At 55.5% G+C, this 60,948-nt stretch overlaps 2 protein-coding genes across 4 annotated transcripts; one reads left to right on the forward strand and one right to left on the reverse strand.

The window, feature by feature from the left end:
* Positions 1-34,600: 34,600 nt before the first annotated feature.
* LOC125089146 (cytochrome c oxidase subunit 4 isoform 1, mitochondrial) lies at positions 34,601-42,463 on the reverse strand. 3 transcript variants are annotated; one of them, XM_047711072.1, is made up of 5 exons: positions 42,456-42,463; positions 40,678-40,751; positions 36,417-36,584; positions 35,733-35,864; positions 34,601-34,855 (listed from the first exon to the last, which is right to left on the reverse strand). In XM_047711072.1, exons 2-5 carry the CDS (start codon positions 40,748-40,750, stop codon positions 34,719-34,721), a joined length of 510 nt encoding a protein of 169 aa, XP_047567028.1. In that variant the 5' UTR covers position 40,751; positions 42,456-42,463; the 3' UTR covers positions 34,601-34,718. The 3 variants fall into 3 exon arrangements, with proteins under 3 accessions (XP_047567028.1, XP_047567026.1, XP_047567027.1); XM_047711070.1 differs by lacking the exon at positions 42,456-42,463 and adding an exon at positions 41,868-42,020; XM_047711071.1 differs by lacking the exon at positions 42,456-42,463 and adding an exon at positions 41,881-41,945.
* EMC8 (ER membrane protein complex subunit 8) lies at positions 42,111-60,180 on the forward strand. The gene is made up of 5 exons (XM_047711069.1): positions 42,111-42,563; positions 49,896-49,972; positions 58,408-58,477; positions 59,142-59,236; positions 59,720-60,180. Exons 1-5 carry the CDS (start codon positions 42,333-42,335, stop codon positions 59,877-59,879), a joined length of 633 nt encoding a protein of 210 aa, XP_047567025.1. The 5' UTR covers positions 42,111-42,332; the 3' UTR covers positions 59,880-60,180.
* The last annotated feature ends 768 nt before the right edge of the window (positions 60,181-60,948 follow it).

A 60,948-nucleotide genomic window follows, 5' to 3' on the forward strand; every position in this document is an offset into this window, starting at 1 on the left:
GGGTCCCAGGCAAAGCTAGAAGGCAGCCTGTGTGGGACTGGGTCCCCAAAGGACCGTTGGCGGCCAGCAAGCCGCCATGCTCCGTGGTGAGAGCCCAGTTAGTGGCCCGTGAGCTCAGCGAGGCTGGGCAGGTGTGAGGGCTCACCGAGGAGCCCCTCACCCAGGGGCCCACCCCGCTCCACCCAGGCACCTAGACCCCCTCCTGAAGCCACGGTAGGCCCTTTGCCGCCGCCAGGAAGGCTGCTCCGTGACGATGCAGAGCAAGGCGGTGTGGGGTGGACCCCCACTGGTATCAAGGAGCCAATGACCGATGAAAACCTCTCCTGTTTGGATAAGGGGAAATCAAAAAGGATGTTTCATATGGAAAAGACCCAAATCGGGCCTGCGAGCTGTAACTTAACTTTTCCATTTCCACAATATGCCCGAAGGCCACATCGCGCACACTAGTTACAGCTCAAGAAGAAAGAAGAAGGGAGACAAACGAGGCGCGTGTCCTCCGGGCTCAGCCAGTCCTTGGAGACACATCAAGGCTCTGTTGACATTTGGGGCCGTCCTGTGTGCAGGAGTGGGATAAGCGGCCTCCCAGGCCTCCACCCACCGGGTGCTGGGGGCAGCCCTTGCCCCCGTTGTGTCCAACCTCCAGTGTCACCAGACACGGCCCAGTGTCCCCCAGGGGCAGAAGCACCAGGTTGAAAACCACTGAGCTTTGTTTCTTCCCTTTGCCTCCATCCCGTTCAGGCCTCTTCCGCTCCACTCCGCCTCCTCCCTCTCCACACTTCCTTCGAACCTGCCCCCGGACCACCGTCATCCCCTTGGGACCGTCTGGAGCCTCCATGCCGTCCAGCAGGGATGCAGAGGAGAAGGTATGCTCAACAATGGCCAAAGCAAGACTCTTCCACGCGACCCCACCACCAGCTCAGGGTCCTGAGGAGAGGCCAGTGGCTTCTGAAAGGGCGGCTGCTGCTGTCCCTGGGTGAGAGCCAACCCAGCAGGGAACAGCCTCAGCTGTCCGCCAGGCGTCATTCACATGTCCTTGGGCCGGGTTGGGGACCTCCGAGTCCAGGACACCCTCCTCTGCCCACCACCACCCAGGCCCTCTGAGAGTCCGAGGGGCAGAGGCCCACAGCACCAAAAATTCCTAGGAAGGGCTTTTCCCCACCCAGCTTAGAGTACCAAAGTGGCAGGATTCACAAGAAACTGACAAGAAAGGAAACTGAACGATCGGGCACCACTTCCCATCAGCAGGACCGACCGCAGTAGGAAACTGGGGGAGTCCCTCGGGCTGCCTGAGTCACAGTGTGGCCCACGAAAGGCACCGAGGTCACACCTGTCAGAAGCGACCAGCACAGACAAGACTTGGTCCTCAAACCCCCGAGCCTGGGTTTTGTCCCATCGCCTGTCTTCAGGGGCCAGGACAGACGGGCTCCATCATAACCCTAGGTCTGAGCTTATCCAGTATCAGATATCGCCGTGTCCTTGTCACAGCCGATCGGTCCCAACACACCTCATACATCATGAACCCCAGCTCTGTGGCACACGGCAGACACTCGTGCCGTGAGCACGAAGAAGATGCTGATGGCAGAATTTGCCTTCAGGATGAAGATCGTTCGTGATAAGTTTTCTCTTCAGACAAGAGTCCCTGGGGGTGAGGGGATCCGGGCCGGGACAGAGAGCTTCTGGGGCTCAGTGCTCACGCCCAACCCACACCCCCTCAACTCCCACGGTGTGGTGCTTGAGATCAGACGACAGCTCAGATCAGCCTTGAAGGAAAGTATACTTCGGTTTACCTGGGTTCTGGTGGGAATGCTTGGGTGTTCTAGAAGCAACAAACTCCCCACTCCCACCTCTGAATCAGCCACCCTCCATCCCCAATGGGCGGTCCCTCGCACTCTGTAGAAACAGAAGGGGAACCTGCTCCCATAGTGCTCCGTGCTCGGCCAGCACCAAACCTGGCCAAATGCCATGCTCTGCTTTCTCCATCCTGGACCCAGCGGCTGACCGTGGCTGGAGGGAGCCTGTGTCTGTGAGGCCCGTGACCCACGGCAAGCCTTCCTGCTGTCCAGTGACCAGATCCACTTCCCGTTTCTTCTCCTGTCTTCGGACAGCTGTCCCAGACATTCGCGCCTCAAGCCTCCAGTTCCCAGACCACTAGGAGAGCCAGAGGACAGGGAGCCTGACCGCTGCAATGGGGGTGAGGTCTGGCCCCAAGCAGGCCCTTCACGGAGGGGTCACACCCCCAGCGCCTGGCTCCCGGGTCTGGCACTGCCCACGCCATGATGTCGCATGCAGAGGGCACAGTGTTGGCCCAAACAGGCTGCCCTGAGACAGGTGGGGAAGCCCCTGAGGTTAGCGCGCACTGCCGGTATTTCGCCCTCCCTTACTGGACAACTGCACAACCCACGAGTGGACGAGAATGCATAAAAGGAGAGAAGTGTTCGATTTGGGGATCTCAGTCAACATTCCTTTCTAAGTCCCAGGAACATATCCAGGAACAAGCACGTGGAGCTTCCCAAAAGGGGGTGTATGCAGGAGTACAAACCATGTGGGTCCGCTGGGAAGGATGGGAGAGGGAAGGGAGCAGGGGAGAGGGACAGAGCTGTGACTGAGTTAAGGACCTGGAGATACGAGATTGTGCTGGGTGGCCCAGAGGATATGTAATCCCAGGGTCCTCAGAAGAGGGAAGCAGAGGGTCTGGGTCAGAGACACTGGAAGTCACTGGGCTGCGGGCTTTGCAGCAAAAGGGTAGCCCGAGCCAAGGGACGCGGGCGCCTCTAGAATCTGGAAAAGGCTGGAAATTGATTCCTCCTGAAGCCTCCAGAAGGAACGCAGCCCTGCTGACTCCTTGATTTTCACCCGCTGAGACCCACGTTGGACTTCTGACCCCCACACTGTGCAGACACAGTCTTGTCGTTTTAAGCCGCTAGGTTTGTTGTGGCCTGTCATGGCAGCCATGGATATTAGCCCAAACCCTTAGATGTCTTCCGCTCCCGTCCATTCCTTGAATGACGAGACAACACACAGGAAAATGAGGGGCCGCAGGAAGGCAGCAAGGCAACCAGGCGCCAGATGCCATCAACGCACAAGGAGGAAGCACAGTGACGGTTGAGCAGACCCTTTCCTAGCAGGGGTCCGGCAGGAAACTCCCAGGCTGCAGGAACAGAACAATCCAGAACAAAGCCTCTTGCTCGACCCCCAGAACAAGAGTGGTTGATGCAAGGCACCGCCCTGTGTCCGTTCCTCCAACAGCCCCACGGAAAAGATGAAGAGTGGGGCAGGAAAGTGCCGTGCACAGAGCTGCCCCGGGCTCAGGCCTCTTGGAGTACTTCTAGAAGGTTCTAGAGGGCACCCACCACGAGGGGCTCAACATACAGCAAGCAGTTAGGACGCAACTGCATTTAGCCACAAGGGACTCTGAGGTCCTAACCTACAGACCAGGCCCTGGCAGGTCCTGAGATGGGGAGATGAGTAGACACAGCCCCAGGCGCTGCTGCTCCTCCCACTGCGAGCTGGACCAGTCCTTGCCTCTGGACGTCTCTGAGTAGTGCAGCGGACAAGAGTGACGGGTGATGTCCAAGGGGAGGCACATCCTACCGTCATTTGACGGACACGCTCACCGTCATTTGAAGATGCCCATGAGGAAAGGCTTCCCAGCCCACGTGGGCGAGCCAGGGGAGACCGGCTGAGGAATCACCCGTCCACCCACAGAACACCGAGAAGTGGGAAGCGTGCGCCGTTTCAGACCCCTGAGTCCAGAGGGCACTTCTTACGCAGCAACGCTCACTGACACGTCCGTCTAGCCCATGTAGTCCTCCTCAGTGCATCTGTTTCATTACGGATTGGGAGTTTGAATTAGAGGGTCCCTAGGTCCCTAAGGCTCTGAAGCCACATTAGTGAGTGAAGCAGGGAAGGTGGCAAGTCAGAGGGAGCCACCCTCAGGAGCGGGCTAGAGCCTGTCCCACCCCAAGGACGCTGGTGAGGACGAGAGCCGGTCCCCTCCAGCCACACCCGTGGAGCACAAGGCACTATGCCGGGAACAGGGGAGCTCAGCCACTGAGAGCACAGTCCGACGGACCTGGGATCATGGCCCCCTCTCCACTAGACCTGTCGTGTGCCCTTCTCAAAAGCTGTCTGACCGCCCTAAGCCTGTGGCCCTGCTGTGCAGCCCACAGACAGAAATAGCCACGGCGACAGCTGGGGTGAGGACGGCATGAGCTAAGGGAAGCACCTGGTGCCCGGCAGGCACGGAACTTGGTGGCGGTCACCTTTCCACCTGAGCTCATGAGCACGTGGAGGTGACCCCTCCCACAGGAAGGAGCACAAGTCAGGTGGTTCTGATGGTGCCCACAACTTGAGTGTTCGGGCTGCTACGAGCCCAGCACTCGGCATGGGCTCTGCGCAGACGGTGGCTAAGTGGTCAGCGTCGGCTGACGTTCCTTAGGCCGTAAACCGGTGACCCTGGGCTCGCCATCTAAGCAGAAGGGCACTTTTAAAAGCAGCACCCCTGGGTCACTGGTACCTCCCAGTGGCTGGGCCATTCTATTTTTCCCTAGTCCTCTAAACGCTTAGCTTCCCCATTGTGGAATCTCATTGAGTTGACCTCTGACTTCAGGCTTGCATCCGGAGAGCTTAGACATTCTGCTCTGAAAGGCTCTTTCTCTGAAATAAATATTTAATTACTCCATTGGTTCTTGCCTTTTCTGTCTGTTGGAGGGGATCCCACAGAAGCTGTAAGTCCTTCACGACAGCCCTGGGCTCCCAAACTACAGCTTCCCTGGGGGCACAAAGTCCCTATCTCCCCACCTAAATCGAGGCATATTGTGAAATCCAGGGTGTAGAGGGATGTTCAGAAAATAGCTTCTTGAACAGGGCTTCCTTCCTGTGGCCAATTTCATGTAGACATGTCACAATTGCAGGGAGAAAAAAAAATGAGAGGTTAAAAAAATACACTGGATTTGCTGAAAAAGTTATTTCTTGTAAAAGCTTCTCCCTTCCACTTAGGAAGGACATGAACAAGCAGATTCCCCTGGTGTCCTAAATTTGTGAAGGTAAAGAAAACCTCGCTTCGGCAAAGTTTCCGTGCCTGAGCCAGCAACGGTCTGCACAGCGCTGGCGTGAAAAGCTCATGGAAAGAGTCGATCAGAGCAAACCTCAGTATTCACCACTGGCTATGCCCATGACCTGTCCATTGGGCTGCTGGGACACTTCTCATGACATCGGGTGGGGGGGAAGGGGATGGCATGGGGTCCTTGCTGGATGGGGCTGAGATGTGGGGAGACCTTCTTTCTACTCCTGAGCACGGCCCTCTGTGTTTCTCCGCAGGCCAGGGTGTCTCCATCTGCAAAGTCCTGGCTTCATAACACACTCTCAGTGGTGACTTCATAACACACTCTGGGTGGTGACTTCATAACGCACTCTCGGTGGTGACTTCATAACGCACTCTCGGTGGTGACTTCATAATGCACTCTGGGTGGTGAGATTCCAGCCCGATGGCCATATACCAGCTCATCGTTGGAGATAATATTCCATTCTGTGTCCTGCTGGGATGACTGGACAGCCCCGTGGGTGAGACTGGACCCCTACCTCACACCATATACAGGCATGCCTCGTTTTATGGCACTTCCTGAATACTGCATTTTTACAAACTGAGGGTTTGTGGCACCCCTGTGAGGAGCATGTCTGTCTGCGCCGTTTTTCCAACAGCGTTTGCTCACTTCTCGTCTGTGTCATGCTTCAGTAATCCGCACGGAACTTCCAGCCTTCTCGTTATACTTGTTGGGGTGATCTGTGATCAGTGACTACGACTTGCTGAAAGCATTTTTTAGCAATAAAGTATTTTTAAATTAAGGTCTGTACGTTTCTTAGACTACTGTGTGCTGTAAACGCAGCTGTGTGGGTCCTGGAGCCAGAAACTCCGTCGGACCCGCTCCCCCTCCAATACCCACTCTGGTGTGACGCCCGCCTCTTTGTGGCGGTCTGCGGTGAGGCCACCCCGTCTCTGTGTCTGCCCGTGGGCTGCCGGGCGGCCTCCTTGTCCATGGCACTGGGGCGGGACTCGTCCACACAGCTGTGGGGGGCCGTCATCTGCTCTTCGCTATCCGTGAGTAACACCCCGTCGTACACAACACCACAGTCTGCTCCTCCACACTCTCCCGTGGATGGACCCCACGACCGTCCACGGTGTTCGGTACTTCCAAGTGAGGTTGCTGACAAAACGTAGCACTGGTGAACATCAAGCTACCACTGCCGAGGAAACCAGGGCCTCCACAGCACCCAGTTCCACCCCTCATGGCGGGAACCTGCTGATTCCAGCCCCGACACCCAGCCTTTCTGCCAGCTGGCTTCCCTCCACGCCCTGGAGTCAGGCCACTTTTCTGCCCTAAACCACAGTCTAGGCCCCCTACCCGATATTTGCTGATGGTTTTTCTGTTCTCGTTCCCACTTGCTCACTGCAGAAACCAGATTCACAGGTTCCCTTTGGCTGTCCATGAAGTCACCCAAGACCCTCCGGGCTCTTGGGCTCAGACACACCTGAGGTCCGCCACTCTGGCTCGGGCCATCTCCTGTGCCCCCCTGGGGTCCTCCCAGCCCCACTCTCCAGCGACTGCCTCCAGGGTACAGCTGATAGATCTAAAGGCTCTCTCCACCCCCACCGTCACCCTTCTCAGAGAGCCCTGCCTGCACCCTAAAACTGTCACAAGGAGCCAGGTCTGCTCAGTACGTGGAGAGCAGCACCAGACACAAGGGACGTTTCCGATCAACTCTGCTGGACAGAGACCTCACGGTGGTGCTGGACATGTGAAGTCCCACCTCGCAACCACCCAACGGACACTCTAGGGCCCAGGGCTCAGGGAGGACTAGCACTGCGGTGGACCGGAGGCCCTATCCCACCGGAACTCTCCCAAACTCATTCCGCGTCTGCCTGAGGTCTGGGCTTGAGGTCATTTGGACTTGTCTTACTCCCATGGACGTATCTGCAGTGCCAACTGCTCTGTGACCCGGACAGAGGGCAGACGGGCACGCCCCACCCATGGAAGGGCTTGGGTAAATATTCCCAGGAGAGGACAGGGACCGCGTGAGAGCATCTGGAAGGAGGATGCCCAGAGACAAGACCTCCTCCAAAGACAGCGCGTGAAGACAAGATGCCCATCTCATTCTTCTGGAGAGCGAATCTGAGGACGGGACCTTGAAGGACATGGGCCAGAGAACCTCAGTGAGGATGCGGTGTCAGACGAAGTGCTGCAGACTGCTAACGGGTCAGTCAGCGCTGGAGAGCCGCAGACAGAAGGCCTCCTTCAGGTTCAAGAGTGCTGCCCTGCGCGCCCTGATGCGTCCAAAGAACGTGTGGGAACTTGGCCAGGAGAGGAAATCCACGCTTCCTCCCAAACCAGCCACGTGCAAGCAAGGTCTTGGTCAAATGCGGGTCATAACCTTGACTCGGTTGTTCTTAGCCACGGACCGTGCGCCTTTCCTGACCAACACAGAGTGCGGACTAATACACAGGCTTTATTTCAGGGTCAACGTTTTTCCATGAAATGAGACCCGCCCCCTCAGGCTTCCATCAGCACTCTGAAATTAACAAGTGGGAACTTTTGGGGGCAGCTGGCTGGGTCAGTCGGCTGAGCGTGTGACTCTGATCTTAGGGTTTGTGTTCGAGCCTCAAGTTAGATGTAGAGATTACTTAAAGATAGAATTTCTTTTTTTTTTTTTAAGATTTTATCTTTTTATTTGACAGAGAGCATAAGCAGGGGGTGCCGCAAAGGGAGAAGCAGGACCCTGGGACCATGACCTGAGCCGAAGGCAGAGGCTCAACCCACTGAGCCACCCAGGCACCCCCAAAATAAAATGTTTTTTAAAAAAAGAAGTGGGGACTTTTGGAAGCCGCACCAAGTGGCAAACATTGAACCTGTCGGGCAATGTCAGTAGCCAGACACAAGCTCACTCCAGCCGCGGGTGCCCCCAGCCCCGTCCATGTCTCATACATGCTGGGGTTAAAGTACATGGGGTCTTCAGACCCACAGGCCCCTGAGTGAGAGAAGACACAGCCCCGAGAAATGGGCCTGGAGGGGAGGGCGGCAAAGAACCCCGGGCAGTAGGGGGCCGTGGGGCTTCACCGGAGTGGGCTGGTCCCTACCACCACCACCCACTGCCCGACCAGGGCTCCAGGCTGCAGACCCACTCAGCGACAGAGTGCGGTGCCAGGGCCTGCAGAGAAGCAGGGACCCTCGAGAGCGCGTTTTGGCAAATACTCCATGTCTTAGGGCCAAGAATGACGAACGGACATTTCCACGATCTGAAAAACTGAAGACCATGAACAGCAACACAGAGGCCAAGTGATTTGTAAACAATCCAGAACCACGCGGTCCACTGGATTAACAGATCCAGAACCACGTGCCTCTACTCTAAAAAGCCCAAAGTGGAAACACTAACACCTTAGTGTTTAGAATGAACCCTCGAACTGGGGGCTCCCAAGAGAAGACGGGCTGCGGCAGGCTCCACACACACGAGGAAAGACATGACATTTTGAAAGGATATCTCTGTTGTAAGGACTTTGAAGACCCCAAAATAGAGAATGGGGAGGGTCGGGGACAGGTGCTGGGGTTCTGGGAGCTGTGTGGGGCGTTCCAGATGTCACAGCCCTGTAGCAGCACGGTCATGAGGAGCTCGGGGCAGCGCCGCCCAGCAGAAGCCAGCAGAAGCGAGCTCATGCAGCCCAGAAAGGACCCTCTATAGGTATCTGGGAGCATGAATTCAGGGAGGGTCCTTCACTCCCAGCACTGATAAGAGGGGCTCCCTGCACCGACACTGTTGGTACAGATGGCCTCCCGGGGCTCTGGAGCTTGTGGGCTCCCGTGACCAGCCCCCAGGAAAACCCCAGGTGCTGAGCCCCTAACGAGCATTGCTGGTGGACACCCCTGCTGGGGAACTGAGTGCGTCCTGTGTGACCCCCAGTAGAAGGCTATGGAAGCCAGTGCCTGCTCCCCTAGACTTTGCCCACATGCCTGTCCCTTTATGGGGCAATGTCAGGCCTGGAACACAGGTTAGCCTTGGGCTTTATCCACACAACACACCCCTGGAAGGTGGAAGAAGTACGTTCTGGGTGAGGACGGCGAAGAAGTCAGCGTTCCTAGAAATCCTGCCACACACAGGCCCGGGAGAGGCCACACCTAAAGGACAACCAGGAAGACCTGAAGTGGGCCAGGAGTTATCACAGCAACAGGTACAACCAAATAAATCAGTAAAACGAGCTTTGTTACACTTTTGGATGGATCTTCCAAAGCGAGCGAGCTCCAGGTATAAGCTCTCTCGGTTACCAAAAGTCAGGTCAGCTTCTCTCTTCCTTGTGGGTAGAACCGCATCCCCTGGAAAGATGCGTTCAAGCCATAACCCACCTACCCGGGGAGGTGGCCTTATTCGGAAACAGGGGCTTAGCAGACGCCATTGGCTGACGATGAGGTCATGGGAATAGGGTGGGCCCTGCAGCCAACACCTGGTGCCCTGCGATGGCAGCAAAATTTGGACACAGACCGAGGGGAGACCGAGAGATGGGCCCACCAGCCAAGAAACAGCCACCACTGCAGCAGCCACCAGAAGGTGCCAACCAGGCCAGTGAGGGTCCTTCCTGGGAGCCTCAGGAGCCATGGGGACACACGCCTCCTGCTCCCAGCCACATGTTTGCAGCCCCCAGCGGGCGCAGCCACCACGGACACCCATGCCAACCTCGCGGAGCAGAGGTTGGAGCAGGATCCGTCCCGAACCGTGAGACACTCTAGCGAAGCCGCAGGTACACCAGGGAGAGTCACATGACACTTTTTTACCCTGGGCCAAGGGGAATCGATGGACGTGTCATGTGAGTGGCTCGAGTCAGGATTTCAAAATCAATCATGTGGACGGCCGATCTATCAATCAGTCACTTCTGCTCTGAGAGGCAGAACCCCTGACCCCCAGCTTCGCAAAGTTAGCTGACACAGACCAAGTCCGAGGCAGCGCGCAAAGGGACAGCCTTCCCTGCCAGCGGGCCTGGCTCTCGGTCATCGGAGGCCGGGCTATGCCGTGGGGTGGGCTTAACCTCGTGGCGGGAAGCTTTGGAAAGGGCTGCGTTCGCATGGGGAAGGGCTCCTACGTGCTGCATATTTGAACAGAAAGAAGAAAGTCTTCACTCCCAAACCACTTGTCCAGAGTGACCAAAATTCTAAAGACAGACTTGTCTTTAGACAGACCACGGGGTAGATTTTCATCACACACATGCCCAAAAAGCACACAACAGCGCCCCTGGCCCAGGGCAAGCTGGGGATGCGGACAAGGGATGGAGGGCCACGGCCACTAAGTAAGCAAAGCCAAAGATGCCACGGTGTGAGAAATGCTTTACAACGTCTAAGTCTCCGGAAGCAGCTTAGAGTCCCGGTGCCCACACTCGAAGGACTGGGAGATTCTGTACCCTAGGAGGTGGACTCACTCTCCCAACCAGACCCAGGAGAGGACCACGGCTACCTGGGCTTGGTTGGGGCTCCTGGCTCCCTGTCCCTGTCTTACACAGCATCCTCCCAGGGCCCTGGGATCCCCCTGAGATCACCTTGTGCTTTTCCAAACTTGGTCCCTGTGGCGGATGAGAAAATGGGGCTCAAACAGGCCAAATGCCCTCCACGGGGTCCCCCGCCAGCCAGTGGGGGGGGGTGGGGATGAGAGCCCAGCTCAGCCCTCCTTCCCTGGCACAGCGCTGCCTCCTGAAATCTGGGGAGAAGGATTTGCTCCGGCCAGACCTGGGGGAGAAGCTTTCCTTGAGCTTGAGAGGGTAGGGTGACCAGGTTGAGGGGCGGAGGGCAACTCCCTGGGTGAGAAGAGGGAAGGAAAAGGGATGGTCTCGCAAACCAGACCTAGAACCAAGCCGTCCCCAGCTTGCGGCTGCAGCAAAGTCAGCGTGCAGGTTTGGGGGCCCGTGTGATGGCCATTCAGACCAGGGGCTCGGCCCTAACTGTCGTCATGGGGAACACGAAGAACCTGAGTCGGGCTGACTTCCCCACAGAGGCTCCAGATGATCCCATAGGCCAAGGGTGATTTGGGTCCCAATCTAGGTCTTGGGCTTTACCCGACCCTCTGCGAGGACTCAGGGAGCACCACTGATCACCGAGGATCCCCGAAGACGCTCACTCCAAGACAGCAGAGTGGCGCTGCACACCCTTGCATGGGGAAAGCCAGCCTGCCCTCTCTCCCGGGGGTCCTGCGGGACTGAGCCTAAACTGCGCCCCTGGTTCTGCCTTGACCAGCTTGAGAACATGGGAGGTCGTGTCCCCCTCCGTGCCCGCTCTGTGCACATGGGAGTAGGCTCACTGTCTCTGTGTCCCATGCTACAAGATGGCGGGGCAGGTGTTCCCATCCAGGCTGGGAACATCTAGAAATAGCTTTAGACACAGAAAGTCCCAGGGAGAGTGGCAAGTAAGTCTTGTCCCTGAGACTTAGGACTAGTTCTTGCTTCTAAATTGTCAGCAAAAAATAATCGTCCTGAGACACACATACAGGGAGCTTTTGGCCTTGACCTCCCTCCAATTCGGTCACCCCTATGGTCACCCCAAGGTCTGGGAGTGCGCAGTGTGTCTGCAGGTGGCCACGTGGGATGGCACTGAAGGAGTCCTGTGGGAGGCACCTCCGCGTCGCCCCACATGGCCACGTCCCTGGCTGGGGCTCCACATCCAATCCTTTGGTTCAGCAAACCCAAGTGCTCCCTCCGAACCAGACGGGGGCCCCGTCAGGCGCCTGGGAGTGCCCGTGTGGAAAGGTGGAGATGCATCTCCAGCAACCCCTCCCTGGGGCCCCGTTTCTGTGGCGGCAGAGCCTGGGGGACCAGCCCAGTGTCCTCCCCGCGGGAGCTGAGGTGTGCAGAGGGGAAGGAAGGGGGCAGAGTTGGGAAGGGGAGAAGGTGCACGGAGCTCATTCAAAGAGAAGGTGGAAGCAGGTTGGTATCTGGGTACCACATGGTGTGAGGAGTGACATATTTTGTCCCTTTTGAGCCTCCCTGCGATCTCATCGCCGACATCACCCTGGAGGCTCAGAGGGGGTCAGGGGTGGCCACTGCAGATCCCAGCTCAGGCTCAGGCAGCCCTGGGACCCCCGCCTTACCCTGCACCACAAAGCCCCCTGAGAGTCCACATGTGCAGGCCAGACGGGCCCACGCCCATGTCTCCAGCCGGGTGGGGACAGGCGCTGGCACGCAGAGCCCCACTCCCAGCTGCTGAGCTGGCCGCAGGAGAAGGACCGCAGGCCCTGTGGCCAGGCTTCCAGCTGGGGTGGGCAGCAGCGGCCCTGGGAACGCAGGGCCGATGGGGAACTGAAAGATAGCAGGCCGGGCCAGCTGGAGCGGGGGAGCCCAGTTCTCAGGGACTCTGCCTGGGGACAAGATCAACACCACAGCCAGAGCCCAACTGGGACCCACACAAAGGGTCAGGTCCGTTGATCTCCTCCTCCTCCTCCACACCCTCCGAGGCTCACATAAATGCCCCGAGCACGGACGCAGGGACCTCACCGCGGGAGACCCCCGTCCCACTCCCACCTGCGCCACCCCGTGCACAGGCCCGGCCTCGCCAGCCTTGTACTTTGGGGGCCCCCCCCCCGCACCTTAAATGTCCGTTGGCCCCCCCCTCTTGTCAACACCCGCCCCTCACCAATGCATGAACCCCCTCCCACTTGGTTCTCAGTGGGACACTCAACACCTCGCCGACTGCTTTCTCACATTCCAGATGTGTTTCTGGACCCACCCAGCTGTGACATTTCTTACTGGAAAGGGTGGGGTGCGAATGGGTCCTCCTGGTCTGGAACAGAGTTTGTGAGCCACACTTGAGCTCCATGGTCTTCCGAGCTGCCCCCACAGTGTGACCTTAAATTTAATTGTTCCCAACCTCTGTTCACTAGGGAGTCATTCCAGTTTCTGGAAGCCACATGTGAACCCCGCTCAGCGGCCCGAGAGCCTGCCGCTGGCCTCTGGGAGAGAACCCCGGACCCCGGTGTCCTGCCGCTGGCCTCTGGGAGAGAACCCCGGACCCCGGTGTCCTGCCGCTGGCCTCTGGGAGAGAACCCCGGACCCCGGTGTCCTGCCTGATTCATTTGCTGTCACCAGGGCAGGTCGCCTCTGTGGCTCTCTCCTGAGACCAGGCCAGGAGCTGGGAGCCAAGGCCGCACCACCGAGGAGGGCAGGGAGTGGACTTGAAGGTGTCCGGGGTTCCTGAGCGCTAGGAGTCGCCGTCCCAAGTCGCCTCACCGCTGAGGGCCATTTCCATTTCCAGTCTCAGAGCCTGCTCAGAGCCCAAAGCACTTTGGCCACAGATTTGAGAGCCTTCCCCACCGGTGACGGAGATGAGGACAGATCCACCAACAGGACATGCCCGGATGCTCCTGTGGGAGTTTCCAACACCCAACGTCAAGAGGTTTCTTCTCGTTTTCCTTTCTCCAAAAGACGGAATTTTTAACAATTCCTTCATTCGAAATTTTACTTCCTTACAAATTCTCAGAACAACACTCCCTCCTGCTTTCCTGAGTAGTTTGGACTCCAAAGTCAGAGACAGAAACACTTTTGACTTCATCACTCCTTGATTCTCAATCGACTTGGAACTCACCTGGTCCTGAGACCAGGAGCCTGTTTTGTGAGCCGCTGGTGCCCCGCGAGCCTCCTCACCTCCTACGACAGCGACCTTGGAAATAACTGAGAGCCGAGAGCGTTATGGGCCTTTGACTCCCCAGAGGCTCCGATGAGGGGATGGGGGAGCCTTTGATCCCCGAGTGTCAGAGGGGCCGCTGCGACCTGGGACGCCACCATCCAAACCCTGCCCGGCCCTACGGCACGACGGCTGGGGCTGCCTCCCACAACATGGGGCCGTCCTGGGGTAGCTTCCGAGCTCCGCGCTGCCCTGCGCACTCTCCCAGCTGCCATGTGTCCGCATCTTTTGTCAAGAGACACGTCTGAAACTCCCTACGGGACCCTTTGCTGGTGGCTTCCCCGGGATACAGAGTAATTTCTCCCCCACCCGCCCCCTAGGCTCGTGCACAGTGAGGGAGGAAGTGGCCCTCGCCGATCAGGGGTCTCTAGACACAAGTCTCAGCCCTTGAAGGTCGGGGGCACAGGATGGGCATGTGCTTGTCCACGGTACCTGCAGTCTCCCCTTCTAGGTAGTTCCGCGTGGGAAGCCGAGCCATAAACAGTGTCTGGGCAGGCTCAGGGCCAGACATCCCCCGCTGAGACATCTGGGCCTCTCCTCCTGCGACTCTGGCGAGGGTCCTGCAGCAGCACCATGGGCGGAACTGACCCCCACGGCCCTGGGCTCCTCCCGAAGAGAAGGGCTCGCCCTCCTCCCAGCTCCACAGCGTCTGAGTCCCTCCCTGCCCTCTGGAAGCCTGTCCTTCCTCGCTCTGCCAACGCCCTCAGGACAGCCCTCTGAGCCAGGTGGGTGTGGAAAGCACATCTGACCTTTTGCCTGTGTGTCTCTATGCCAGCCCAGATGGCCAGATGGCCAGGCCAGGCCCCGGCAAGACCGCCCAGGTTCCCATCCTGGCCTTGCCTCCTGCCAGCTGTGGGCGTGGGCCCGCAGACCGCTGCCCATCTCTGAGTGCTCAGCTTGGAGCTGAGGCTCCAAGGAGGCTTGGAGAGCTGCGTGAGAGGACACCTGGGGGGGCTCTTGGGACAGCCCCTGGAGCAGTGACCACACGCAACCCAGGCATGAATGATTGCCACGTGCGGCGTTCAGGGCTTGGCCCTGCAGGGAGATTTCTTTTCCCTCCCCCTTCCAAGTGTGCAAGGAATTCCGCAGTGCACCAGAAGATCCTGAGCTCCCGTCCACGGAAATATACTGAGGCCGGGGAGGTTGACCTCCATCCCAAATGCCTGGGAAAACCCACTGCACTGCTTCCCCGAAAACTTCTGTTGTCAGAGTGCTTTACCACATGGGGTTGAAATCTGCCTGGACCGTCCATTTGGGGCCCACGGCCAGCCTGGTTCCTAGCTCCTTTCCCATACAAAAGCCTCAGGAAGTCGTAGGTCTCCCCGCAGAGAATGCCTCCCGTCTCCTGGCCTGATACAGCTCCTTGTTCCTCACAAGCCCAGACTCCAGCTGCGCCCTCGTGGGTCCGCCTCCTGGCAAGGATGGGGCTTATGTTCCGGCAAAAGTCAGGAGCACCACCCGTCCCAATCCCCGAGGCAGCGCAGCTAAAACCTGGCATGCATCCCTCCAGAAGTGTTTTTCAACAAAGGAAGCTATTTTTTAAACAAATGAAATGTAAGCCGAGGTGGGCTTCATTCCTTCCATGCATTCTTCTCAAGGCAAAAAGGGAGCGGCTCTGTGTCCCCCTTTCTTCTTCTTGCTGGCTGGAATGCGGACTTGATGGCTGGAACCAGAGCAGCCATCTTTGCCCCTGAGGGACTGTGCTAGGAACGACAGAACAGCACAGCGGGAGACACGTGAGGATGCCGCAGCCATACCAGCCTGGAGTTGCTGCCTCTGGAGTTCTCTTTGTTTCCTGACCTGTCGAGTGAAAGAACCATTTTTCTCATTTATTCCCCTGTTTTCCTTCTTTCTCTCCCTCCTTTCCTCTTTCCTTTCCCTCCCTCCCTGCCTCCTGCCTTCTGGCTTCTTTACAGACAGCCAGACGTAAATCTAACTGGTAATTGGCCCAACACTTTCTCCGTTTGCCAGGGAGGCAGAGGAAGCAGGAGAATTAGTTGAGTAGAGTCTCCCACTACCTGCTCTGTAGGAAAACACCGTCCGTCCGTTGAGTCTGCTCTTTCCACACAAGCCGGGTGCTGAGGAGGGGCAGAGACTAGCCCCCCGGGGTGGGGACAGTGCCCAGCATGTCTGGAGGTCAGCCTCTCTGAGCACCTGCGCAGCGCTGAGGCTGGGTGACGGGAAGAGCCCACACGCACAGAGCCCCATGTGGCTGGGTGTAAAGAGCACACGTGGTTGGGGGAGGGGGAGGACAGAGAAGGGAAAGGAGCTGAGACCCGTCTCCAGAACCAGGTGTTAGACAGCCACCACCCCCAGTCCCGCCTCAGACCTCAGGCCATCCACAAAGCCTCTGTGCCGGAACCTTCCATCTGCCTCCCCAGACCCACCTTCCAACGTCTCCTCACCTGCAGAAGGCCGGCCCGGTGGCTCCGCAGGCAAACCTCCGCTGCCTCAGGCGACAGCAAGAGGGGAGCCAAGTAAGGAGACTGGAGGGAGGGAGGGCAGGGCCGGGGGCCTCTCTCCGCTACCCCTCCCTGTGCAGCTGGCTACCTCCCTTCCCCAAGGATCACCGCTCCTCTCAGGGAGACCTGATGGAGACCACGCCATCCTTCCCGTGGTTCCAGAAATTTCTCCCTTCCCTTCCCCTGCACCTGTGCTCCCACCCGAGGATCCTGAGCTCCTCTCCTAGGTTCTGTCTCCCACACCGTCCCCCAACCCCCGAATCCTTTGAAATGAGTTTCTGACCAAGGGCCCTGGCACATTGTTCTAACTTGAGGCCGCTCCCTGCCGAGGACCACTGGCGTAAGCCCACAGAGGCTCACGTCCTCGTCTGCAAGCGTGGCTGAAACACCTGCTCCCAGGACGGTGGCAAGAGCAAAGCTGGGGACGGGCACAAAAGGGCCTCATCAGCGCCCGCCCATCTGCACAGCAGACACAAGGGCTAGAGCCTGAGGACAGGGCTCCTGCTGACTTCAACTCAGCCGCTCAGCAGCGGGTGTGGCTGCTGAAGGCAGGGCAGGAGGGCCTGGCCCCCCTGACAGAAGGGCCTGCAGGTCCCCTCCAGTCAGGCCACCGGACATCAGGCCCACAGACGAGGCTATAACCAGAGCGGCTGGCGAGGCACTGGAGGCCATGGATGGAGGGCGGCTGGAGGAAGCCGGGAGTCGCTCGGAGAAGGGAGGCTGCGGACCCAAGGCACCTTCACCCAGGCCGTGACCTGCAGGGTGACGAGCTTCAGATCTGACCTCAGAGCGCCACGGCTCCTTCAAGCTGAACTGAGACGCCGGGGGCAGGGGTGGGGAAGGGCAGCAGAAGCACAAGGAGGTACATTTGGGTTCAAAAGAAGGAAGAAATTTCTGGCAAGGTGAGCTTTCTAGGATACGATGCTTCCCACGAGGGAATGGGGTCCCCGCACAAAGGACATCCCTGCAGTGTTGTTGGGGGAGTCGGAGACGGGGGAAGGGACCATCAGCAGAACAGTCACAGAGAGCAAGGAACGAGGCGTCCATGGTGGTGCGGCTCATGGGACAAGCTCCGTCACAGCAGGCTGGGTGACAAGAGCAGCTCACGCAGATGTAGCTGAGGATGAAAACAGTGACAGTCACAGAGTTTGGCAGGCACCGGGGTGGCTCAGTAAGGTAAGTGTCTGTCTTCGGCTCAGGTCATGACCTCGGGGTCCTGGGATCCTGGGATCAAGCCCTGCATTGGGCTCCCTGCTCAGTGAGGAGTCTGCTTCCCCCTCTGCCCCGCCGCCCCCACTCCCCGCCCCACTCATGCTCCTTCTCTCTTGCTCTGACTCCCGAAAGAAAGAAAGAAGGAAAGAAGAAAGGAGGAAGGAAGGCAGGAAAAGGAACCCACAGATCCAACTGGAATAAATGAATGAGTGTAAGAGAAGAGGAGGATCTTTCTAACAGGAGAACGCCAACAACTACAGAACATTGGAATTAAAATATCACCATTTGGCAATCCTAACAGCAATGATTAATGAAAACAAGAGCTGCTCAAGGACACTAAGACTAGTGAAAGCGGGGCACGGAGCTGGATTTTACCCGGTCTCAAAGTATTTCCCCCCAAAAGACTCACCAAACACAAACGTGGGGGAGTGACGTCACAACGGCAAGACCTAGCAGACACCGTCACAATCACGGGCTCAACGCCAATGCCACCAGCCTGGACAGTCCGCCATGCGTGCCCCCACCCTGCGGGCGGCACGGAGCAGTCTGGGATCTTCCAGAATGCATAGCTTTCATCCCCTCGTGAGGAAACGTCAGAAAAATCCAAACTGAGAGCATTTGACAAAAGGCTAGCCTGGAACATCAAACGTGTCAAGGCTGCGAAAACCAAGGGAAAGCCCGAGAATATCCACGTTGAAGACTGATCAGCGAGCGTCCCTTGCCCGGGCTCGCCGGCGGGAGCACAGGACTGGAACAAGGGGTCCCACCTACTAGGAAACGTGAATGGGGTTTCTGGGTGCGCACGAGTTCACTGAAATACTCTTTGAAATACATCTCTGTAAGCTTGGAATAGTTTTGAGATAAACAGTAACAACCAGCACGGAGGAGAAATAACGAAAGCCAAAGGAGGTTCGACTCGTCGGGGTAGACCAGAACGCCCGCGGCTCCACGCGGTGGGAGGGACGCGGTCCGCTCGGGGGACCGAGGGATGCGTCAGAAGCCACAAGGGACACGCACCATCCAACTTGCGCCTCCGAGACACTCCATGGGACGACAACCCAGTCTCTTTAACAAATAAACGGCAACAGCTCTAGAAAGACGCTCGCGAGATTATCAGCTGTCTGAGCGCTGCCTGGATATATTAGGTGACCTGCGAGACCTGTCGTCAGCTTGTCCGGAGGGACAAGGGCACTGCCGTGATTCTCAAAGTCTGCGTCTCTAAGCGCTTAGACATACTTGTGGACGGGACAAGATGGTGTCTGGATTTGCTTTAAAATGCCAGGGTCAGAGAACACAAAAGGACACGACGGACGAGTGGACGCACACAACACAGCACACAGCATGGAGCGCCGCTCGCCGCGACAAAGAACCCGTGACTCACGCGAAATCACCTCCAAGACATCGTGAATGAAAGAAGCCGGTCTCGAAAGGTCAAATATTATTCTCATCCCCCTTATACGAGGCACCTAGTTCCTCAAGTTCATCAGGGCAGGAAGTGGGAGAGGGGCTCCCAGGGGCTGGGGGAGGGAGGGCTGGGGAGCTCCTCTCTCATGGCACCGAGTCTCTGTTTGGGGAGACGGAAAGTTCTAGAGACGGTGGTGGCGATGTTTGCACAACACGGTGAGCGTACGTAACGCCACACACCTGTACACTTACCACTGGTTCACACGTAACTTTCATCTTTTATCTATTACAGCACAATAAGAAAAAAATATCCGCGTGATTGAACCACAGGCTGAGAATCTTAGAAGCGGGACGACGGGCATCGAGATTTCTCTTAGGCCTCACCCCGGGGCACCTGGGTGGCTCAGTGGTTAAGCCTCTGCCTTCAGCTCAGATCATGATCTCAGGGTCCTGGGATCGAGCCCCGCATCGGGCTCTCTGCTCCGCGGGGAGCCTGCTTCCTCCTCTCTCTCTCTCTGCCTGCCTGTCTGCCCACTTGTGATCTCTCTCTGTCAGATAAATAAAATCTTAAAAAAAAAAAAAAAAGTGGTTAGGCCTCACCCCGCTTCTGTGCGTGTTTGGAAGTTCTCCACACGAAGACGCTTTTGTGGAAACTTACCAGTGGGGCGCCCGGGACAGTCGTTGGGCGCCTGGCTTCAGCTCAGGTCGTGATCCTGGGGTCCTGGGATCGAGCCCCACTTTGGGCTCCTGCTCCGCGGGGAGCCTGCTTCTCCCTCTCCCACTCCCCCTGCCTGTGTTCCCTCTCTCGCTGTGTCTCTCTCTGTCAAATAAATAAATAAAATCTCAAAAAGAAAAAAAAAACAAAACCACAACTTACCAATAAAACAACAGTCCGAGTACCCAGGGCTGATGAGGCTGCAGATGAGAAGCCCTTGGACAAATGCCCATGAGATTACGGACGCCTGAATGGTGTTTTAAACCATACGCAAGAACATGCATTAGAGGAAAAGTCTGGAAGGAAATTCACGGCAATTACATTAGCGAAGGTGCTCGGGTGGCGGGATAATGGGTGAATTCTTCCTTTTCTCAACCGTCCTGAATAGAGCTACCTGCTCAGTGTTTGGAACTGGTCTGCGTATACCCAAAGGCAGTCACAGGGGTGAGGGTATTAAGAAGCGGGATGTAAGGCGGGGGCTGGTGATGGCGTGATAAACTTCCCGAGAGTCCCGGGAGGGCTTCTTGGAAAAGACAGGCTGAGCTGTGGGCTGAGGGCGCCCAGGAGAACCCCCCCATCTGTCTAAACCTCTGGCTTAGAGCTCGGCGCCCGCCAAGCATGGGCCACAGCCCCTGGCCCACGAGCCGGGCCCTTGCAGCAGCGTGTGGGACCCCAAGGTGCCCTCCATGCCCAGAGGGGCCTGCCTGCCCTGGGCCGGGGGCGCTTCCTGTGCAAACGCCAGGCAGCTGCGGCGTCCTCGGGCTGTGGTTGCCCGGCCCCAATCTGGGCTCCGAGTTGCTCAACCCGCCACGCTTTTCCTGTTCCCCTTTTCCCCAGCAGGCGCAGTTTCTGCAGCTCGGGTCCAGGCGGCTCTGCGGGCTTGCCACAGGGAAGCGCCGGCTCCTTGAACGCCGGACCCCCCCAGAGCTGTTTCCACGGCTCTGATTGTCTTTTCCCTCCCTGAGTTGCTAAACAGCTTGTGAAGAAACCCCTTGCTTTTGCTTTTTTATTTTGGGGAAGGAGGCTAGAGCTGTCTGTTTGCGAAGAAGACTCTGACCGTTCCGCCAAGGGGGTGGGACAAGCCCCGTGTGCCCCAAGGACAAGGTGGGAGCAGCTCCCCTCCTCTGTCTCCCTGAGGAAGAGCGCCCCAGTGTGCACGATAGTAACAACCCCTGGTATTTACTGCTTCTGGGGGGGGTGGGGGGAGCTGGCCCGCACCATCCTCCTGACCACCCTCAGAGTGGGCCAGCTGGGACGCCGGGTGTCTGGATGAGGGAGCAGCGGCTGGCTCAGGGAGGGGATACAGTTGACCTGGTTCAGGCAGGCGGGAGAGCAACCAGAACCAGGACCCCTCACCCGCGAGGGTCCATCCTGCCTGGCCCCCCGGGGCCCAGGCGCCTCCAAGACTACACGGGGGAAGGCTCCAGGCCAAAGGACTGGTCCTTTGGGAAAGGAAAGAGTCTTTCCTGAGTCACCCCTTCTGGAAGGAAATTGCAAGGGGATAGTGCCCACAGGGAAAAACACCTGTGTGAAGAGAGTGTCACTTCTAGGGGACAGAGCTGGTGGCCAGGAAGGGGACCAGGTAATGTTTTATTTCTTACGCCACAGGATAGGTTCCCTGGGTTCGCTGTCTTATCCCTTAGAGCATTTTGAAGGTCTGAAATAGTTGACCGTTTTAAGCAAAACAAACAGAACACCCAACTGTGTAGACCTTTTTCCTCCAACACCGAGTCCGTACTCGGAAGACTGCGCGCCCAGCGGCAGGTGCCCTTTGCTTCTGAGACCCCAGGCCCCACTTCTCACGCCAAGACGCAGCCTGGGGCTTTAAGTGCTCTCCAGACAACGGAAACAAAGCAAGCCCCTTCCTGACCGTGGGGTCAGAGCTGTGCAGAAGGCCACACCGCAGTCCCTCGGGCTGAGCTGGGCCCTGCGGACAGGCCATCCCAGGCCACCCCCCAAACACGCCCGGCCCACCCCGGGGGAGACCACTGAGCGTGCTCGCACGGTGTGGGGGACGGAGGAGGCCGATGTGTTTTCCAAGCCCGAGGGAAGAATACTTGAGCCTGCTCGGGCACCGAAGCGCCCGATTCTGAGACCGCGGGCGTCCTGACTGGGCAAATACCTGGAACATCCGTTCTCTGCAAATGGACAAAACACGTAAGTCATTAGCAATGTAAGCAGCTCGGCCTCCGAGGGCCGCAGTCCCGACTCACACATTATTATTTCAAACACCCCACGGAGGGCTTCGTGGCCAGGGACCAACGCTCTGTTTCCACAAGCACAGCCACACTCGGACAGGCGGGGGGCTGTCGTCTACACCTGCACAGCCCACCTCGTGAAACCTGCAGCCAGGGAGGGTAGACGGACCCGCGGCTGGAACACTCCCCTAGGAACAAGGCCCCTGAGTTGACGCCATGCAGGGTCCTAACACCAGGGTCTTCGGCCGCGACAAACAGTGCCCAGCCCCTGACTAAGCAGAGGAAAGCAATATGTCGAAACAGAACCAGGAAACCCCGAGCTGGATCCACGGTGAAGAGGTTTGGAGACTTACATAAAGCTGTCGGTATTCAGTGTGTGTGTGTGTGCGCGCGCGCGCACATGTGCACGCGTGTGTATGTGTGTGTGCCGTGTTCGTGTATGTACTTATCCCTGTATCCCGTGTGCGTACGTGTGTGCCTGTGCATGTGTGTGCATGTGCGTGTGCATGTTGCTCGCGTGTGTCCACACTCCTGTGTCCCCATGTGTGTGCCTTGTGTTGTGTGTGCATGCGTGTGCTTGAGCGTGTGCACACATTGTGTCCGTACAAGGATGCGAGTGAAGCCCGCAGCCTGCTAGGGCCTCGGAGCCCAGGCTTCACGGAGAATCCGTGGTGACACGCCGAGCAGACCCCAGGGGAGGCTTTCCTGGGTCTGCTTCAGACTCGACAGAACTTCGCACAGAGGGAGCACAGCCCTTCGTCTTGCAGACCTCCCCAGGGGCAGTCCCGTCCTGCGGCTGCCCGCTCCTGCACACCCGTGTCGTGCCCTTCCCCCAGGTGGAGGCACCACGAGGATGGTGTGACTGCCTTGTTCAGCACCTGTGCACCGGGGAGAAGGACCTCAGCACCTTGCTCCCAGTCCCTGCGCCATGGGGCTCCAAGACCTTCCCTGCTGGCACTCGGGGACCTGCGGCTTCCACACCGGCTGCAGGATGTGCTGCGTGCATTTCTCCCCTCCTGACAAACATGGGCTTACTCCCCATCTCTTTCTCTTTCTTAAACAGTGCCGCAGTGCACTACTTCAGAAGCTGGGCAGGTCTCCGTGCCCAGCCCCTGTGCCCAGCTCTCCCACTATGGCCGATGGCCCCATCGTGCGGTCATGCCCATCTCCCCCCACTGCCGGGAGGCAGGTGGGGAACTCCAAGGTGGCTGCAGGCGGGGACGGGGAGGACCCAGGCCACACAGGAGATGAAGGTGCAGGTACCCCATGTGGCCATGGGCTTCCATCAGTCTGGGAGGCAGACAGACCCCTCCACAGGGTTCTGTCTCCTCTGATCTCAGAACCAGGAAAGACTCTAGCGTGGCATCTGAGAACGTTCTAGCATTTTGGGCAGATCAGTTTCAGCTTGAGATTCCCAGTATTTTAGTCCATGAAAGAGACCCGTGGAGCCTGCAAGTGTGATCGCACACCCCACTCTGTGTGCTCGTCCCTGCTTCTGGGGAAAGCAGTCTTAGCTTTTGTTGGATTCTCCAACAAGGTGCTGACTCCAAGTCTTTGAACCTGTGTGTTTCAGTTGCGTTCTTTCTGTTATGAACGACCAAAAAAAAAAAAGGGGTCCAACTTAATCTGGCTAGAGCAAATAAAGGGGGGGAAGGAATTTATTGGAAAAAGCAAAAACAAAAAAAGGGATTTATTGGCTAATGCAACCAAAAGGTCCACGAGCAGCTGGGCTCAGGCGAGGCTGAATCCAGGGCTCAGACCAGGCCTGAAGGCCCAGCTCTCTCCCCATCTCAGGCTCTCTTTCCTCTGCGGGCTCTGTCGTCAGGCTCACTCCACCCAGCTCCCCCCCCCCCGCCCCCGCTGTGGGTCCAGAGTCACACCCTTGCTGCTCCACAGGCAGCAGAAAGACGCACTTCCCCGCGGCTCTCTGGCAGGAGTGCTGGAATCCCAGGCACCAAGGCGGGTCACGTGCCCACCCATGGACGGATCCCTCTGGCAGAGGACAGGGATGCTTCAAGGGGCTCAGGCCAGGTCCCACACCCAGCCCCAGCTCGAGGGGTGATGAGTCACCAGCAGAAATCCAAGTGGTGCCATGAGGAAGGGGTCATGGCACAGGGCAGAGGCAATAAACGTCCGTACCCTGCACTCTGAAACAGGCTAACTCCTTAGGTTAGCTCAAGCTCAAGTGCTCCAGTAGTGGGCGAGAGCTGGCAAGTCCGCTGCTGTCTGCAGGGATAGCCTCTTGTGGGGTTGGACTGTGTCCCCCAGAGAGGTGTACTGAAGCTGTTGGAGTCCTGACCCTGGGACCTGTGCATGTGACCTCATTTGGAAATAGTGTCCCTGGAGATGTCGCACTGGACTGGGGTGGGCCATAAACCCAATGCCAGGGAATCTTACAAGAGAAAGGAGAAGGAAATGGGACAGACACAGGTCATGTGATAATGGGGTGTGAGACCGGAGCGCCACAGCCACAAACCCAAGAAGGCCAGGAGCCGCCAGGAGCAGCCAGAGGCAGGCAGGGTCCTCCCCTACATCCTCTGGAGGGAGCATGGCCCTGCCCACGTCTTGATTCTGGACTTCTGCCCCCTGGAATGGGGAAATAGTAAATTCCTGTTGCTTTAAGCCCCTAGCCTGGACTACCTTGTTTTAACAGCGACAGGACACTTGTACTCTGTCTGATCCCGACATCAGGCTGTGACCCAACAGTGAATCTGGGATCCCGACACGGTCCTCAGACCCCCTAGCCCATCTCCCCACAGCCCCAGAACAGTGGCTCTCCCAGACTTGTGAGGATCCCAACCTGGTGTTTTCCGATGGGGCTCTGGGAAGGTTTGAGGAAGTGGTGACCCTAATGGCTGGGAAAGTCCTCCAGGCAGCCTTGTGATTCTGCCTTACAGGTGATCCCAGCCAACTCCTGGTCAAAGGGAAACCCCCACAAGACCCCTTCCAGCCTAGCAAGGCTACACTGTGTCCAGTGTAGGAGCCAACACAGCTACTGGCCAAGAATCCCCAGATATGAAATTGTTGCCTACATCCTGCTGTCACACCTTCTGGACACACGTGGCCAACTCCCGCTGGAGCTCTCCCATACTTGCACACTGGATTGTCTCCCTAAGCAGTGGAGAAGCTCATTCAAAGCCATCCCTGACCAAGGCAGCCTCACGGGCTCATGTACTCTCAGGTCCAATCTGATGACTGGGCCGGGATCTTCAGGCCACCATGATTCAAGGTAGAACACCGGAGCACTACAGTCAGACAGACCTGGGTTTTGATACTGACTCTACCATCTACCTGGCATACAGCCTCTGGAAGTTGCCCAGCCTCTCTCCGTGTCCTCACTGGGGACAGATAAATGTACTTCCTATCTCATAGGACTACAGTAAGCAGCAACTGAGCTAATACACAACATAGAAGTTAGCTTGATTATATCATGCCCAAGCACCCATTTAGTAAATACTTACTGAATACCGAATGTGTGTCAGGTGATATCCTAGAAACTGGGGTTATGGGAGGAAACAAAATAGAAAAGTGTTTTGGAGTTTATGAAGATGAAGAAGAAGGTGATGACGGTGATGAGAATGATGGTGCTGATGATGATGATGGTGACGATGATGGTGGTGCTGATGATGATGGTGATGGTGGTGGTGATGATGGTGATGAGGTGATGGTGATCATGGTGTTGGTGATAATGATGGTGATGATGATGATGTTTATGATGGTGATGGTGATAATGGTGAGGATGATGGTGGTGGTGGTGGTGGTGATGATGGTGGTGATGATGATGGTGATGAGGTGATGGTGATCATGGTGTTGGTGATAATGATGGTGATGACGATGGTGATGTTTATGATAGTGATGGTGATAATGGTGATGATGATGGTGGTGATGATGGTGGTGGTGGTGGTGATGGTGAGGATAATGGTGATGGTGATGGTGATGATGGTGATAATGATGATGGTGATGGTGGTGATGATAGTGATGACAAATGATGTTGTGGTGATGGTGGTGATGATGGTGATAATGGTGATGATGATGGTGATGGTGGTGGTCATGATGATGATGGTGATAATGGTGATGATGGTGGTGGTCATGATGATGATGGTGATAATGGCGATGGTGATGGTGGTGATGATGACGATGATGGTGGTGGTGATGGTGATGGTGACAGTGATGATGGTGATGACAATGATGGTGGTGATGGTGGTGATGATGGTGATGATGGTGATGGTGACAGTGATGATGGTGATGACAATGATGGTGGTGATGGCGGTGATGATGGTGATGGTGACAGTGATGATGGTGATGACAATGATGGTGGTGATGGTGGTGATGATGGTGATAATGGTGGTGGTGATGGTGGTGATGATAGTGATGACAATGATGTTGTGGTGATGGTGGTGATGATGGTGATAATGGTGATGATGATGGTGATGGTGGTGGTCGTGATGATGATGGTGATGATGGTGATGGTGATGATGATGATGGTGGTGATGGTGGTGATGGTGATGATGGTGATGGTGACAGTGATGATGGTGATGACAATGATGGTGGTGATGGTGGTGATGATGGTGATGATGGTGATGGTGACAGTGATGATGGTGATGACAATGATGGTGGTGATGGTGGTGATGATGGTGAGGTGACAGTGATGATGGTGATGACAATGATGGTGGTGATGGTGGTGATGATGGTGATGGTGACAGTGATGATGGTGATGACAATGATGGTGGTGATGATGGTGATAATGGTGGTGGTGATGGTGATGACAATGATGGTGATGATGATGGTGATGATGGTGACAGTGATGGTGACAGTGATGGTGGTGGTGATGGTGGTGGTGATGGTGATGACAATGATGGTGATGATGATGGTGATGGTGATGATGGTGACAGTGATGGTGACAGTGATGGTGGTGGTGATGGTGGTGGTGATGATGGTGATGGTAAAGCTGAGATCCTCGGGCGCCTGGGTGGCTCAGTGGGTTAAGCCGCTGCCTTCGGTTCAGGTCATGTCTCAGGGTCCTGGGATCGAGTCCCGCATCGGGCTCTCTGCTCAGCAGGGAGCCTGCTTCCTCCTCTCTCTCTCTCTCTGCTTGCCTCTCTGTCTACTTGTGATCTCTCTCTGTCAAATAAATAAATAAAATCTTAAAAAAAAAAAAAAAAAGCTGAGATCCTCTCTAGACCATGAGACCGTCACAAGCAAGAGCAGTATCTCCCATTTCCTGGCTCCCTCAGGGCCTAGCACAGTGTCTGGCCCATACTATGTACTTAAGAGATCAATGTTGTTCGTGGACTTATTCTTCAAGTTGCTTTAAGCAGAGGAAAGATCCCCTCCAAGGGTAGTTCAAACCGGGCCCCATGCAAATCTCTTTGAAGTCATGTGTTTTATCTTTAAAATTCACTTAAGCTTTTCATTCCATTCTATGGTCTATCCATGTCTGTTTTACTTATAAACAAGAACTTATTTCCAAAACTTTGAGCGAAAATGATGCCCCAAGAAAACCTACCTTGTTTATTCCTGTGGCTTTTGAGATACTAACCACATACACATCCCAACCCCCTCAGGCCACCCCACATACATCCAGAGGTCCAGAGCCCAGGGCCAGCAGCTTAGACCCAAGCAGTTAGACACTCTGGAGAAAATGCCTCTTTCTCCTGGTGTTGCTGGAGTCTGGGGAGCCAGAAAGGCAAGGCCCTTCAAGGCAGCTTGTACCCTGCTCCGTGCCCTAGATGGCAAGGAGGTTGAGCCTGGACTCAGCGACTTTATGCAGAGAGCCAAAAGATGTCACAGTAAGAAGGTCCTGAGAAGGTCCCTGGAAACTTCACTTTCCCCATAAAACCCCGGTGTTCCCAGCACATGGGCCACATCAACCTCCTCGACAGACACTGGGCCAGGAAGCAGCTGTGTCCATCCCAGGGGCCCCTGCTGGTGCCGACAGCTTGCACTTAGAGAGCCGCCACGCATGGCCAGAGTCTGCAGATCGGCTCCGGGACCCTCCCACCGCCCAGGGGCCGCTGTCCTCCTGCTACCCCCCTTCAGAGAGTGACAGCAAGCAGGAAGAAGCAGGGGGGCCCCCGCCCAGGCCGCCCGGCCGACCAGAACTTAGAGCCTGACTCCCCAGTCCGCACGGCCCGGCTCCCTGAGTTTCTGTTTCCCCATTTCTAAAGCGTGTCTTTTACATGATGTTTTCCAGCTCTGTTACGTAACAGACACCCGCAGAACGTGGAAAGAGAAAGCGGTTCGAGGATAACTCAGTAGCGACACGGCGTTCAGAAGTAAACTGGAATTCACCGAGCAGGTGGAACTGGGCTCACCAGAGCCACGAGAACAGGGCCCCATCCTCCCACTGCAGGAGTTTGGCATCGATGAGAACAGAACCGAGGGTCGGGGGCACCTGGGTGGCTCAGGTGGGTTAAAGCCTCTGCCTTCGGCTCAGGTCATGATCCCAGGGTCCTGAGATCGAACCCCGCATCTGGCTCCCTGCTCAGGCGGGGAGTCTGCTTCCCCCTCTCTCTCCCCATTGTCCCCCCTGCTAGTGCTCTCTCGATCTCTCTGTCAGATAAATAAATAAAATCTTAAAAAAAAAAAAAGACCCAAGGGGGAACCCACCAAGCTCGTGTCCCCCCTGCCCGGGGCCGCAGGTAGATCCGCTGCTCCTCAAGCCGCAGCAGGTGCGTTCCCCTGGGGAAGGCGACACTGAGGAGCTTGCAAAAGCCAGTCACTTCCCTAGGGGCCAACGTCACTCACGATTTGTGGAAATGCTTATTTCCATTTTCAAACAAACACAGCAGTGCAGGGAAGCAAGCTACAAACTGCACGAATGCTCACCAGACACAAGGCTTTTAAGGGAACATCGCGCCCCGCAGGACCGTTCAGGCCAGTGTCCAATAACTCAGATTGCACAAACTCTCCTCCAGCTTCTCCAGAGACAAGTGTGAGGAGGGGAGAACGGTTGCTCGAAACGCAGAGCCAGACGCTGGGGCTCCGGGAAAAGCACGGGGCTTGGCTGCCACCTGGTGTTCACATCAGGGTATAACAGGCAGCTCTGAGCCGCACCCGAGGGTGTGTGGTTGGGGCTGTTCAGCCCTTCATCAACGCGGGAACCTGGCGCTGAAGACCACCCTCCCGGTTCAGCACCTGGGCTCCCCGCTGGTTAACAGGCTGGTTTGGGTGAGGTGGTGCCGCGAGAGCACGTGTGGGCTTGTCTCCCCTGGAGATCCTGGTTTAGGAACGCTGGGTTGGGCAGCGGTCTGTGGGTCCGGCCCGTTTCCCAAGCCGCCTGGGTACGAGTGCGGTGGTTTAAACCTGCACCTGCGGCTGATTACAGAAACCCCTAGGGCGAGGCCCACGCCTCGGGGCCTTCAAATGGTTGCCAGGTGACCCTACCCTGCAGCCCAGGCTGAGGGACACCGTGAACTTCTTCATAAAGTTCAGCGTCCTTGGGAGGGAAGCTTGTCCTCAACACAACTCTGCGGCCGACCCTCCGAGTTCTCGGGGTCCCAGGATGTGCAGGTCGCCTGCAAGGACATTCCCTCTGCCTCTGACGGGGCTTTGTCTGGACACCCCACGTGTCCTACCACATACTGTCATTGACAGCCCTAGGGACGTAGAGCTTTTGAGCAAAAACTGCAACGGTCCCGGGCAAACTGGGACAAGGGGGTCCCCCGCATCCTCACCTGCCTCGGACTGGCAATGACTGGGCCTGGACCTCGATGTATGCATTTTCAAGAGCAGTAGCTGGGGCGTCGGTCGGATCTTACAGGGGCCTGTGACCCCCCGCAAGGAAGACTGTGCCGCCTCCCGCCCACCCTCCTCTGCGGGGCATGCCCTCCCGGAGCTCTGGATGAAAGCCGCAGTGCCCCACACACCCGTGCCTACGGAGGGCGGCGGCCCGGCTGCTGTGATGTCACTGGTCAGTTGGAGAACACATGGCCCATCTGAGTGCTGGCTCTGGTTCTGTCTGGGGCAGGAAGTGGCGGCCTGCCACAGGAACACGAGGAAATCATTTGAAAAGATCCTTCGAGGCAGACTCGTCATTGGACTTGGACATGTTTATCCAGGGAGCACTAATGAGCACCTACTGTGCACCTCGGGTTGTGTAAGACACTCAAGCAAAGACAACACAGCAGGCACAGGTTGGACGCTGGCACAGACCCCCCGGGACTTGAATCCCAGCACGGCCTTCACTGGCTGTGTGACCTTGGCCAAGCCACCGAACCTCTCTGGGCCCCCTCCCTTAGTTTGTAAAACAGAGTAAATACCTCCCAGCTGTTGTGAGGAAATGCTGCCTAATAACGGTGAGCCAGTGCCAGGCCGAGGTGGTGGCAGCACACTCAACCCCTCACCAGCCTTTGTGGGGTCCGGGGTTTTTGCCATTTGTGGTGTGATTCAGCACCTGACGTGTCTGAAGGCTGCAGGAAGGACTGGGTGTGCTGGGTGTACTGGGAAGTCACCTAGGGAGACCCGAAGCTCCGAAGGGAAGAGACGCCTTCAAAAGCATCTCAAAGCACCCAGGAGACTTCACAGAAGTTCAAGAGTTTCTAAGAGTCGCTATCCAAAAAGTGCTATGTACTTCCTCCTAACCTAGTATCTTTTTCCCTTCAAATACCAACATCAAACACACATTAGAAGATACACATTCGGGCGCCTGGGTGGCTCCGTGGGTTAAAGCCTCTGCCTTCGGCTCAGGTCATGATCTCAGAGTCCTGGGATCGAGCCCCGCATCGGGCTGTCTGCTCAGCAGGGAGCCTGCTTCCTCCTCTCTCTCTACCTGCCTCTCTGCCTACTTGTGATCTCTGTCTGTCAAATAAATAAATAAAATCTAAAAAAAAAAAAAAATTTTAAAGAAGATACACATTCATCTTAACCAATTGCTCTTTCCAGAGGAGGAAAAAAAATTGACCATATGTCCCCATGGTGACCCTCCCTTTTGGAGAACACTGTGACACTCCGTGGGACCTGGGATGTCTCAGGCTCCTCAAAGCCCCACATGACAGCCTCCGAGCGGACAGGAGGGCACACGGAAACCTCTCCACACCCCAGGCCTTGCAGCGTGCCGCTGTCCATCTGGACCAGGGCTTCTGGAAGAAATGCCGGGCTGATCCTGCGGGCATGGGAGCGGCTCTGAACCAGACTCAGCGGCTGCGACAGAAGGAACCACCTGGGTTTGAAGAGATGCACGTTGGGTGACACACGAGAAGTACAAAGACGTCAGCTGCAAGCTGGCCGGAAGCAGACAGGAAACAGGAAACAAACAGGAGCAGACAGGGGACAGGAAGCAGATGGGACACGGGAAGCAGATGGGACACAGGAAGCAGATGGGACACGGGAAGCAGATGGGACACAGGAAGCAGATGGGACACAGGAAGCAGATGGGAAGCTGACAGGTGACAGGAACAGACAGAAAGCAGGTAGGACACATCAAGTAGACAGGAAGCAGGTAGGGCATAGGAAGTAGACAGGAAACAGACAAGGAAGTGACAGGACACAGGAAGCAGCACACAAGAAGCGGCAGGTGACAGGAAGCAGACAGGACACAGACAGGACACGGGACGCAGGCGGGACGCGGGAAGCAGGCGGGACGCAGGCGGGACGCGGGAAGCAGGCGGGACGCAGGCGGGACGCGGGAAGCAGGCGGGACGCAGGCGGGACGCGGGAAGCAGGCGGGACGCAGGCGGGACACGGGAAGCAGGCGGGACGCAGGCGGGACGCGGGAAGCAGGCGGGAAGCAGATGGGACGCGGGACGCAGGCGGGACACGGGAAGCAGACGGGACACAGATGGGACACGGGAAGCAGACGGGACACAGACGGGACACGGGAAGCAGGCGGACGCAGGCGGGACGCGGGAAGCAGGCGGGACGCAGGCGGGACGCGGGAAGCAGACGGGACGCAGACGGGACACGGGAAGCAGGCGGGACGCAGGCGGGACGCGGGAAGCAGGCGGGAAGCAGATGGGACGCGGGACGCAGGCGGGACACGGGAAGCAGACAGGACACAGACGGGACACGGGAAGCAGACGGGACACAGACGGGACACGGGAAGCAGGCGGGACGCAGGCGGGACGCGGGAAGCAGGCGGGACACGGGAAGCAGACAGGACACAGACGGGACACAGGAAGCAGGCGGGACGCGGGAAGCAGGCGGGACGCAGGCGGGACGCAGACCGCTCACGGAGCCACAGCTGATGCCCGTGACTTCCGCCTTCCACCTGCCGTCAGTGGGAAGGGGTAACTCTGTAGAAATACCTCCTCGCCTCATTTTTGGATAGATACTGTCAGCATGGTTTCTGGCTTTGCTCTCTAGTTACTGTTTTTATGTGGGGATTCACAGAAATTCAAAAAATAGGTTGCCACAGGCTTCATCTTCTTAGAACCCCTTCCCCTTGCTTCCAGCCGCTGTCCCCAGACTTGGTCGTCATTGTGGTCACTGTCCCATTCGGCCAGTCTGGGCAGACTTGCCCTCACAGTTTCCAGTTCCTTTGCCCTTCCACCTTAGGGCGCACTCCTTCGTTTGGAGTTCAAGTCCCTTCTCGGACTATGCCCTTCAACACTTATCTCAACTAAGGCCAGTTAGTGATAAGCGCCCGTAACCTTCACCTGCGAAGATCCATTTCCCTGCTCTTGTAATAGTTTCCTGACGACCTCACTCCAGGGGAAACTGTTGTCCCACTGCCTTCTGGCTTCCAGAATTGCCTGACACGGCAGCTACTGGCTGTCCCTTTGCCAGGAACGAGTTCTGAATTGTGCAGGGTAAAAAGCTGGTAACAAGGTGAGCACCGAGGTAAGGTCATAGACAAAAGGGACGAGGTGCGTTTTCCATGGCAAGGAGCTCTCCCAGCGTGAGGTGAGAAGCAGTGGGGCAGGGACCCTCCAGATGGCCCCATATGGAGACCCAGTACCTAGGCCTGTCAGGAAGGAGCCCCTAGAAGCACAGGGACCCCTCTGGCCTCCAAGAAGCCAAGTTGGGTGCTGTTCCAATGTCCTCCCAGATGTTTCCCAGAGCCCAGCCCCAGCCTCCATCCTCTCCCCTGGGGCGCTCTGGCCCACTGTCGGACTTTCAGCTCTGTCCTCCCCTGGGCCTTCGTCTGCAGGTTCTGGAGTCTGGAACCGTCTCCACCTGCCACCAGCACCTCTGCTCATTTTGGCCTTCTTCTAGTCCCAGTTCACATGACATCCTCTGCGTGCTCTGCCCCAACCAACCCCAACTTGTCCCCACCCCCTCCCCACCCCCCCTCCATCAACCCTGAGGAGCTGTATCAAATCTTCCCATTCTGCTCACTGCTTTACTTGTCCTCGGTGTTTCTGCGAGCCCAGTAAGGGGAAGGGCTCCAAGGGTCACGTCCTGTTACGCCCCACAACATGGAGACAATCGGCCCATGGTCTAGGAGCCCTCTGGCCTAAGGATGGCAGGCTAATCTAGCATGAAGCTGGCCCCCTCCTGTATTCCCACTACAGTGGCAGGAAGGAACGAGGACGCAGAGAACAGGACTCCATAGTCACATGTGGGGACCCGACACTGACATACAAGCGGTAATCATCTTACCAAATTCAAGAGAACAGGTTCCTCTATGGCGAGGGAAGGCCAGGGAGAGCATGGTTACCCTACGGAAAGTCCCGATCTCAGGGAGACTCTGCTTGGAGCTATTCTAGCATAGAATAGTTTGGGGGTCAGAGGGACCTTCGAACACCGTCTCCAACATTCTCATGTTCCCTCAGGCAGAGCCCAAGTCTAGCCCCATTTAGCTCCATCATCTAACCCAGGGTAAGGGACCCTTTCTCTTGGGGTCGTCCTGAACTGCCTGGTAGGTAGGTGCCCATCAATGGTCAATTAAGGGTCAGAAGAGCCAGGTGATGGGTCAGCAGTGACCTTGGGCCAGGTCAGATAGCTCAGCTGCACATGAGCCCACCCTGGAAAGGAACTGGAAATGGTTACTACTCGGCAGGAGGCCTGAACTTTGTAGCCGACGCCATCCAGAGGCCCCACTGGCCCCACATGACTCCCAGACCCTGCAGACTCCAGCATCCCCTACCCCCAAGGTGGGGAGGGCCTCCCAGGGACGTCAGCAGGGCCCCAAGAAAGAGGGAGCAAGGCCCTTCTAAAGCAGAGACACTACCATCAGGGGCTTTACTTAAAGCCTGCCCTGAATTTTAAGTTGGTTCTTTGAAACCTTCTTACTCCCTAAGGCCCTCTTCCTGTGACAGCGGACCTCTGGTCAAGCTCTAGAGGCCAACTTCCCCTCCCAGTTACAGCTGGACCGCTCCCCGGCCATCTCCCACCCGCGGCACACTCCGACACGAAGGCTGCTGGGAGAGCCCGCCGCCTGCCCTCTGCGCAGCTCATCACACAGGCTGCTCGAGGGTTCCTCCTGCTGTTCCAGGCAGGGTCTCCAGGGATCAGCGAGGGGCCCTAACGTGCAGCACAGGGGGGAGAGCAGCAGGGCCGTGGGATGTGAGCCCACCAGGAGCCTGCTGGGGCCAGAAGGACACTCGTTCCCCAGCACTGGCTTCACTGTTGCTTTCTAGACTAAAAGGCTGAAAGTGGCCAAGGAACCAAGTCCATCACTCAGACCTCAGGCCGGAGCTCAGGGTTCGCTGACCTTCCCAGGCCTGCGGCCACCCACTTCCAACAACACTGACCATTTCAAAGAGGGGGAGGCCGGTCCCAGAAGAAAAGTAGCCACCAGGACTTCCAGGGGTCCAGCCTCTGCAACGGGATATTACGCTCCTGAAGATCTCCCCAAGAACCAAACACCTCCCATCACAGGACCCTACACTTTCGGTTTTTCTAGGCTATCCCCTTAAACAACTTATCCTTGCCACTCGTACCCAAAATATATTTACGTCAGGCACTCGGGAGAAACGGTGTCCGACAGGTACTGTCACGCAGGCGTCAAAGAAGCGACCACACAGCTCGCGTAGACTGCTCGTTTATTAGCACTGGTGCTGCGACACGATGGTTTCCAGGGACGCTGCTGAGCCGTGCGGAGGTGGGACTGCGCGGTGAGGCTCAGAGGGGGGTGCGGGCTCCTCTACTTCTTCCACTCGTTCTTGTCGTAATCCCACTTGGCCGAGAAGCCCTGAATCGGGCTGACCTTCATGTCGAGCATCCTCTTGGTCTGCTTGGCCACCCAGTCCTCCTCGAAGGTGTGCGGGACCGGGCCGTACACTAAAGCCCAAAAAACAGCGTCATGAGACCACCGTGCCTTGACGAAGCGTCTCTGAGCCCACAGGTCCTGCGGGTCAGGTCCTCCCCAACACGTCACACCGGCCACCAGGCTCGCAAGTCATCTCCCACGCAACACCCACACCCACCCACACACACAGGCTCTGAATTCTGGGCACGGACAACTCTCGGTATTACTCCTTTGAGGATAAAAGATGAGCAATCAAGTAAGAGCCAAGAGCACCCAGACTTCTCCGCCAGACGCAGCTCCTGGGGCGCCCGGGCCAGCACAGGGCACAGACAGAGCCCCCACCGACTCGACTAGTGAGATCAAATCCACAGGCGTGAGTAACCCATGTCCACAGCAGACCAGAAGGACAGGACTCCCGCTGCTGGGAAGAGAAAAGCCCATTCCGCCTGGACACAAAGAACGGAGAGAGACAGCACGGAGTGAGCAGACAGGCCCGACACGGTCAAAGCAGAAACGGAGAGACCTGAGGACCCAGGACTCCGCTTGCCGAGATGCGCTCGTCCTGCAACGGAAACAGCCCTTCCATGAGCGCGCACCCTCTCGCTCGATCAGACCCTCGCCACGGCCCCACGGTAACCGTCTGGTGAGCCGACACAGCGCCACGGAAGGTGGTGCCGGACAAAGTGGGCAGTCATCCACTCCCGAGCACAGCGTGGACGCGTCAGAGCCCGCTCACACCTGCATCAACCTGAACCGGCTTCCCAAAGCCCGCAGGCCTGGAACGGCTCCCCGCACGCAGGTGCCTGCCCCGCGCACACGCGCCCTCAGTCCACCCCTGCGCACTGGACGCAATCCGGGCCCCGTGCGGCTGCGACCCGAGAGGCCAGGCCTGCGCCGCTGCCCGCTCACCGAAGTACTTCTCCCAAATCAGGATGAGCGCGGTGAAGCCGACGAAGAACATGGCGGCGCCCACGACCGTCTTCCACTCGTTCGTGCTCCGGTTCATCTCCGCAAAGCTCTCGTTGAACTTCATGCGGTACACTGCGGAGAGAGCACACGCGCTCGTGGGAGCGAGCGCAGCCCCACCTCCTCCGCGGGGCTCCCCCTTTCTCCCCGCAGAGCGGGGGGGCAAGCGCGCGTGCCTGTGCTCATACATGCCTACACGGCACGATGAAGGGGAGAAAATGCAGAGTCTGCTTTCGGCAAAGAAACCCACAGTGAATTCCTTCCCCACGTTCCTACGCACAGGATCTGCGTGATCCCGGAACTTCCACTCCCCTTCCCCAACCGACAGCGTTTTGCTGGGCTGATGTCCCATCAGTAAGCCTCAGAGGCCCCGGTCCTGCTCGGCAAGGCGCCAAGCAGCCACAGCCACCGGACCCCACCTGCCCGCCCCGCCCCGGGGACCAGAGCCCCGCGAGCAGAGGGGCCTGGGCAGAGGCACAGCCCGCCCACGGAGCCAGGGCCCCGCGGGAAACAGCACGGCGGCCCCGAGCACGCCGGTCTCCAGGCAGCACCCCCCAGCTCGCAGCCCAGAAGCCAGTCAAAATGCTCTCTCCCGCGCTCTGCCGACACTCCCGCTTCAATACCCACATTCGACTTTCTCATCCATGGAGAGGCTGCTCCAGGAAGCCTTCTCCTTCTCTTTCAAGGCCTTCTGGCCGGCAGAGAGGTTCCTCACGTGGGCCACATCGGGCAGCGGGTAGTCACGCCGGTCGACGTAACCCGGGAGAGCGTAGTCTTCACTCTTCACGACGCCTCCTACCAAGCGCAGCGGACGAACGTGTGAATGTTCACATAGGTTCAGAGTTACAAAGCAAGGCACATGCGCCCTGAAGACCTCGTCACCCCGGCGACCTGCGGCCGTGTTTCAAGCGGCTCAGGGACAGTCGCGTGAAGGAGGGAGTGAGCAGGCCCATCGCGCATGGCCCAGATGGCAGAACAAGGGTAACAGCGGCCCTTCGTACAGCTGACACGCACCTGCTGGGGCAGCTGTATACAGGGGAAGCACAGCCCACGGCTGATGTGGCCACACGGAGGGCACCCAAGCGCTCCCAGGACACCCTACTGGACTCAAGGAAGACCCTTTTTTTTTTTAAAGATTTATTTTTAAAGATTTATTTGAGATCACAAGTAGGCAGAGAGGCAGGCAGAGAGGGGGAAGCAGGCTCCCCACCGAGCAGAGAGTCCAACTTGGGGCTCAATCACAGGACCCTGAGATCATGACCTGAGCCAAAGGCAGAGGCTTAACCCACTGAACCACCCAGGTGCCCCGAGGAAGGCCCCATTCAAACGAAGGAGGAAGCACAAAACCAACAGAAAACCCATAAAAGAAACAAGTGTTCAAAGGTCAGAAACCGAAACATGTAACAAAACATGCTACCCGTGTCCACTAGAGACTGTAGGCAAAGGGCTCCACAGGGCATCAGGGAGCCACTCACTCCCGGGTTCGGGTTTACCGGGCACCTGCCACGTGTTGAGTGTACTCTGGACGTCTGAGACCAGGGAACGAAGATGGCTGGTGCACACGCGCCAGAAGTGGGACACCACGGAGACAGACACAGTCATCAGGGGTTACGGAGCGAGGGCTCAGGAAAAAGGCAAGACGCAGCGGAGGAGGGGAATTGGGGGCGGATGCGCATCCAGTGGCAAACAAGACTCGACACTCAGGAGAGGGAGACCCCTGTGCTCGACGTGGACGGTCGTGTACTCAGCGCGTCACAGAATACGGGTTTGCTCTCTAAGACTGTACACCGTGCGTGCTTCCCTACACACACACGTGAGTGTGCATACAAAGCTCCTGACAGGACAAACCCCACTCGTCAGTGCGGAGAGGACAAAATGGGGATTTCTGGTCACAGAGAGAAACTGCAGTGCCTTCAGACAAGCATGTATCTGGGTAGTACTCCAGGAAGGAGGAAAACAGTTCAGAAAGCAGCAAAGAAAGGGTAACTTTCCTTTTATTTAGAGGTTTCCCTAAACAAAGCTGCGGAAAACTGTTTCTTCAGTTCTGTCCTACGTCTGCCAAGAAAACGTTGTGAGCCAGACCGGCCTGGACGTATGAAGTCCTGCAGAAACACTCACTTCCATCAGCTCGTACCAATGACTAAATTCTCCCAAATCACGTTAACAACAGTTAAAATACATCATTTCACCTCAAAGTAGAATTTCTCTGAGGCTGATCTTTGCCATGCAAACGGCCAGCATGCTTACACAAACCTGAGCTTATCCCCAGAAAATTTAAGGTGGAAATGATGAGAACTACTTTCCAACTTTAAAATTCTAAGTTCACTTAAAACGAGTGCACTAAAGAGAACGGCTGTGCCCCTGCACTCAGCTCGCACGTTAGCCACTACAGACAGACGCGGACTGGGGTGATGAGAACGATCTAACCTCACTGTGGCGGTCAGGATGCACCTCAGGGACTGAAATGAGAACCACTCGAGGGCACACTTTCAACGGGCAGATGTCTGCTGTGTGAATTACATCTCAATAAATTCTCATAACCGTGGAGCACCCTGAGCATAAAATCGCATTTTCTAGAACGAGGACGGCAATCTGCCATCTCAGGGCTGCCGGGGTTCCTCCGCATTTGGGGCTCAGTCCCCCACACCCCGTGAAGACTAGCATCCCAAGCATTCTTTGAGAGAGAGAGAGAAGAGAGTTCTGCATTCGAGAGAGCATCTCGCTGTCTGTCCTCAGCTGCGGTTTTCACTGAGGCTCTGCTGAGGAAGCCCAGGGCATGGGAGCTGCCCCCCGAGTCAGGCGTGTCACCGCACCAGCACCTGAGTGCAGTGGTGGCCGCCGGCGGTGCGTCACCATGTTACTCTCCTGTGCAGAACCAGTATGTGTCCTCAGGCACGACCCACATGACTAACAGTTAAAAACAAAAGGACAAGACTCGTTCGAGAGACTGCGGTGCCATCTGCCTACTGCATGACACGCGACAATGAAGAGTAGGCAGGTCCTCGGCCGCACAGAGCTTGCGCTCCAGAAGCAGAGACAGACAAAACACACAAATCCCAGTGTGTCACTGCCTCGAGCAAAGACGAAGCAGGGCGATGCAGGACAGGCAGCACCTTCACAGTGGCCGGTGAGGGAGGCTCTTCTAAAATAACCTTTGCATTGAGGCTGACGAGCAGAAAAAAGCTCCCACCCACAGCTCTGGAGCCGTGGCAGGAGCAGCAGCCCGCTGCCTGCGAGGACTGTACCACGAGGGGCTGGACGCCGAGGGCTGGAGGGCTCGTGTGGGTAAGCTCTTCGCTTCTTTGAACAGTGTGACGACAGGAGAAAGGCTAGCTGCAGATCATAACTGAGGCACAAGAAGCCACTCATGGATTTCAAAAAGGAACTATTTTAGGGGCGCCTGGGTGGCTCAGTCATTAAGCATCTGCTCAGGTCATGACCCCAAGGTCCTGGGATCGAGCCCCGTATCAGGCTCCCTGCTCAGTGGGAAGGCTCCCTGCTCAGTGGGAAGACTGCTTCCTCCTCTCTCTGCCTACTTGTGATCTCTGTCTGTTGAATACATAAAATCTTTTAAAAAATAAAAATAAAATAAGGAAAATCCTAAGAAACAAAATAAATAAAATTATCTGTGTCCACAGCGTTATCCTAGGCAGTTTAAGGAATAGAGGAAAATGTAAGACAACAGTATTAGCAATTCAAGGACACAATTTCAGGGAAAATTTCACACATAAAGCAGTTACTGATTATTGACCCCAAGATACATAAACCTTGTTCTCCAAATTCATTATCACTATTCAAGCCTTGTACCTGACCCCTCACTAACACATCCTTCCCCGTGAATTTGCATTTTGTCCTTTTGTTTGCTCTCCCTCTCCCTGGAATGCTGTAGCTGTGGGAATATGAACTTAAACCTACGGAGGTTAGGGGGATCTGGGGGGCTCAGTTAGTGGAGCACCTGCCTTCAGCTCAGGTCATGATTGGGACTGAGACCCACGTTGGCTCCCTGCTCAGCAAGGAGTCTGCTTCTCCCTCTGCCTCTTGGCCCATTTGTGCACACCCTCCCTCTTGCAAATAAATAAAAAAAAATCTTAAAAACAAAAAACAAAAACCTAGGAGATTAAAACTCCTAATCCTTGAGCACAGTGAAGCTTCCCCTCAAGAAAAAACATTCCTGCACCCCAGGCCAGGCTAAATGGTTCTCCTCAAGGGCTGTCACTTAATCAAACACCGCCTTCACCCATCTGTCTCTCTCCCGACTGCAAACACCCTGTGCAATGACTCCTCTCTCGGGTTCTTCTTGTTCTCAATGCCTAACAACATCTGGTACAAAGATGCTCGATAAACACAAAACTAAACTTGCTACGTGCCAGGCTCCAAGCTAAGCTCTTTACAAATATTCCAGGTAAGAAAAGAGATTCCTGCTCATAAGTTGCTCGTCCAAGACAGAAATGAGATTAAACTCTGCTCAGGCTAGGATGTCCAGGGTCTGTCCCTTCCACACCCCAATAATGTAAACGGTACTGAAGAAAATTGGTTGCTTTTGGGGGGGGGGGCAGGGGGAAGGAGATCATTAAAATTAAGTATGGTACATCTCTTGAAAGGGGTGGAACTTGAACCTGAAAAAAGGGAAAAGGAAGGGAAAGACGGGAAAGAAATAGCAACATACACAAAGATCGAGACTAGTACTCAGTATGACTCATAAATACTCTGTAATCTCTAAGTATGCCCTGTCAAAATATTTTTACCTCCCCCTAAAGTCCCACAGCGGCGGAATCAGGATCCCAGACACCTTGGGTCACCTGTGTTTGAAACGCCAGCACGAGGGCTTACACACAGTGGGAGCAAAATGGAATGAGCTCAGCCCATTTAGAAGAAAAATTACACTTACCATGTGCTCGGACACACACAGAGGTGGAAATCGCTCGCTTGCCGATGAGGCTAAACACTCTGGTAGCCAACATTCTGAAAGATAAAAACGCGCACCTTCTCCATGAACGAGGGCAAACACCTATTAAGGATTGCAGGGCATTTCACTTTTGCTTTCTTCCCCACAGCACAGACGAACCATTCTTCCTTAATGACTGTGAACTCAGAAATAACCTAACATGAGGTTTTTCTTAGCCGTCAACCCGCTTTTACGGGGCTGCCTTACAAACCAAACGCCCTAACATGCACACGCTCCGGGAAATTAGTAAAAAACCGGCGTGCTTGAAAGACATGGAGGAGTGTTTTCCTAAGACTGAAAAGGTAGGAACCCGCCAGCGCTGGGTGACCCAAATGGGGTCCACTGTCCGGCGTAAAAGAATAAACAGCTGGAAGGGACCCGCATGCAAGGCACGCGCTGAGTGGTCGATGAAAACCCAGAACGCGCGCAGCACAGAAAGGGACATCGCGCAGGACGGCTGCAAACACGGCCTGGTCCGCTTCCAGCCCCTGCAGACAACAGATGACCTGGATGACCCACGTCTCCCCTGGGTCCTCCCAGCTTCGGGCCCTGCTCCGCTCTCCCCCTAGCTCCCCCTGCTTTAAAACGGACTCGCTGACGACGAAAGGGGCTCCGGGCGCCTTTGGAGAGCGGCCCCTCGGAGGCAGAATACACTGAAGCGTGACGTCAGGCCCGGGCTCGCTCGCACCCTCGTCTTCTCTCCCCGGCCTGGGCCGCGTGTGGGCGGACACTGGGCGGCTGCGGGGCTGCGAGGCGGAGCGCCTCTCCCGCAGCCCCGTTAAACCCGGGCGGTGGCGCAGCCGTCGCGGGAGGGCTGCGGGCCCAGGCTGCAATGCGGACCCCGCGCCCCGCCCTCGGTCAACGGGCGCCCCAAGGTCAGAGCCCGAACACCGCCCGCGGCCGTGGCGGCCCAAACGCGGCCAGGCCAGATGCTGCGGGGCGCCACACAGGCCGCGAAGCGGCGGCCCCCGAGCTCCAGCCGGGCGGCCTCAATGTCACCGGACTGCGAGGCCCATCCCCGCTCCTGCCTGGCGCCGGGGCGCCGAGCCGCCGGCACACTCGCCCGCTGGCTCCGGGCCCCTGGCGCTACCCCACCCCGCGGCGAGGGCCGCCTGCAGCCCGCCGCCGCTCACCTGCCGCTGCCACCCGCCGCTGCCCGCCGCGACCGCCGCGACCGCCCTCTGTGCCCCGGGTGCCAGCGACCGGAAGAGAGCGAGGACGTGCGCGGAGCACCACGGGATCGAGGAGGACCCTGCCGCGCCGGAGGTCACCCGAACGGAAGCGGAGAGGCGCCGCGAGCGTCGTAAAAGGCCGGGCCGGGCCGCTTTACGGCGGCGCCGAGAGACGGCTTTACGGCGGCGCCCGGCCAGAAGCGCGAGCGGAGGGTGAGGCGGGCGCGTCGACTTCTCCCGGCCGGGAGTCGGTGTGTGAGGAGCCCGGCCGGCAGCCGGGCCGGGCCTGTGTGTGCCTCCGCCGGCCGCGGGGCCGCGCCGGGCAGCCACCGCCTCGTCCCGCTTCTCCGCTGAGGCGCCGCGCGGCCGGGCAGGGATCTAGGCCTCCGCCGGCTCCGGGGCCTCCGGGGCCCGGCCGGGCTCAGCATGCCCGGGGTGAAGCTGACCACCCAGGCTTACTGCAAGATGGTGCTGCACGGCGCCAAGTACCCGCACTGCGCCGTCAACGGACTGCTGGTGGCCGAGAAGCAGAAGCCGCGCAAGGAGCACCTGCCGCTGAGCGGCCCGGGCGCCCACCACACCCTCTTCGTGGACTGTATCCCCCTCTTCCACGGCACCTTGGCCCTCGCCCCCATGCTGGAGGTGGCCCTTACCCTGGTAAGCGCGGGGCGGGCGGCCTCCCCTCCGCTCGGGGTCTGCGGCTGAAGAGCGCGGCTTCCGGGCAGCGCCCGCGGGACGCGCCCCTCCTGCGGTCGCGGTGGCAAGGGTCGGGGTGCGGCGCGGGCGTGCGGGGAGCGCTCGGCGCGGGGCCGCTGGTGGAGCAGGAGCCGTGGCGGGTGCTCTTCGGGGAGCGTCAGGGGGCGGGTCGTGGTCACTTCTTCGAGCCCGTGGCCTTCTTAGAAACAAGCCGCCGCCAACGGGGGCCGCGGCCCCGCAGCGTTGCCGTCGGGACATAGACGCTGGAGCTTGGTTTCCGCGCTCCGCCCCGGAACACGTGCCTTGTCTGCCGCGGGTGTAGACGCCGTGGTTCTGGGGACCTCTACACCGCACCCCCAGACGCGAGACACGTCCCTAGACGAGGGTAGCCTTGGTGGGGCGGGCGCTCGTCCTCCGCGCACGGAGAATGTCCCGGTCCCGGCTGGTGCCTTAGCCACGCTGCGCCCTTGGGTTAAGTTTGCTTGCTTTAAGCTAGCTCTGCCCCCAGCGCGGGGCTTGAACTCGGCACCTCGGGATCGGGAGCCGGGCGCCCCCTGGAAGGCACCCGGGGTTTCAAACGCCAGAGGCTCTCTGTGACATTAGAAAGACCTTTTTGGCCAGCGCTCTGGGGAGTCTGCTCCAGGACGGCCTTACTGCGGTGCGGAGGCGGGAGCTCGAGCGTGCAGATCGGCCGGCTGGTAGCGGGGTTGTAGGCAGTGGCTCCTGGGTGGGGGCTGATGAGCGGCGGAGGAACCACCGCTTGCGAGTTCCCCCCAGCTGTTAAACCCTCCGGTGTCAAAACCTCCGGTAACCTCAGAGCTGCCTCAGTACCTGAGTTGATGCTGTTTACTTTTCGCTTAAAGGTAAGCTACGACCCTAAAAAAAGTTAGTTCATAGAAAAAGTAGTAAGTTTGAGGTGTAGGCAGAGCTCCTTTGTCTGTACTTAACACCAAGCGAAATGAACCCGTTTCATGATTCACCGAGTTATGACACCCATGGAAGCGGGAAGTACCCGGGGGCCAACGGTCCGCCCGAGGTTACCGGGCACGTCTTTGAGTGCCTGTTAAACGGAGCCGTGGCGTGAATTTCCTCATAGGATCTCCGGAGAGGACATGGGTAAGACGTAGGTGTTTAGGAAGCCGGTCATTTTAGCCCTTGAAGAGACGCGCTGTCAGTACCAGATCTCGGCTGAGGCCTGCGGGGGCATAACGCCCGTCTTTTCATCCAGCTGCCTCCATTACTCCGTTCTCCGGCCGCGCAGGGGAGTTGGACGTGTGAGGCACGGTCACTTGCAGGGAGCTGGATTTTCCAGGAGCGTGACTGCGGGATTGTTCCATTTTCCAGCCGCGTGCCAGGCCTGTGCTGGGCTGTGGGGCACAAAGCCTGCCAAGCACGCGAGCTCGCAGGAAGCAGGGTACATACCAAGAATAAGTGGTGCGTGGCTTCAAGCAGAAAGTGGTGAGAGGTCCCCAGCTAACCCGGGAAGGCGGGCTAGGCTGCCTGGAGAAATGGACATGCAAGGAGTGACACAGTGGGTCAGCCGTGGTAATGGCAGGGGCGGGGGGGGGGGCGTGCGGGGAGGGGGACGTGAAGAGAGAGCACTCAAGGCGCAGGGACCAGTGTGTGCAAAGACCAGAGAAAGTGGGGTGGGAGGGGCGCTGCGGTGTAAAGGGACCAGGGGCAGAGAGGGGTGAGCAGCAGACAGATTCCATCGTACAGCAGCTTGCAGATCGCGCGGAGAAGCTGGGGCGCCATCGTGAGGACAGGGAAGCCCCTGGAGGAGAGCGGCACAGCTGGATTGGCGTCCCGCAGTGGTGGCTGCCGCAAGGAGACAGTGCGTAGGAGACCAGAGGCAGAGGCTGCACACACTGAGTGCAGTGTGCGTGCAGATGGGACAGATCCGAGAGACCAGGAGGGAGAATCTACAGGACTCGGGGACTAGTCACGTGTGAACAGAGCGAGACGGAGACAAGGGAGATACCTTGGTGTCTGGTTTACACATCGGAAGACAGTGGTGCCGTTTAGTGAGGGAAAGTGAAGATGATCCAGTGTTGAACGTTGAAAATGGGTCTGGAGTTTAGAAGGTGAGGGGTTGGAGACGTAGACTGAGAATCGGTAGCTTCTCGGTGACCGTTGAAGCCGGGAGAGCAGGTTGTACAGGGCAGCGCGTGGAATGTGGGGGAGCTGTCGCTTCTGCGGGGTGGACGGAAGAAGAGTTGGCCACCTGGCCCAGGAGTAGCCAGAGGGGCGAGGTGTATTGCTTCAAATCCATTTAAAATCCTATCAGAAATAGCTAAGCACCTTAAAGACGAACTTGAGCCTCAGGTGGGATCGTCAAGTATTACTAGTGCTTTTCATTCTTAAGCGGCCTTCTCGGGGTGAAAGCGTATGTTACTGTTAGAAGACGTAAACGCAGCCCTGGAGGGAATTAGACGGACAGACTATAGGCAACGGCCTTAGGAGTCGCTTTATGTGAATTTTCCCCGAGGAGCAGAGCTGCCTCCCAAACCACTTACCCAGGGAGGGAAGATGCCCAGAGGAGGCTGCGACTCTTGAAATAGCCGCTGCCATCAGGCTGTCAGGAGGGAGAGGGGCACCGCATGAGGCCCTGTTTCGGCCTTGCTCCCGTGTCCCTCCACTCCGCCCTGACCCCCAGCTTACAGCACGTCCCCCAGACATGCCCATCGGTGTTCAAGGCTCCCGTCCGGCAAAGTTAAGTCTAAACTAGATTCTCTGCAGCAGCTTTTTTTTTTTTTTTTTTTTTTTAAAGTGAAGCCCAGCTCAGGGCTTGAACTGACAACCCTGAGACCAGGACCTGAGCTGAGACAAAGGGTCGGACACGTAACCGACTGAGCCACCCAGGCGCGCCCTCTGAAAAATTTCTACTGGGCGAAGGTGTTTAGGTTTGTGCTGTTCCGCGTGCGACTTAGCAGCCCTATAACCTGACTGCAGTGAAGAATCTCGGCTTGCGGAGCCGCACTTATCAGTGTGTCAGCTGCGGCAGATGGGATTTTACTAAGGTTCTAAACCCATGAAACTATACAAGTGAGGCTTTATTCTCATGGCTTTTTTCTATTCAGGGAGTTTCATATTGTAGTTATTTTTAGTAAGTGGGAAAGACTCACCTGATGTGCAGCCCATAAAGGGCAGCATCAGATTCCTTTGAAAAGCTTTTCATTATAATTTTCCATTTAAAATCCTTGCATTTCTGAGTGCTTTTCGTTTTGTTTTAAGTACTTATGCCTGTTATTTATCCTTATAACCCTTTGACGTAGGTAGTGATGGGATTATTTCTAATAGCAAAAATCCATAAAATGTTAGCAGGAAAATTAGCATAGATCTGCTGTTTCTGTAAACCCTTTTTGTCCTTTCCCCCCGTTGATTTCCCAGTTCTGTGGAGCCGCTTCTGATTACATTCTTCCGAGATGACTTTCTTATTTGCCATTTGGTCTCATCACCTTGATTTCGGCCCAGAATTCTTTCTGCTGCCTCCTGTGTGCCTTCTCTGTGCTCATTTGCATGGGCTACTGTCCTCTAGCTCTTCCCTAGCCCTGTTTTCTCTCCAGAACGTTGACATTGACATGCTAGCCAGGGAGAGGGAGACGGCTGCTCGGGTCCTCTCTTCCATTCTTCCCTCCGACTTCACCCTCTCCCCGTTGTCTTCAGAGCTCTTTCATGGCTCCAGCTCCTTCCCAGGCCATAGAAAAACCAGTCTCCCACTTGAGAAGGAGCTTTTCTTCTCAGTGAATCTAGCCGGCCCCTCCTTGGCTCCCGAGACCTGCTTGCTGTGCAGACAGCGAGGCCCTCAGACACCCCCAGCTTTTGAGTGGCACGTGCGGGAGTGACGCCCTCCTCCGAGTGGCTCTTATCGGTTCTCTCTTACCTGCTTTGTGGCGATGGCGTAGTCGTATGAGGTAGGTAATAGTACTCTGCAGATTACAGTGTCACACATGCAAATGCAGGCAAGTTTGCAGAGAGGAGCTGCTTTCTTTGTGCAGAGCTGAACGGGGAGTGAACGAGTAGGGCCCGGTGCCTTTCGCAGTTCTCCTGTGTACCCCAGATGAAGCAAGCCAGACAGGCATTGGGCAGAGGGTGGCAGGCTTGTGCATGGTAGAAGTGTCCTTCTTCCCCTCTGGAAGGCGAAAGAAACTACAAAGCAAATGTGAAGTTAGTACAGGTTAGTACAGGTAGCAGTCAGTTGTAGTGAGTTGACATCAGGTTCAGGGTGCTGTCCCTGAACCGTGGTCTTCGTCTGGATCGTTCACAGGACGTTGTGGCAGGAGAGCAGGGAACATGGAAATGGATTCACAGAGAACAGAGGACGGCTGCTCAGTTCCTTCGCCGTGACCTGTCCCACTTGGGCATGAACTGGCTTGACGAGCAAGCTGCCTCTCAGACCCACTAAAGCTTTCATTAATGAGCCATTTGGGCTTTCTGCAGGAGTCTGGAGCCCCCTCGAGCCCTGCCCACCCCATCCTCGCCTCCCCCCGCTCACTCTGCTCGCCATCTGGCCGCCAACTTGTACCACACTCCAGGTCACTCTCACCCAATAAGGTCTGGCTCCGTTTCTGAAACCACCAAAGAAGATGCTTCCATCTAATTAAAAACTTGTTCACGCAACCTCTCTGCAGGCTCTGGTACCTGATGGGAGCCCTTAGTTCTACATGCACCCTTTGGTGTTTTCATTTTTCATTTGTGTGTCTGTCTGACAGCTGTGGACAGGCCGTACGCATCTTCGGGCACCTGGGTGCCTCAGTCATTGAGCCTCTGACTCGGTTTCGGCCCAGTCATGATCTCATGGGTTAGGGATCAAGCCCCACAGTTCCACACTCAGTGGGGAGTCTGCTTGGGGAGTCTCTCCCTCTGCCCCTCCACTGCTCATGCGCACTTGCTCACTGTCTCTCAAATAAATAAGTCTTAAAAAAAAAAAAAACTAAAATGAGCACCTTTACAGTTAACTTGGTTGTCCTTGTTTGAATCATTCAAAAGTTTTAAAACCAAGCCAGAGCTTTTATGACCTGGTTTGCTTTTGGGGCAGGCTCTTCAGAGAGTTCTCCTGGAAGTTCAAGGTCATGATGCCATTTTTCTGCTGGAATTGGTTAGGTCCTTATGTTTGTCACAAGAATCACCTTCACATCACGTACTTTGTGTGCTCCCTGAGGACAGATGCAGGGTGGTACCGTGTGCCTCTGCTGGGGGACAAGTCCCCTACTGTACCTCCCTCCCAGGAAGGGATCTAGGAGCAGCTTGGAGTGCTCACTAAAGACAGCTCCTGGAGTGGTCAGAACGGCAGCAGCAGCGAGTAATCCGCAGAGTAAATGTAGCTGCAGTCAGCCAGAAGTGGTCCCCCAACACTTCTGCATCCTAATGCTCGGAACCTGTGACTCTGCGACCTCACTTGGCAAAGGGACTTTGCAGATGAGATTAAAATAAGGACCCTGAGGCAGGGAGATGAACCTGGATTATATGATGGGCCCCTTCCTTCTTAGAAGGAAGCAGGAAAGGCAGGATCAGAGAAAGGAGATGTGACTAGGAAGCAGAGGTCAGAGTGATGCAGCCACCAGTCAAGGAATGTGGGTGACCTCTAGAGGGTGGACGAGACAAGGAGTGGATTCTCCCCTAGAGCTTCTAGAAGGAGTCAGTCCTCCTGACTCGTTTATTTATTTATTTTAAAGATTTTGTTTATTTGAGAGAGGAAGAGAGCACAAAAGAAAAAGCAGACTCCCTGCTGAGCAGAGAGCACCATGCTGGGCTTGATCCCAGCACCCTGAGATCAGGAACTGAACTGAAGGCAGACACGCTTAACGAACTGAGCCACCCAAATGCCCTTATGCTGACCCATTTTAGACTTATCTTTAGTTCTGACTCTGGATAAAGGTACAGGCCTCACCAGAGAGCCAGGAGAGGGATGCCCAAGTGGTCAGCGAGGACTCATTCAAGAGGCTGGTCTTTGAGTAGAAGCAAAGGCTGAGAGGGCTACACTGAAGAGGAGGCTGATCTTTGGGGTTTGAGGTCAGGGAATGCGGCAGATGCCAAATTTTAGAGCCAGGCTATGCCCATTGGTGCTGCAAAGAGACAGGTTTAGAGGAAAAGGAAAGAAATTGCCACAGTAAGCAGCAAGAGAAAGTTTCTGGAACCCGTTCCTTTAAGAGGTGATGGAAGCAAAATGCAAGTGATTTGGAAGTAATTGGTAACAAAGTTACAGTGAAAGAGCCATTGTAAATATTGTGGAGACATAGCCCTAATCTTTTGGGTGGGTGACCAAAACATGTAATTGGTTCAGTGAGCCTTGGTTTTGACCCAATATGGTAATTTGTGAGCTCTTAGGAGGCCAGAATTATTATTCTGATCCTTGTGTGAGCCAGGGAACCTTGGACTATAACCCTCTTGTGAAGTCTGCTTTTAGTCATAGGGAACACTTTGCCTGAGCCCCAAACTAGAATCGGAGAAAAAAAGTAATACAGCCATGTTTTTTGAAAAAGAAAAGTATTTTTAACTAGTTAATTTGCTCTGAAAAACGAGGATCAATTTTATTTTCTCTTCTACAGACTGAAAATAGAATTTATCGCAGTATATTATTAAAATTCCATTATGGCAAAAACAGGATGACATTTTGTTGTTTTTAATAATGGCATTAGACCTGCAGGAAGTTAAATCTGATGCAGGAAGAATGGCATTATAAAACAGACAAATGCTCTGACAGGGAGTTGAGTGGAAGAGAGTGTGTTTGTACATTCCTGTGTACACACCCATGTACCCGTTTACCCCATACACTAACATGAAGTGTTTCTGTGGTTTGTTGCTAGGAACACAGAAATTTAAATACAACATAAAAAGACTTGGTTTCAAGAGACCAAGGTCCCCATTCTGGTTCTGCTCTGTGGCTATGCAAACTTAGGACACCTCTAGCTTTAGTTTGCTTATCTGTGGAGGCTTGACCCCAAGAGCACAAGGGCTGCTCAAGCCCCAGAATGCCTCCATTCTTTCTGTCTTAAGAGCAGGTGGATAAAGATGGCCCCACCTCCCCATGGTGCCACACCTGCACAGTGTGTGTGGGCACCGCATCCCCCCATTGAGGGTGAGGCCACACTCTCCTGTGTTCTGTGGCCTCCCACAGACCATAGACAAGCTGGTGTGACCTTTCTCCTGGGAAAGAGGACTCAGAGATTATACTGTCTCTTGTCCCAGCATTGGGGTTATGGGGGTGCGGCCAAGGTCTCCTGTGTTTATTAAGAGGTGACATTTAAGGGAACGTCACTCATCTTTTCCTCCCAATTTCTGTTTCTCTTTCAGATCGATTCATGGTGCAAAGATAATAGCTACGTGATTGCCGGTTATTATCAAGCTAACGAACGAGTCAAGGATGCCAGGTACGTCCGTGCAAAAACCCTGTGGTCTGAGAGAATGATCGCGCGACAGACAGTCTCTGAGGTGCCTTTTGACCTTCTGTAGGCTCCGTGAGAACAAAACCCCTCCCCGCGTTCTGTGCTTGTTTCTAGTATTTGAGGGGAACTGTGATGTGGATAATTCCAAATAACAGAAATCCTACCAGTTACATTAATTTGGGATTGTGTTTGTATCTTCTTTATTTTGCTTGGAGGGAGTTCATGCAATGACGGCAACAGTCAGGGGCCTCTGATTTCTGTCCCAGCTAGGAATGGGGTAGGGCAGAACATTAGGAAAGAATACTGCTCTCTTTGGGGACAAATAAAAACTTTTAGATTTGGTGCTCTTGGGGTCTGATACTGTGAGGAAGATGTAATGGGGGCAGCTTCCTTCACGTGGGCCTCTGGTTCTCACTGAGCAAGGCTGAGGACTTGGTGTGCTTTCTGCCTTAGTCTCTGTCTCACCGGAAAAACCGATGCCACACTGGGGTTCGGATGGTTTGGGAAGGGCTCCTCATTGGTTGTAACCTAAGGTCCGGCCATATGCGCACACAGAGGGTAGTGGTGTCACAGAAGGCGGTACCATCCCCGGGCCCGAAGGGACAGGGAAGGAGGAGTGTGGCAAAGAAGTCCACATCAAAGGAAGCAGTGCCTCTTGGTTTAGGGCCGCGGCCTGCAGCCAGCCTGCTGTGTATGACCTGTTAGGGAAAGCCCCAGAAGAGTCACTACCCTGACCTCCCTGGGATTTCCGCCAGCCGGAAGCCAGGAGCAGATAGGAGGTCCCCCGCATGGCGCTCTCCTGCTCTCCTCACGTTGTCAGATAGCGCCGGCTGACTCCCAAGTCCAGGCGTCCAGGGGCTGCAGTGGAGGGTCCCAGACCAAAGCCCCACCTGGAGTTCTGCGCAGCTGCTTAGTGCGGGCGAGAGGGCGGACTCGGTCGTGTGTTTGGAAATACACGGTGAGCTGGTGCCTAAGTGCTGGTAAGGACGAGGCGCCGGTGCCCGGGGCAGAACTCGGAGGGAGGCACGGTAGCCAGCGAGGTGCTGGGCTCTACATGGCCCCGTTAAAGCCCCTGCTTGGACGAACACACATGGAGCCTCTGTGGTCGCGGGACCCACCGCTCCCACTAGGACCCCTTCTCCGTTTGCTGCCATCTGCCTCCCATGCATGGACGACTCCGTCTCTGACCCGGAGCCTATGCCCAGGGCCCTTGTCAGTGCTGGTCTTTGCTACATGGAAGACTGACCCCAGGCCAGGCTCTGCTGGGCAAAAGCTAAACACCGTTGGCCTTTGCCCTCAGGTTGCTGGAGGGACCGTGAAAGATGCTGCCGGCCCAGCACTCTGCCGCCACGCAGGGCCACGTGCCCTGAGGCGGGTGCAGAGGCTGTGACAGCAAGCGCAGTGAGGAAGTCCTCCCCTGGGACCACCAGAGAAGCCCTTGGGGCGGGCTGTCATCTGAATCCCCAGGAGAGTCTTGTCGGGTGCCCGTGTGAGGAGCAGGAGGGAAGAGCGTCCAGAGAGGGGTCACGTGCCGTGGACTCTGGGTGGACGTAGGAGCGTCACTTCGTAAGCGATGGGGAGCTGTCCTTGGAAGGAGGGTTCCCTGAACCGAGCGGTTCTTAGCCGCTCTTGCAGAAAGACGAGGGGACCAGGCAGGAGGTAATGGCACCAGTTTGTCAAGTGTGATGCCTCCCTTTCCACCCACTTCTCCCCAAATCCCCACCTCACATGGTTGCCCCAGACGTATGTGCATGGCTCTCACCTGGGTGCCTCCTTTGGCTCACGCTACTCCCATCTTCCTGCCTCTGTTCAGACCTCATTCTAGCCCAGCCCAGAATTCTCCTACCCAGACAGCATTTTCGTGCTGCTCGGAACTTCTAGACTTTTCTGGTACCTTTAGCTGCTCTGCTCAGGAGCTTTTGCATTCCCCATCACTTTGTTTATCAACCTACTAACAGCCCATTGCCAGGTCTGTAGGGGGATTAAACACGAGCCGGGGGACAAGAGTGCCCGATCACCCTTGAGTCCCTTCTGGTGAGTCCCTGCTGGATGTAGGGGTTCAGTCCTCAGGACTTGTGGGCCGTTGCTGTGTTAGGATTTACTGGCGCTGTCCTGTCTAACCCTCCCAAGGACACTCAGGTGAAGAAAGTAGCCGGAGATGGTCACTGCACAAAGGCCACACAGCTCAGAAGCTCAGGAGCTGAGATTATACTAATTTCCTCCACTAGTACTATCTGCCTCTGCTTAGAAAACGTTCACTTCTCTCTTCAACCAGACTTGGCTAAAAATTTCCTCTTTTTTTAGAAGTATCAGTTGATTGGGATGCCTGGGTGGCTCAGTCGGTTAAGTGTCTGCTTTCAGCTCAGGCCATGATCCCAGAGTTCTGGAATCAAGCCTCGCATTGGGCTCCCTGCTCAGCAGGGAACCTGCTTCTCCCTCTCCCCGCTACTCCCCCTGCTTGTGTGTGTGTGTGCACGCGCTCTGTCAAATAAATAAAATCTTTAAATATATATACATATATATTTATAAGTGAGACCTATATATAGATAGATAGATAGATCAGCTGATTAACAGTGTCTCATAGCATGAGCCTTAAAACCAGGTAGACTTGGATTCAAATCATAGGTGACTTACTAGTTTACCTCTTGGGCCTCAGTGGTCCTATCTGTGAAATGGTAGTAAAAGCCCATGCCTCAGAAGTTGGTCTTGAGGACAAAGTGAAGCAACATAAACTGTGTTTAGCTTCGTCCTTGGTTCAAAGTACAGGCTGGTACTATTACTAGTCCTGTGTATACTTTTTTCAAAAAAGGATCATTCAAACAAACTACTGGGACTACACCAAAATAAAAAGCTTTTGCCTGGCAAAGGGAACCATCATCAGAACAAAAAGGCAGGCTAGTAAGTGGGAGAAGATGTATGGAAATGATATATCCCATAAGGGGTCAGTATCCAAAATATATAAACGACTTAAACAACTCAACACACAAACAAACAAAAATGGACAGAGGATCTGAATAGATGTTTTTCCAAAGAAGACATGCAGATAGCACAAGAGACTTGAGACAGGATGGTCAGCACCACTGATCATCAGGGAAGTACCTATCAAAACCACAATGAGATGTCACCTCCCTCCCGTCAGAATGGCTAGGGTCAAATGCATAAGAAATACCAAGCGTGGGTGAGGACGTGGAGAAAAATCCTCTGCACTGATGGTGGGAATGCAGCCTCTGTGGGAAACAGTGTGGAGGGTCCCAAAGAGTTAAAAATAGAAATACCCTATGATCCACTAATTCCACTAGTAGATAATTAACCAAAGAAGATGAGAATGAAAACACTAATTAGGAAAAATATATACACCGCGGCGTTCGCCATAGCACTGTTTCTAGCAGCCAAGGCACGGGAGTGGCTCCTGTGTCCGCCCGCAGATGAATGGACCTGGAAGACAGGGCCTGTGTTTACGTAGGTTAGGACTCAGCTATGAAACAGTAGGAGATCTGGCTGTCGTTTTCCAAAACACGGGTGGACCTACAGGGCATTAAGCTAAGTGAAATAAGTCAGACAAGAGAAAGACAATACTGTATGCTTTCCCTTACATGTGGAATCTAAAAAACAGAACAGTTCTTGGAGTGCCTGGCCAGCTCAGTCGGTGGAATGCACAGTCGTGAGTTCGGGCCCCGTGTTGAGTGTAGAGATTACTTAAAAATAAAAACCTTTGGGGCGCCTGGGTGGCTCAGTGGGTTAGAGCCTCTGCCTTCAGCTCGGGTCATGATCCCAGGGTCTTGGGATCGAGCCCCACATGGAGCTCTCTGCTCAGCAGGGAGCCTTCCTCCTCTCTCTGCCTGCTTCTCTGCTTACTTGTGATCTCTGTCTGTCAAATAAATAAATAAATAATCTTTTTTAAAAAATAAAAAAATAAAAACCTTCGAGGGGCGCCTGGGTGGCTCAGTGGGTTAAGCCTCTGCCTTCGGCTCAGGTCATGATCCCAGAGTCCTGGGATTGAGCCCCACATCGGGCTCTCTGCTCGGCGGGGAACCTGCTTCCCCTTCTCTCTCTGCCTGCCTGTCTGCCTACTTGTGATCTCCATCTGTCAAATAAATAAGTAAATAAAATCTTTTTTAAAAAATAAATAAATAATAGAATCTTTGAAATAGACATGAGAAATTCATTAAATTAAAAAGACTCTTAACTGCAGAGAACAACCTACTGGTCGCCAGAGGGGAGGTGAGTGTGGGATGAGGGAAAATAGGTGAAGGGGATTAAGAGGTACAAACTTCCGCTACAGATGAGTCACAGAGATGAAAAGTACAGCATAAGAAACGTAGTTTCTTAGGTCAGTGAGCTTTTTATGTTATAAAAAGAAATGTAAGGTGCTTGTAACAGTTTCGCTTGCTTACTAAACTCTAGGTCATTGTGTCTAGCACTTCCTAATTGCGGGGTTTGCTTTGTGATTTGCATATCATGTGGGTGGATGTCAGTACCAGGCACAGCACCCTGGTCTGAAGTTAGATGCTCAGTAAAAAGCTTTGGGGTCAGGATTGGTCAAGCAAATGCCTCCCTTCATGCTAGTTGGGAGGGGAAATGGACAAAGCAGTCTCTGCCTCCAGGTGCCCTCAGTTTTATTTGACCGCTGAGGCTTCGCAGGAGCAGAGTTGATACAGCCTAGTAAGCAAAGTAGTGACCTTACTGTCATAACGTGACAGTCCTACATTAGGAATGCAGTTAGGATTGGGAGAGGTCAGTATTTGAGACAAAGTGCTTTAATACCAAAAAATGTGGACAAAATTGGTAGTTCTTTCAAATACCTTTTCAGTTTATTAACTATGATCTTATAAACTCTTTTCAAAAGAGTACATTTCAGGGGTGCCTGGGTGGCTTAGTTGGTTAAGCGTCTGCCTTCAGTTCAGTCATGGTCCCAGGGTCCTGGGATAGAGCCCCGGTCAGGCTCCCTGCTCCGCGGGAAGCCTGCTTCTCCCTCTCCCACTCCCCCTGCCTGTGTTTCCTCTCTCGCTGTGTCTCTCTCTGTCAAATAAATAAATAAAATCTTTAAAAAGGGAAAAAAAAAAAAAGAATACATTTTAGAGGTACCTGGGTGGCTCAGTCAGTTGAGCATCTATCTTCAGCTCAGGTCATGATCCCAGGGTCCTGGGATAGAGCCCCACATTGGGCTCCCTGCTCAGCGGGGATCCTGCTTCTCCCTCTCCTTCTGTCCCTCCCCACACCTGCTCGTGTTCTCTCTTTCTCTCAAATAAAATCTTTTTTAAAAATTTTAAATTTGAGTTCTTGGGCATCTAAAGTGGTAGTTCTTGTTTTTGATGAATGTTTCTTGGCACCTTTCATGATAAAAGTCACTGGCTACCATAATCATCGTAAGTGTTAGGATGATAGTTTTGTAAGTTTCTTTATGGCAGATGCTTTATGCAAATGCTGACTTCTTTTCCCTTTGCACCTGAGGTGTGAACGAGCTAGGGACAGGGGTGTATGTTGTCCACACTTTGTGGAAGAATAGGTGGGCTCTGATCCTGATTGTTGCCTTTGCCGTCTGAGCCGCGGGAACTGTGCGCCTCCCGGCTCCTGGGAAACACCCTGTAGCTCTGCTGTCTCTTGCACACCTTTCCATGGTGGTCTGGGGGACAGGAACCCCTGGGGCCCTTTCTCTTTGAAGCTGCTTTGTTGTTTCGTCTTTCCTAATCCTGTAGACTTACAGTCAGCACATCACTACAGATTCTCAATTTTGAACATGAAAATAGAATACTTAGATAAAATAATTCTTTTTCATAAAACACTATTAATCTGCCTTTTTTTTTTTCCAGCTCAGTCACTGCGTAACTGTATAGTGTGTTTCCTTAAGTAAACCCACAATTATCAATGTGTTTTTATGGCCGTTAAAATATACTTGGCTCAGTCCTTGCTTCAAAAAGCTGAGGCTCTCATTGTGCTGGGAAGATAAGATGCATGAAAAGTCAACTGTGTGCGGAGGAGTAAGTGTTAAAGCACTTTAGAAATAAACTGGGTTTAGAGACAGGACAAACGGGCCCCCTCGGGGGCAGTGTGGCAAGAGCTCCCACAGAGGACAGTGTTTTCTGGGCGTGAAAGATGGGAAGCGATGCAGTCAGCAGAGACCCATGTGGGAGGGCATCCCAGCAGGGAACAGTGGCAGTGAGGGGAGGGGCGTGTGAGGGAGACCGTCTGTAGACCCCCCCCCCCCCCCCCCGAAATTAAAGACGCACAAGACTGCGTCTGTGAGCAGGGGCGGCGGCTAGGTCCGCGGGGAGACGGGCCTGGCTTTCCCAGGCTGAGACCATCACGAGCAGTGGAGGCCGGCAGGGAACAGGATAGAAGCTTCATTTCAGGAAAATTGATCTAAAGAGAGTTTTCAGGATACATGAACTAAGAAGAGCCCAGAAATTGAGACCGGTTAGGAAGCAATTTTGGAAACCCAGGTATGGAGCAAACACCTGAACACAGCAGATGGCAGGGTGACCCGAGGAGGCTGAGGCAAGGAGCGGGTCTGCAGCCCGGCCAGTGTACGGCCCCTGAGAGGGGCCAAGACGAGTAGCAGATCCCAGAACCTACAGCAGCCCGGCCGCAGGGGGCTCTAGCTGGGTGACCAGGGAGCGTGGGGGTGCTTGGCAGGCCTCCAGGGTACTGCCCCTCGAAGGTAAGGGGCAGGCGCCAGATTGCACAGTGCGGTGACCAAGTGGCGCCAAGGGACCAGACTGTCAGTTTATTGAAGTATATCAATAAAATATATTAATAATATTAACATATTAAAGTTTAATCAGAAACATGGTTGAGGGGCGCCTGGGTGGCTCAGTGGGTTAAAGCCTCTGCCTTCGGCTCAGGTCATGATCCCAGGGTCCTGGGATCGAGCCCCACATCAGGCTCTCTGCTCGGCGGGGAGCCTGCTTCCTCCTCTCCTTCTGCCTCCCTCTCTGCCTACTTGTGATCTGTCTGTCAAATAAATAGATAAAATCTTTAAAAAAAAAAAATGGTTGAAGGAGAGAGATTGAACAGGGGCTAGAGGGAACCAGTTAAATAATGTTTTTCCTAAAAAGAGAAAGACTGGCTCAAAATTTAGCACCAGAGCAGGGGCCACTGGGAGGAGAGAACATAAAGGAGGCCCCCAAGGCGGAGGTGTGCATGAAGGGGCCTGTGGATGCCAGGAGGCCTCTGCCTGAGATGGATTGAAAAATAGCCCGTGGGAGGGGGACACCTGGGGGGCTCAGTCATTCAGCATCTGCCTTCGGCTCAGGTCATGATCCTGGGGTCCTGGGATTGAGTTCTGCATCGGGCTCCCTGCTCCGCACAAAGCGTGCTTCTCCCTCTCCCACTTCCCTGCTCGTATTCCTTTCTCTCTCTCTCTCTCTCTCTGTCAAGTAAATAAATAAAATCTTAGAAGAAAAATGGCTGGGGCGTGGGGTAGCACAGGGATGGTGTGCGAGCCTGTCTGGTTCACCTTAATGGACTTCAGGTAGCAAATCATTTATCGAGGTTGGGGTGGGCCAGAGCCTGTGATGGAGGGCTGGCGAGCGTGGAGATGATTTGGAATGGCCTAGGAATTTTCAAAATTAAAAGTCAGATGGCTCGATTGCCAACGGTTAAGAGGTGGACAGAGTCCCTTTGCCAAGTGTGCGATGGCGCAGGTGGTCCAAGAGGTGTCTAGCCTGGAGCTCAGAGTGGGAGCGCGCAGCGGGGAGCTGCGGCCTCGAGGGGTGCTCTCCGTGGGGTGCAGGAGGCTTTCTGTTTAGAAGGTGCCTCTGCTGGGGGCACCTGAGGGGCTCAGTCGTTAAGCATCTGTCTTCGGCTCAAGTCATGGTCCCGGGGTCCCAGGATGGAGCCCTGCATCGGACTCCCTGCTTGGTGGGGGGCCTGCTTCTCCCTCTCCTACTCCCCCTGCTGTGTTCCCTCTTTCGCTATGTCTCTCTCTCTGTCAAATATAAATAAATAAGTAAATAAATAAATAATAAATATTTTTTTTAAGAAAAGATGCCTCAGGGTGCCTGGGTGGGTTAATGCCTCTGCCTTAGGCTGAGGTCATGATCTCAGGGTCCTGGGATGGAGCCCCGCATCAGGCTCTCTGCTCAGCAGGGAGCCTGCTTCCCCCTCTCTCTCTGCCTGCCTCTCTGCCTGCTTGTGATCTCTGTCTGTCAAATAGATAAATAAAATCTTTTTTAAAAATTTAAAAAATAAATAAACGAATAAAGATGCCTCTTCCGGAACACACTGACGTGCTTTGCACCATGCTTCCCGTCGCCCTTACGGCGTTCCCTTTCCTTGGCACAAGGTCACCTCTGACGGTCATGAGCGCACAGGTGAGGGGTGCCGCCTTTAGTGGCGGTGCCTGTGAGCCCCGCCCTGGGGAGACAGTGCAGGGCGGCCGAAGCTGGCTCGCGGTCCACTCACTGCCGCATCTTTTGCAGTCCAAACCAGGTCGCAGAAAAGGTGGCCTCCAGAATCGCCGAGGGCTTCAGCGATACAGCTCTCATCATGGTGAGTCCCTCTTGGGTGCGGTGGTGTTCTCAGTTGCCAGGACGGCTGCTGAGTGTCCGTCCTCTCGCTAACATGGAGCTTGAGCCCGTGAGCCGTCTTCTGTGCAGGCGCTCCGGCAGCCCAGTGCTGCCCTCTGTGGTCTCCCCGCTGCAGAGCGGGGCTTGCTGAATCCCAGGCTCGCTCCATGTCTCCATGGCGGGGGGAGGGGGGCACTCCTCAGCGGCTCTCAAAGAGGGGTTCTGTGCCAGCCGCATCAGTGCCGCTTGGGAACTTGTCAGAAGTGCAGATGCTCCGGTCCCAGCTGGCTGCTTCAGTAAGCTTCCAGATGATTCTGACGCGCTCAAGCGCGAGGGCCACTGAATTAGCCGACCGCCCACAGGGAAGGAAGAAGTCAGGTAGACAGTAGCGGACATCAAAAGCCTTGTTAGACGGGCTCCGTTCAGACAGGATTCGAGCAGGGAGAGAAGTAGTACTGAGAAGCTCTGCTGTCGTGGAGACCCTGTAGCCCTGCGTGTGTGCTGCGTAGCGCATGGTTAGCCTCGGACCACACACATCGGATTTGCAGTGTCTGCGCAGCGGGGGTGCGTGCGGCCCTGCGGAGCCGGGCCGGCCGCCGGCTCTTTGTTAACCATGTTCACGAGTGCGTTCTCTGTCTTGTGCACAGGTAGACAACACTAAGTTCACAATGGACTGCGTGGTGCCTACGATCCATGTGTACGAACACCACGAAAACAGATGGCGGTGCAGGGACCCACACTAGTGAGTGCCACGTTCTCGCGATGACCCGTGTGCGGCGTGGGGCTGGGGGGGTGCTGTTCCCGGGTACCCAGCGCCCCCAGGAGGCTGGCCCTGGCCTTCTGCTTTTAAGTTGGCACATCCTCCGGGGCAGTGTACAAACTACAGAAATCCTGCATGCTCCCCGGCTCCTGAGAGAGCCTGAGTGTTACTCCCGGGGCTTCTGCTCCCCGCCCCGGGGCGCCACTCTCAGGCACTTGCTTTGGTCATTTATAATCACCACCGCCCTCCAGCATCTCCAGATTTTCCTCTGGAGGGGGTCTCTTTCATGTCTTAGCCGTGCTGCGTAGTCTGCATACCCATCTGTGTGTTTGAAGCCTGCGTGTTTGCGACCATTCGCGTTGTCCTCCGTTATAGCACTGTGTGTGCGGCCGGTTTTCTGTCTCCTCTGTTGGAAAGCCGCCTGTTTTTCACTGAGAGGCTGATCTCTCCTGTTTCACTTTGTAGTGATTACTGTGAAGACTGGCCAGAGGCCCAGAGGATCTCCGCGTCACTCCTGGACAGCCGGTCCTACGAAACCCTTGTGGATTTCGATAACCACCTGGACGACATTCGGAATGACTGGACAAACCCAGAGATCAATAAAGCCGTTCTGCATCTGTGCTAGGGAGGGGTTTGGTGACTGCTCTCTGCATTTCCACTACACTGAAGAAGAAAGCTATTTTTAAATGTAAATAAGATCTCTCCTAGCCTGTGGGGAAAGCTGACAGTTTTCAGAGGTGGCACATGTCCTGACAGAGGGCAGACTGTCCATCAGCCGTCTTTTTAATGCAGAGTCTAGAAGAGGTGCAGACTGTCCCATCTGGCCGTCCCTGTGGAGTCCTTCCCACTTGTATGTTGCTCTGATCTCCAAATCAAAGCTGTTTCTGCTTGTCCAAGATTGTTCCTATTAAACAGTTTTAACTGACCTTTTACAATCTGGAGAGAATACTTTTTAAGGCTTATGAACTACATTTTAAAGAAAAAAAGGAAAAAGCCCAGATCTTATACTTGTGTGTGTGTTTGTGAGTTTTCATCCCATCGGGTTCGTGTCGTCCGGTCCTGGGCCTGGGTGTGCACGGCTGTGAACAGAGCCGCTCCGAGCCGGTCGGGCTCATGTAGCTGTCGCGACCACACAGTGGGAATAATGCCACTGTTGCCTGAGAAACCTTCATCGTTAAGGGCAGAAACAGCGCCGCTGGTAACGGGAACTTGGATGGGAGCAGAGAGTAATGCTTCTCAGTCAACCAGAAAGCTTGTAAACCTGTGGAATCAAAACAGGGAAAACGGAATTGTGTTAAGATGGTCTTTAAAAGGCAAAAATCAGTCCCAGCTCCTAACTCACTTCGTGCTTATCTTAAATGATTCTAATCTGTCCTCAGAATAATTTTTCTTCTGTATTTGAAGCAACAGAAGCCAAATAAAACTTAAGACTCCCCGAGTTTCACAGAGCACTCTGTATGGTCGGAACCCTGGGTGAGGCTTTTAAACGCCCTCCTGGGAGATCATGGGGAGACTTGGTGGTTCTGCTGCATTTTTTCTTTCCTAGATGAGTCATTTCCTCCGCCCTTTCTTCAGATACGTCTTCCCCTTAATTTTTGAAGCTGGTGTTACTTTGTGTGCTGACACGGATGGAGGGGTGACGGGTGGACGTGCTCTCTCTTCCTCACTCCCCGCCTTGGATGCCCGGCCCATTA

The sequence above is a fragment of the Lutra lutra genome, chromosome 17, assembly GCF_902655055.1.
Source record: "Lutra lutra chromosome 17, mLutLut1.2, whole genome shotgun sequence".
NCBI classification, from domain to species: Eukaryota; Metazoa; Chordata; class Mammalia; order Carnivora; family Mustelidae; genus Lutra; species Lutra lutra.

Excerpts from the sequence above, each read along its gene's own strand:
- LOC125089146 (XM_047711072.1), bottom strand. The coding sequence starts at position 40,750 with ATGTTGGCTACCAGAGTGTTTAGCCTCATCGGCAAGCGAGCGATTTCC. Across the intron at positions 36,585-40,677 it reads TGTGTGTGTCCGAGCACATG|GAGGCGTCGTGAAGAGTGAA; the intron begins GTAAGTGTAATT and ends TGCGCTTGGTAG. Across the intron at positions 34,856-35,732 it reads GATTTGGGAGAAGTACTTCG|TGTACGGCCCGGTCCCGCAC; the intron begins GTGAGCGGGCAG and ends TTTGGGCTTTAG.
- EMC8 (XM_047711069.1), top strand. The coding sequence starts at position 42,333 with ATGCCCGGGGTGAAGCTGACCACCCAGGCTTACTGCAAGATGGTGCTG. Across the intron at positions 42,564-49,895 it reads TGGAGGTGGCCCTTACCCTG|ATCGATTCATGGTGCAAAGA; the intron begins GTAAGCGCGGGG and ends TTTCTCTTTCAG. Across the intron at positions 58,478-59,141 it reads GCGATACAGCTCTCATCATG|GTAGACAACACTAAGTTCAC; the intron begins GTGAGTCCCTCT and ends TCTTGTGCACAG.